Below are 72,089 nucleotides of genomic sequence, written 5' to 3' on the forward strand. Positions count from 1 at the left end.
TTGGTGACAGTGTGAGCCAGCATTGTCATGTGCTGTTTATTCTTATGCTGCCATAGGGTTTTACTCATTTTGACTGATTGTTGTTATCAGGGTATCTTTTATGTGCTGATACTGTCCAACAAGCTTTTGGCATATAAACATTTCAACTTAAGTTGGCAGGGGAAGTTTGAATGAGCTTTTGTTAAGGCTTTGCTCAATAGCCTGGGGGAGTAACTACTCACTAACAGTGAGTCAAGACTTACCCAGTATGCATTTGGAAAATAATTACAAGTATTTACCTTATTCAAAACAGTTAAGGACTATGTGGGTAATATACAATTGTATGTACAGAGTTAAGTTGAATGGGAAACAGGTGTAAAGATGATCTATAGCTTAGGTATTTTTTTACTGTGTATGTTAGAATAACTCCTTATACTTTACCTGAATCTTTGAGCTAACTCAACCCAAATTCTGAACTAAAGGTGAAAAACCTTGCATTAGTAAATCAGACTCCAGTCAATTATTTCTTAATTGGCTTTCACTAACCTGCCAAAAGCCTTGCTGTAATGTATGAGTGAACACCTCAATGCACGGCCAACATACGTTCACACTCAGCAGAACAGCAAACAAAACATGCTTACATTTAACAACACATTAATTATTACAACATCAAATGAATGTATACCTAAGAGCATGTAGTGCAGGGAAAAAACTACACACTGACGGTGAGTGAAGTGCTTGAGAAGGATGAGGTATGTCTAGTATGCAAAATATGCTGCCCGGAGCCAATGGGAATCAGTGCTACTCGTCATAGGTGCATTGCCCCAACTGAAAACTTATGTTGAACATGTAAAGGTTTGAGAGGGATGTAGTTAAGGTACTAAACATTGGATGTCATAACAACTGTTCTAAAACTTTAATTACATGTTTTAAATTACATAAACCCTAACTTCATTATCATTTCCATTTATGGATGAATACTAACTCACCAAACTTACACAGTTACACTTTAAAAAAATGACATAGAAGACGATGACATTGAAGAAAAATTGATGAAGAAATTTTACATCAAGAGAAAGTTTTTGGGGGTATTTTAAAGTTTCTTCACACTTACATATCTCTATGACAAATGTTCTATGACATTTTTTAAATAATTACTTTAGCATTTTTATTTTGTCTCAGCATTACAAAAAATGGTAACTTGCACTTCTAAAACACTGAGGCCAGACAGTCAACCACTGTGTTATACAAAAACATACCCTGGACAAAGTAGAGATGGGGAAATTAGAACAGTATCGGTAACCGTAGGACACACCCAGCATGCAAAGAAATGCCACCAGGAGCCAAATGTACAAAGATGTACATTTCTTTTAATATTTTATTAGTTATAATGACTAACATTTTTGTCAATATTTTAAAAAATATTTAGTTAAACTAATATAATATATATGATAACATTTGCTGTAATAAGAAGTACATCTAGTCACAAACAAAGCTCTTTGAGTTTTACTGACTTTTATTTAACAAAGACAATATTGTTCATGTAACCTGATGTATTAGGATTTTTTTATTGCCCCTACTAACTTTACTTTGGTTAGGCAAGTTAAATTGTTTATGGAACTAAATAATTAATTTGTGTTTTTTATATTAATCAAATACATCTACTATATTTTTTACATTGGGTCAACTGCATTGTTAGTTTAGAGACGTTCACTTTGTTGTCCTTCCTTAATGGACTAACTTTAACCACCTACTAAACTATCGACAGTAGAAGCAGCAGCAACACAAGAGCAAACACTACAGTACTAAACCAACACAACCAGGAAGTGTGAATCACTTACTACCACAGAAAATAGCAACTGCCTGCTTTAACCTACAACACAAACATCACACAACTTCTCAGTAATTTAAACACAATAAGCGGCTATACAAGAGAAAGGTAGTATGGGTGAACAACTACGCATTGACGGTGAATGAGGAAGAAGGGTGGGGATGTGTGTAATATGCTAATAGATGATGCCATATGCCAATGGGAAAGTTTCAGGATCTGCATGTGGGGTCCCTGGTGTTTAAGACTGAGTAGCCCCATAGTGTTTGTCTGTGTGCCTTAGTAGTACAACAGCTTCATCAACCAGTCACATTGTGTAATACAAAAAAAATGCTTGTTCAGATAACACAGAGAATCTTACTGGCTCAATATCAGAGTGAAATCTGTTGTTCTGACATATTTTTGCCTGTTTATCCATCTGCAGCCTGGATAGTAATCTGGATTGTGATCTGGATAGTGATTGGCCCATGCGAGTTAATCATTTCTGAACACGTTCCATGTATCAGAGTCAGCTGTGCTGGTTTAATAATACACACTGACCTGCAGGGTTTATTTGTGCAATACAACCTCTGAATAAAAATCTTTCCCATTGGCTCCTGGTGCCATCTCTTTGCATACTTGGTGTGTCCTCCAGTAACTGACACTCACCGTCAATGTGTTGTCGCTTCTCCTGGCCTACATTCCTGTCTTTTTAATATGACGGCTGGATATATGTGTTTCAGTGTTGTAGGTTTTATGTGAATGTTGGGGTCTTTCAGTATTTGTTGATAGTAGTTCTGTTATGTTAACTCTTATGCTTCTGCTGGTTTGTGTTAATTCAAAATAATAGAAAAAGACAGCTGGGTTTTAAAGTTCAGAGTTTCAATTGAGTTGATCTCAAAATATTCAGTTTAAGTGTTTGGTATGTGTTTTACACATAATGTTTAGTACCTTAAGTACATTTACCTTAAATTGTACTTCTTCAAGAAACCTTAAACTAAGGTTGGAAATTAAGTGGGCTTTCAATTTACAGCAGATTAAACAAGACATTGATGGTCTGTGTCAGTGGCTGGAGGACATGCCCAGTATGCAAAAAGATGGTGCCAGAAACCAATGGGAAATATGTAATCCTACAAAACAGTGTGTATTATTAAAAGAGCACAGCTCACTCAATTATATGAATCAGAAAACATCAGAAACATCAGATTCAACAAGCATTTGTGTATAACACAATGTGACTGGTCGATTAAGCTGTTGCTCTTGGGCATAAGTTTAAGTATAGTTTGATGAGAGATTGTTTGACCTCAGTTTGAAATGCTATAAGAGCTAGGTTGATTTTTTGGGGGATTATGGCAGTGTTGCTACAAGTCATGCTGTCATCTTATTTGGCATTTGTTTAATATTAATCAGATTAGGAACCCAGAATTTACTTAACTTATTAAAATGCTTTTTCGGACTGATGCTTTTTGGGGGCCTAAAGACCATCACATTTCATTGAAAAATCTCAGTTCAGTCAGTAAAACAACTGAATAAATTCACCATAACTCAACATTGGCCAAAAAGCTGATCAAACAAACAAACAAACAAACTGAGTGTGAATCTCAACTACTTATTTTTGAGTTTGTTTGGCTTAATCCAACTTAACAAAAGTTTGAATTACTATTTTTATAAAGTTTATAAAGAGCAACTGTCCTTAACAAAAGTCTGAGCAATAAAACATTTTAAGGTTCTTGAACCTGTTATAACAATTAGAAAATAGGTTTAATGAACAATAATAACAAGTTCATTTAACTTCATCCGCCCTCTTGACGTCCTAAATGGAATTTTTCATGTTGGTAAAAGCTTGTTGACCAATATACCCACACTGTAAACCCAAATAAGTTAAGTAAACTCATTTAAGGTAATTTGTTTCTTCAAATCAATTAAGTCTTCAAAAAAAAAGTAACGTTTTTTCAAGAATTTGTATAACTGAGTTGACAAGCACCCAACATAAAAAAAAAACTTAAAATCATTCAGATATTGAGCCAATAAGATTATCTGTGTTAACTGATCAATCATTTGTGTATTACAGAATGTGGCTGGTTGATTAAGCTGTTGCACATGCATACTAAAGCACACGGACAAACACTATGGGACTATTCTCAGTCTTACACACACCAGGGGCTTCCCACATGCAGCTCCTAAAACTTTCCCATTGGCTTCTGGCATCATTCATTTGCATATTGGTCATGGTCATTGGTTGTTGATGATATTTAAATGAACTCGTTAGATATTGTTCATCAAACATATCGTCTTGATTTTGTGAAAAAAAATCACTATACAGGTTCAAGAAACCTAAACTGCATTGTTGCTCAGACTTTTGTTAAGGCTTTGCTCAATTAACCTGATGTGTTAGTGTAGTGTACAGTGCTGTGTGAAAGACAAAGACCACCTACCTACCTTCATTTAACCTTCAGTCAAAACAACTGTTAATTATTATTTCATATATTTTTTTCAGTGTCAGAAAAAAAATATTAAACATTAAAAACATTAGAATTTTAGATATCTCAACAACTAAATAGATCACAATTTTATTTAGAGTGTATGTGTCTACCCCAGTGACAACTGGACTATGCGATGGTCAAGTCATTGTTCTTCAACGCTGATCAGCCTCACATCCTTTCAACCCCACAGTGCTGAGTCGTCTATGCACAGTGGAAAAGGGCCCTGAACACCTGTGGATTTTTTCAGATGGGTTTTGTTTTCAAATCATAAAATGAAAGTACTGTTTAAATTAGGGGGGCAGCTCTAGCGGTCTACAAGGACTTGCTTAGTCGTCTGGGGTCCCATCTTCTCTGTACCTTATAATACTGTAATTTGCAACTCCTGCAACTCCTGTTTTTCCCATTTTCTTTGACGTTCTCTTTTCTTTTTGTGTTATTTAATATCTATCACCTCAGAAATATCCTGATAAACGAATAACTTGTACATGATAGCTGTAAATAAAACTGAAGGATAGTCTCTGAGTTTTAAACGAGGTACACATCTGATATGTAGTCCGTTCAGAATGAATAAGAGTTGTGCTTGTGCCACAGCCTTAACACTGACCTACTGCTGTCAGGTCAAGCAGCAGCACTCGAAGTGTGATGAACACACACACACACACACACACACACAAAGAGAGAGAGACACACACACACACACTCACTACAGTAGCTCTGTCACATGACAGCGTCCATTGGGAGTCCAGTTCCGCCTTCTTTCCCTCACAGAAGTGAATGAGGCGTTTAGGAGGCGTTCAGCTGTAAGTAGTGTGGCGTGTGTAATCGGGTGTGTGCGTGCGTGCGTGCGTGCGCGCGTGTGTGTGTGCGCGCGCGCGCGTCCTCCCCGCACTGCGGCGTTCTCTCCTCTTCTCCCCCTCGTCATGCTCACGCGGGTGCGCTCCGCCGTCTCCTCCATCATCGGCGGTATGATGGCCTCTGGCGCGAGCGCCGCTGAGCCCCGCGCGGACCTGCCGCTGCGCTTCAGCTACTGCAGGCCGGACTTCCTCGGCCTCAGTCCAGACGAGGTGGAGTGCTCTGCTGACCACATCGCGCGACCCATCCTCATCGTGAAGGAGACCAGCCGCCTGCCCTGGTCTACCGGATACGCCGAGTGAGTACACACACACACACACACACACACACACACACCTCTGTGACTGTCGGAGTGAATAGTGATTAGCCTACCAGCGGCTCTCTGACTGCACGCGCTCGCTATAAAGAGGAGAATCATAAAAAACGTTCAAGTTTGCTACGTTGCAAAATGCTGGCTTGCTAATTCCCCTTTCATTTTCACTGCCTCCGTCACTGCAGCCGCCTGTTTTTAGAGTCAGAGTCAGGCTTCACAAATACAGGCTGACAAATGTTTAGCCCTGGAATTTGCAATCACGTAGACAACCATTCCTACATCCTTTTGCATCCCTTCCTACACAAACGACATCATCCAGTACTGCATCTTCATTAAGAATCGATATGCACATCATTGCTTTGCTTAAAAAAATAAAGAAGTGATCCTCGCATCCTGATTAGCTACTGTTGTTATTGTCAACGTGTGTAGTGTAGGCCGGGCATCTCGGCAAGCATCGACACACTGCCTTCATATGCGTATATAGCTTCTCTATGTAGCTGCTCTCCCTGGCGACTAGGAGAGTTGATTCCCCGGCTGGACAGGCACACCACCCTCACCACTAACAGTGCTTGGGAAAGACTCCACATTCAAGTGTACGTCGCTCTGGATAACAGAACAGCCAAATGCCATGCATGTAAACATGACATGATTTGACCTACTGTATGTCCATTTTTGGTCCACATGAAGCTTTCCCTCTGACTGAAGTCTGGACGTCCCATGAGCATCTTGGAATTTTTTATTTATTTATTTATTTTGTTACGTATTTTTTTTATGGTCACTGGCAAAATAATGGATATAGTATAGCTAAACAGTATATGGATCAGGATTAAACCTAGTCCTGGACTTAAAAATTCTCTATTCTGAATGATGTTTAGTCCATTTCTGTCAGGGAGACCCTGTATCTGTTTCTTCTGACCAGAGGTGGGTGTAGTGGGTGGTCGTGACCTGATAACAGTTTATTAGAACAAATCTGAGTATTGATCAGGATGTTGATAATAAGCATTTCGATTGAGTTTACAGGTCTTCATCCCAGGCCCCAAAACAAAGTTAGACTCACACTGTTGTGTGTAATGTTGATGGGCAGTGATGGACAACAGTGGGGGCTCAGTGGTTAGAGCACCAGGCTATTGATGACAAGGTTGTGGGTTTGAAACATGGGCTCGGCAAGCTACCACTGTTGAGCAAGGCCCTTCACTGAGCAAGGCCTTTCCACTGTTGAGGCCTCACCCTCTCTGCTCTCCTCCTCTCTGGGCACGTGTGCTCACTGTGTGTGTGTGTGTGTGTGTGTGTGTGTTTGATCACTAGTGTGTATGTGCGTGTATTTACTGCATGGATGGATTAAAGGTGGAGGCCAAATTCCATCTGTGTCCAACACAAATGGTGATTACGGTGGTCTTGTCTTGCCATGACTTTAACAGCAAACATTGACTAAGGTTTATGAGTTAGCATTTGTCTCTGTGAGAGCCCAGCTGTGTACTCTGACCTCGCCGCTCGTGTTCATTGATTGTCCAGACATGGCTGGATGCTGGTAAAATCAGTTTTAGACTTCAGAGCCTGCATCGATATCAGTTAAGGAATATCAGTTTTTTTTTAATGTAACGCAGCTGGCCTGACTACTGGATGCACTAAAAGCAATATGCTTTGCCAACAAACCTCTCATGGGCAGTGAGTAGAGCACAAATGTAAAGCTTTCAGACAGTGGCAGAGGGAGGTTGTTCTAATAGAGCTATTAGTGTGTTATCAATACATTGATTGTCCTGACCTGAGAACATGAGTGGTGCACATACATTTGATGCTATGATGCCAAAAACCAGAAAAACATGGCTTTATCCAGTAATTAGAAAGGTATAATTTCAAGCAGACTGTACAGTTCAGACAGAATGTGCTTACTGACGCCAGCTTGTCGATGTAGAGTTGCAAAAACGTGCAGACACACACACACAAACACACACAATTGCTTCTTCTTCCACATCACTTAAGTGTATCTCCGTTGCCAAAGACCCTTGTTTATCTATATCAGCGTCGTCCTCAGTTATCCTGCTGAGTCAGTCCATTACTGTGATGTAATGTGTGTCATAGCTTCTGCAATTTCATTCTGTCGAGCCCGGAAGCTTGCAGCACTTGGATTAACAAAATACTGCTTCAGTGTTTATACTGTCCTGTAATGTCTAATTTCTGGTCCCGACTTCCTCTTTGAAGCCCAAGGAAGGTTGTCCTGTAATCTGACCTGCCTTGCCAGTAATAATTGGATCAGACTGAGCTGGAGCAGTGGTCATAGCAGTTAGTATTACAGCAGCTCTGTCCTTGAGCGCTTTGTCTCCTGATTGAACATTAGAGATGCGGATTGACAAATTACACAGAAGTAACTGGGTCGCTATGCGATATGCAGTAGAACACAGAGGGTCATGTGCACGAATGGCCCTATTTTCACTTCCTGTAGAACTGAGAAGAGCAGAATTGTGCTATCTGTTTTTACGTGTTGCTTATAGACAGTGGCAGATAAAGGTGCATAAGGAAAAGGTCTGTTACAGGCATTTGGGGTTGGATGAACCTGCAGGACAGGTTTAACAAAGCCTAGTTCCGCAAGCCCCGTGCTTTTAGTATCTTTTATTGTTTTCTCAGCATAAACTCAACTGATTTGACTCAGTTGAAGAACTTTGTGAGTTAAATGGGGTATTGTAGAGCAGGGAAGAGAAAAGCTGTTAGGGTTTTATAGAAGGCTGCAATAGAATATGATTGAGATCAAAGAGTTTACTAGGAATGCGCTTTTGCATTATTCTTCCTTATGAAGGGCTAGTTAAGTCAGTAAGAATTTAAGCATTTGTCATCTGTCAAGGCTCATATTTCTAAAACTTCCAAGTAAGGATTGTGATCTGGGATACATGGACAGATAAAGCCTGTCCATGATCTAAGACCCTTACATTACCTGTAATATACTCAATATACTGTATTCTGGAGTTAAAATGTAACTTTGTCATATTTTGAAAAGCCTCTGAATTTTAGTCTGAGAGACAAAAACTGCCCCCCATGTTCTCCCCTGCACTGAACGTATTATTAAATGCTCTTCAAATGCAAACCACTCCGATATTTGAAAACCGTTCTGTAGTATATTAGCACCTAGATATGAATGATTTCTCCTCCTCTGTTCTTCAGGGTAATTAATGCTGGTAAGAGTGCTCTGAACGAAGACCAGGCATGCTGTGAGGTCGTGGAGCTAAGGAGACGGCCTGCAGACCCGTCCAGCCCAAACTACACCCCTTCTTCTAGAAGACGTTCTTCCCTGCCCAGCAGAGAAGCTCTGGAAGTGAGAGAGGACACACCTGGCGTAAGTCCGGAAAATCCTGTAAGTTCATTATCCAACTCAGCCTTACAGGCATAATGCATTTACTGAAGGCTTTGATTTGATGTTTCTTCTTTTTGACCCAGTAAAAAGTAGGCTTTAATGCCATTGTATTAAAACTAGGATATGCTTTCCCCTGAGGTAAGCCCAGCAATTGTATTTTATTTACTTTGCTGACAATATTATGACGGCCTGAAATTATTATTAGGACTTTAGAGGGAAACCCAGTTAAACAGGGGTATGCATCATGGCAGTAGCTTAAATAGTAGTTGTAGCTTAAATACCTTATGTCTCCATTTTTTCACTTTTTGACTTAAAATGAGTTTCTGCAATGACTTTAATTCAAAGTTAAGGTTTTTTCTTCTCTTGTAAAATTGCTATATTGGAGAAACATGGACGTGTATGTGTACAGAGTTCGTTCACAGGAAGGAGGCTTTAATAGGGTCAAATAAGGCTTTGCTTAATTAATTTCTTTTTGTGTTTCTATTTATCAAAAGAAGTTTAATACATTGTTTTGAAGGTAACTTAAGTTCATAGATATGGTGTAAAATCTGTATATATACATACACAATATGTCCAAATATTTGTGGACACCCCTTCTAATGAATGCATTTAGCTTCTTTAGGTGGCACCCATTGCTGATACAGCTGTTCCACAGCTTCTCTAGTCCCTGTAGAAAAGTGTTGCCAATAGAATATAAGGATTTCAGAAAAAACAATGAATAAGCAAGTGTCTTGTTACTTTTGTCCACATAGTGCATGACCTTCAATAAATTGGTAAATAAAATCATACACATAATCATTTACTTACATGTTATGTCCTAATATGAACTAAGCTAAAGTATTATCTGTCTGTACTGTGTCTGACCTCAGTGTGTATATGTGTGTTTGTGTATTTATTATTATGAAAAGCCGGAAGAGGAGGTAATGTACTTCCACTACTGGGCCCTCTTTGATGGACATGCCGGTTCAGGCGCTGCTGTTTTTGCCTCCAAGTTTCTACACCTGCACATTGAGGAGCAGCTCCAGAGTGTGCTGGAGATCTTGCAGAAGCCTTCATTCCAGCCCCCCACCTGCCTGGGTGAAGAGAACAGTCTCCACGTGCACCCTTCTGGAGGGTCGTCTCATCGCTCACTGTCCCGGGCAGCCTCACTGCGGGGGGCTGCAGGGGCTCCAGGGTCTCCAAACACCGTGGCTCCTCGCTTTTTTATGGAGAAGAAGGTGAAACAAGAAAGCCTTGTGATTGGGGCAATCGAGAATGCTTTTAAAGAGATGGTGAGTTTTAATAATGCGGATAACAATGTATAGAGCTCCTTCTTCTTTAGAATTTGACTTTAAAGCATTTAAGTGGTTCAAAACCATAAATAAGCATGAACAATAGGACCAATATCATATATGATTGTTCAATAATAATAAATGAATGAGATGCAATAGCAAAATTAAAACCCAATTAGCCTTTTCCATTTGAGTAGGCAGAGAAAGCTGTTACAAATTTATGGCCACTAGATGGCAGGTATGGTCTAAATTGTACTCACACACCGTTCATAAACAGTGTGTAATCTATCATGAAGTTCAGTTTACTAATGCTCCTTTATTAATATTAATGCTCATTTGTGAATACTCACCTGCAGGACAAACACATCGGCAGAGAGAGGAATGTGTATGATATCTCTGGAGGCTGTACAGCTTTAGCAGTGGTCTCTTTGTTGGGAAAACTTTTCGTGGCCAATGCAGGGGATAGCAGGTAAGACTTCTATTCTGACATTGTGTAAACTTACTGTTTCTGTTAGGAATTTCAGGGTATCAATGAGTATCCATCACCCTTACACCTTACACCATGCTTATATAATCATTTATATCTTATTATTAAAGTAATATTATTTTAAAAAGGTTATTTTTTAAATATTTATAGACATTTTGTATTATTTCAGCTTTAATGTGACATCTGGTTTATTTAAGAAATGCTGATAGTGAAAGTGATTATTTAAGTAATAACAAAAACAATCTACAAATATTTTAAATGGATGTAAAATGTTCTAACCTCATAACAAGATAAATAAATATTAGATTAGTATTAGTGTTTAAGATTATTTCATTTGACAAGATCCAAAACCTCTGTTTGTATTTTGCACAGATATAAGTGTGTATTCTGTTTCTTTGCCAGGGCCATTATCCTGTGCAGCGGAGAGATCATCCCCATGTCAAGTGCCTTCACTCCAGAGTCAGAGAGACAGAGACTTCAGTGTTTGGTGAGAACACAAGCGCACAATCAGATAGGACGAAGAATTCAGTCCCAAAATTAATTAGAAAGTTCTTAAAAGTCTTAAAAGTTTGGAACCGACAATTTACAGTAAGTGATTTGTTGTATTTTTAGCTAAGGAAGTAAATAATCCTGTAAATAATGTAATTTACATTCATATGAGAAATGGCTCAGCGGCTTTCTAATATTAATACATGTTGAAATCTGGTTAAATCTATTGATTTGTTGACATTGATTTGTTGTTGATTTAAAGTCATAGTGTTAAGTAACTAAAATACATCATCTTTCAAATGTCACATGTCTGTGCTGCACTTTTTGTGGCAGGAGCTACCTGTAGGTCCCTTGATATTTTTTTAGGGATTGAAGACTTCTTCATGCATCTTGCAATCTGCTCCTTGGGCTGTTTGTTGGGACGGCCTGATCTGGCCATGTTGGCAGTTGTTTCACTTGTAAATGATTTTGTGGACAGTGGAACAGCTGATTTCTAATTGTTCTGAGATCCTTTTAAATCCCTTCCCAGACTCATGTGCATCCACAACCTTCTTTCTGAAGGCCTTAAAAAGCTCTTAGGATCTCACCATGGTGACACCCCTCACTTCAACAATCAAGAGCAAACCAAACTAAATGTCTGAGGTTTAAATAAGACAGGCTCCTCCAAGATCTTCTCAAATGATGTTCTAATCATCTGCAGCTGATGTGCTGCATTTGACAATTTAAGCAGTAATAAACCTGGGGGTGTCCTATTTTTATTAATTACATTATACAGAATATTTTGTACAGTCATTTATTAGTTTGGCTATATTACCATCTATATTACCCCAAGATTGTTAAAACATTAGAAAGACTAGGAAAAGGTTTTCATGGGATGCCCTTACATTTTTACATGTGCTCTACAGGTGCAAGCTTATTATAATTATTCAATTTGAGTATATATCTTTCCCCTGACCTGTTTAACAGTATTTCATCTCACATTAGTCTAATATTCAGTTATCAGCAGGTGAACCACTGTTAGTGTTTGGTTTTGTTAGGGAATGATTGCAGACATGAGCAGGAAGCCTACAGTCTCAGCGCTCTCAGTGCCCAGTGCTCTCATCATAGTCAAAGTATGTGATGGAGCTGAAGTGGAACCGGTGAGAGCCAGAAGAAGACTGCATCAGTGCTTTTGAAGAGAAAACCTGATATCTGTTGTAACACTCCAAAGTCAAGTGATGAAACAAGCAGGAAAAAAGTCAATTTTTGAGAGTTTTCAAATTGATTCTTGTGTTTCAAAACATCTACAAACCATCCAGACTCACCCTCAGACAAATCATTCAAAACCTGACATTATTGCAAGGCCACACATCCAGTGCAGCTGGCCCTGTGCTCTGCAGTGTGTTAACTGTCTTGACTTCTATGTTATGCTATCTTATGCTATGTTACGAGAATTCTGTTGTAACTTTTCCACCTTAGACTGACTTTTTCTCAGATATAAAGCTGACCAAGTCAATCCTAGTCTATGAAGTAAATAAAGAGACTTTCTGACCCTTATATTTTATTCTTTTTTATTCAAGGCTTATATGCAGCCCCACTTGTTAGGGAATGAGTTCACACATTTGGAGTTTCCTAGAACAGTTTGCAAAAAGGAGGTGGGGAAGAGGATATTGTACAGAGACTACAGCATGAAAGGCTGGTAAGTAGACTGGCTGTTAGCTTTTTTTTTTTTTGTATTGCACCGCTAACCTCCACGTGGGAGACGGGGGTTTAGTTCCCTATCCTGGCAACCACACCATGTTATACCAATAAGCGTTTATGTGCAATACTTAAAGCTCGACATTTATCTGTAACATGATTCCAAATATAAGCAACTCTGGGTAAGATCATCTACCTTTAGCCATAAATTTTAACTGTAGGGCCTGGTAGCGTATGTGTTTTCTGATGAGTAACAAGAGTGCTTTACACCTAAACATTATTACATTAATGAGTCTGTTTTAGCGACTTGATTTTATTTAGTATTTTAATATTTCAAAATATGTTACAAAGCAATGAATACAAAAGGAAATTAAAATGCACGCCTGGACCATAAAAAAAGTTTTTTTCAGAAGACTGACTTTCGGTTATTAACTGTCTTTAGCTTGTCTCTGGTTCAGAATATTCTGAATATTTATACATATTCCAAAACTCCCATTACAAATATAAAATCAGGGATATGTTGAACAGTTACTGTATAGCTATACTGTATATATACTGTGTTTGTGGATGTATTTTGTAAACCAGAAGGCTTTAGTTGGCAGTATTTAAACTGGCATTGTTATTAATGTTAATACTAGTCTCACTACACTTTTAAGGTTTTTATTACTGAAGGCAGTGGTTCTGTTTACAACCACAACAACTCCAAAAAAACATTTGGTTGCTTAAATGGTTCTTTGTCTGGGGTTTAAGGGTTTAAGGAGTAAAGAGTTTGTAGAATAGCTAATAAAAAGGAGGCATCTGAAAGGAATAAATAATCTGGTATAATAATTAAAAATAAAAAAGAGTTCTAGATGTGTTTAGATGTGTTTACTATTGAATAGACAAAAGATTTTGCAGCACATTTTGTGTGTGCTCCTCATCTGTGCATTTGGAATGTCTCGTACCCTAGGGAAGCAACTGAGCTCACAAGCTCCTGATGAATGCCATGATTAGTGATCAGTTCTGCTCTCTTTCATTTTTCAGTCTCTCTTACCACTGACAAAGTAGAGACAGAGCAATATATATATATATACTCCAAAATAACTTTGCACAAATTTAAGTAGATTCCAGCCTACTATTTGAATATTTTTGGTGCACTAGGCCAGGATTATATAGCTTATATAGTAGGTCAGGATGGTAACTGCAGTCTATAAAACATTTTGCCAAAAGCTTTTACCTAAGGTTATTTTATGGTAAACAGTGGTTGTGTTGCATTTTAATACTGTGTTGATAGGAAAGAGTAATTGTCATTTCAGAGGAAAATCTAATCATTTGGGTGTTGAAAAAAGACCCTTTGTATACACTCCAACACAACAGTGTTCTTTCATACTGCTGTAGTACCAGCTTCAGCACTAAGCCAAGTGCTAACTCTTCAAATAACTACAAGCATCTCAAAATGTCAAGATCCTGTTGATGGATCTATCTACACATGGTTGTGTTTGAGTGCATTATGAAGTTATGTATTTTATTTGCAGGGCGTATAAAACTGTCCAGGAGGACGACTTGAAGTTTCCTCTGGTGTTTGGAGAAGGGAAAAAGGTGAGTGTGAAGCTCATAGAGATGAAGAGACACTCGGTAGTTGCTGTGGCTATTGGGGACTCTTCTTATTTAGACTGATCTGAAGAGATGAGACATGGGAGAACCGAAGGCTACAAATTTAAAACGAGTGTTTACATTGAAAAGATGTATAGGATGGTTGCTGTATTTGTTGTAATGTAAACAGTAATAGTAAATGTGATGGCTCTGGAATGCATTGACTGTGACTAACCTTATGTTAAGTTGGTCAAGACGAAAACAAAACAGCATTTCTGGTATAGACAGGTTCTAATCACAGTTCATACTAACTTAGTTTCACCTTAATAGTGAATTCAGTGCAAAAACGTACACTTCGGACTTGGCATTCAGAGGACAAATACTTACTTAAGCTAAGGGTCGGTTCCTAATAGTTCAACTCTTGGACGGTTGAACTATTGTTCACACACTGAGGCAGTATACTGGTGAAACTTTCCTTTAAACAAGAAAAAGAACCGTGTACTGGGTCTCAACAGAGGAAATATACATCGCCTTCTTTGAAGTAAGACAGAGGTGGTGCAGATATTGCAACATAGCTTTGCCCTGGTGGAACTTCAAAGCCCATCGGGAAGCCTGCCAGTCACAATAATGAGCCAAACACCTCAAGATGCGTTTCTTTTGTGCCGGAGGATCTCTAGCAGCTTTTGCTGGATTTAGATTATTTGCTCTGATCTGAGACCGTTTTTGCAGAGTTGGTAATTATGGATAATGCTAAGATTTGAATGGATGAACTTGAATGTAGATCAGTACAAAATCCAACCCTCTACAAAAAGACATTATACACATGTATTTGACATGTTTTCTACCCCTTCACTGTAAGTGTAGCAGAGCCCACATGGATAAAGTAATGTCAGAAGGGTGTGAAATAATAACAGAATAATAACATGACACCACATAAGTGTTTTCTAAAAGATGATCTATTTTCTAAAATGATCTATTTTAAATACAATATGTAGTTAATGATGATGAATAATTGTATATTATAATTAGTTACAACTTGTTAGTTATAAGTTATAAGTTATAAGTTATGAATTGTAAGTGCTCCTCTGCGGTTGCAGGCACGGGTGATGGCCACCATTGGTGTAACTAGGGGCTTCGGTGACCACGACCTAAAGGTTCATGGCACAGACGTCTCCATCAAACCTTTTCTCTCCAGCTGCCCTGAGGTAGAGTAATTCTTCACCTTTACTGTAGCCTCACTGTCATATCAAAGCCATGGTACTCATTTTGTTCTGCATTCTTTATAGTTTTTTACACTATGTAGAACTGCCATATTAAAAATTAAAAATTTTAAATTTTACAGGAGACAATGTTCTTAACCTTGAATGAAAGTTACAAGGAATTTAGAGCATTTCTATTTGTCTAGTCATCCAGAATTGTTTGCACAGTGTACAAACGATGGAGAAAACAAATAACGGACAAAAAGAAATGCATGGTTTTCATTGGACAGCAGCGATATGTGGTTTACATTTAAGACATGATTTACATGATAAATGCACCAGTAGAAAAACCTCAAAATGATTTGGCATATAATCTTGATGTAAGCATGCAGAAGCCATTCAAACTCCAGCCCAAAGTTCTCCTTCTCTCTCACAGTTCTCTCCCAAATCAATATAAGCTGCAGGCATGGTCCGAACTAGCAAAAACAGTGATAGCATGCTAACCATCAGTTTGTTAAAGATCTTGTTAGATGTGGATAGTCTAATCTAAGTTATTATAACTTAGATTAGACTATCCACATTTAACAAGAACACAGACCACTCCTGGTTGGGAATGAACTCGGCCCATTATATCAGCTCCACTTACCATATAGCAGCACTTTGTAGTTCTATAATTACAGATTGTAGCGCATCTGTTTCTCTGCTTACATTGTTAGCCTCCTGTCACCCTGTTCTTCAATGCTCAGGACCTCACAGGGTCACCATAGAGCAGCTATTATGCACTGCAGTGACACTGACATGGTGGCACCGTGTGTTGTAGTGTGCACAGCAGTGCTGCTGGAGTTTTTAAACACTGTGTCCACCACTGTCCACTCTATTAGACACTCCTACCTAGTTAGTCCACCTTGTAGATGTAATGTCAGAGACAGAAGCTCATCTGTTGCGGCAATGTTTGTGTTAGTCATCCTCTAGTTCTTTATCAGAGGTCACAGGATGCTTCCCACAGGACGCTGTTGTCTGAATATTTCTTGTGGGTGGACTGTTCTCAGTCCATCAGGGACACTGAGGTATTTAAATACTCCAGCAGCACTGTTGTGCGTGATCCACTTGTACCAGCGCTACACACATATTGACACTTTGTTGCGAATGACCCACCACCCACCACATATATATATATATATATATATATATATATATATATATATATATATATATATATACATATAAATTAAGGTCTATTTCTCAAAATAAGCCGATAGATATGACATGCTTCTAGCTCTAGATGTTGGTTGTCGGGATGCTGACTTCATGTTTGTGTGAACATTTCCATCATTCTGAGTGGAGAGAACTTGGCGGTCTCTTTCAACGTGTTTCAACTTTCAAACAGAGCTGAACTCTACTTGCCTCCACTTCAGGCACTGTAGCCCCTGACGGCATGGCAGCCTCTCAGTGCTCTGTCTACACTGCCTGTGAAATCTTCTGAAGCTCTCTTGATCTTTAATTCACAGTTCTGCAGAGTTCAGCCACAGTTCAACCATACAAAGATAAGGAAGGCTTAGCCTCTCCAAGTTTTTAATCTTAGAGAATCCCCTCCTCCTTCTGACAGTTCTTTTTTGGGCAGCTTCTTGTCATAGTCTCTCAGTACAGTCATACAATTTCTGTGATTTTGGCCGTGCACTCTACCGCATAGGATTTGAAATGATGACTGTGAGGTTAAAATGCATACTCTCTGATTTAATTTGAGCCCTCCCAACAGCTTCTAACCTACCTCAGTAAATAAGATTTCAGAACCGTAGCTGACAGTTTTAGAAACTGTTTCTTTATTTATTAGCAGCCAATCATTTACCTCAGCTCCTCCACTTTGGTGTCATTTTGAGCTTTGCTCTTATTAATACAAGCTTGACGCAGGCTCATTTTAAGTTTAGACTCATGCCTTGCATGTGGATCCAGAATTTTGTCCTAGATCACATCATTTGAAGCAAAACCTGTCAAGGTCCAGTAACTTAGGAGCTGCACCCAGTATGTATTTGTCCATAATAGATGACGGGTCAGGGCAATGTGTTCAGTGTTAGTGCTTAGCCTATTAGAGCCCAGACCCATTTTGAATATTGGTTCAAAATAATTAAATCTGCTTAATTAATTGAGCAGGTCAGTAATGTTTGATAAAGATTGATAAAGAAGTCTGTAAATATTGTAAGTAAAGAATCCCAAAGTAACATATGTCAACAACAATTTTATAACTTGTTTTAAAAAAACTCAATTTTTAACTCAATTGTTAAATGTGTTGGAACAGACCTTTTAGAAGCACTATTTAAATAAGCTGGTTTTGTCTCAAGCACCAAACCAAGCACACCAACATTTTGTAAATGAGGTCACGTGCACATATTCACAAACTGTCCCGTGGCACATCCAGATTGATTCAGTATATGCCACTTAGGGACCTTATTAGTTAAAGTGAAGGACAGTGCTATGCTGTAAGGAACTTTCTATATATATTAAAGGGTCTTAGAACTGTATGTTCCTTAAAAGGCAGTTCTTTGGCAAATGAGACTGTGGTTGTTGTGGTGAATATAGTGGCATGATTTGCATTATATGGCAATTCAACACAGTTTTACCTTATCAGACAGACATTACAAAATCAAAAAGTACAAAAAGGAATGTGGCAAGAATGTGAAATTTCAACCTCTCCAGAAAATCCCTAAAGCATTTGGATTCTAGGGTGATTTAAAATCAACACATAACACACAAGCCACATTCAATTGCAGAGTATATCCACCCCTTAATATCTGCTGGTCTCCCACCTTGTCAGCACATTGAAAAATGATTGCTAAGGTTTGCAGACAAAAAGCATGTGGAGGCTGGGATTAATGAGGAACGGGCAGGGTTTCATCATCAACTGAGGTACAGTTAAAGGAGGCAGAATAAGCAGAATATTCAATCTATTGGCTGGCAGGATTGGAACAGCAATGGTTTAAATGACATAAAAGGGCTGTTGTTAGACAAATCAGCAGCTTTAATACAAACAAAGAGGATGCATGTTAAAAGGTTTGCTGTAGTAAAAAAAAAGGTAGTAGTGCTAGAGTAGTACGTAGTTCGCACGAAGAAGGGGATGCTAGTTAAGGGATCTGCAGTTGGTTAAATACCTAAAATACCTCACTGAGAAAGCAAAGCAGCACTTTTGTCAATGACTGATGAGTAAACGTCCCATGTAGTGGTAAACCATTACTCATTACGTCCAGCGTAATTTGAAGTTTCCTTCCAACAGAACGTTTTCACTCCCTATAGTTTGTGGTAGGATATGCTGTATAGGAACTACCAGAGCAATATGAATGCAGCTACAGAGCCTCCATGCACCATCTAACTGTAACATGTAGCAAGTGTATTTGATGTGTATAAAGGACATGTTCATATTGTTGTTTCTAGGTGAAGGTGTACAACTTGGAGCAGGTTGAGCATGGAGCCGATGATGTCATGGTTTTGGCCACAGATGGTTTATGGGATGTCCTCTCCAACCAGGAAGTGGCTGAGGCAGTTACTAGTTTCCTTGGAAATTGTGACCCTGATGACCATCATAGGCAAGTTCTCCAGTGCAGGAAAGAGTGCTAGAGCAGATTACATTGACGAATAAAGGGTCTGCTGTCATTCAGTATTACCCTGATAGCACATGTCTTTTAGAAAGATGATCTTTTAATCTTTTGCATTAATTGATTGCATGTCGTTTTGTATTACCAATTCTAAAACACTGCTGAAGCACTAACTGTTCTTCTAGCACAGAGGCATTTAGTTCTGGTTTTGGAGAGCTAGAGTCCAGCGCAGTTTGACGATTTCCCTGCTAAACCACACTCACTAAACCAAACAGTTAACTAGTGTTTGGTTTAGTGAGCTGAGTCTAGATGGGAGCTTTAGCTGGAAAATCACCAGACTGTGCTGGACACCAGCCCTCCCAGGCCAGAAACGAATACCTCTTCTTATCAAGCTCCTCTGTTTCTCTCTCTGGTTGTTCAGGTACACCATGGCAGCCCAAGACCTGGTGATGAAAGCCAGAGGGGTGCTGAGTGACCGAGGCTGGAGGATAGCCAACGATAGACTGGGCTCTGGTGATGACATATCTGTTTACATTATCCCGCTAATTTGTGCAAACAGACCACCACAGCCAAGGTGACCAACGGAGAGCTGGGGAACAAACGGCGATGAACAAGAGCTCCCCTGACTCGTCGTCATAGAGCCCTTCACCGTGCTGGCCTAATAGATTTAAAGATATAGAGCAATCACAAGATCTGTCTTAAGACTGAATCCTCGCTGGAGGTCACGGTAGATTAAGCATCATTTTCAATTTTGACAAAATCTAGAAGCTCCATATAGTCCGTGTTCTACAATACCAGTTGCTACTCTCAATGACCAGTTGTTAATATAGTTCAGAAGCTACTGCTCACAGCCTGCCTGTGCTAAAGTCTTCCTCTTGCCTTCAGTTTATTTATTCTCCTTACACAGGTGATTTAGTCTCTTTCCTCTTCTCCATTCTGTGAATGGAAAGCATAGGGAATCCTTTTTGGAATTTGGATAACTTGGTTTTCCTGAGAACATGTAAACTAATGTAAATACATTTAGAGATGTATTTGAAAAAAAAAAAACGTCAGCTCCCTGTCCGTGGTGTGCTCGGTCTCTCAAACAGCACAAACCAAAAGAGCACTTTTGTACTTGTGATATAGGAATCACAGTCAAGGATGGAATAGAAGACTCTAGTACTTTGTTTTTTGTTGTTGTCAGTTATTTTGAATGTCCCATACCCTCAGATTACGTGAAAAAAAAATCACCCTTGATTTATTGTGATCTTTATTTATTTAATTCATTAGTAATTTACTTTGTTGTTGTTTGTTTTTGTACATATACTTTCTATGAAGCCTGGGGTACTGTAAATACTGAAGAAGCACATCAGATTTCATCATGCACTTCTAATAATGATGCTACAGTCATAAACCAGTAAGGCCAATAAAGTACAAAAGAAAACATGAGATTTTTTGGGGATTGCAGTTCTTTGTCAATGTGCATGCCCCAGTTTCCCCAGGACCGTTGGGTGTGAATTTGCCTACACATCGTTTTTAATCATCACTGGAATCGCTGGAAAAGCCTGTAATGCAAAACACAAACGAGTCTGTAACCAATCACTTAATGTTTTATTGTGTGCTGTGACCATTCTGACCAACCCCGGATGTTATTTGGGTGTATCGATGAACCAAAAAATTCCCAGGACCCAACAAACCTTAGAAAAACACCAGCCGATGTATACTTAGTAAAGTCATTTAATAAGCTGTATTACAACTCCTATTAACTGAAATATCTAGACCTTAATTATGATAATAAGAACCAAACTGTAGAGTCACCCAAAGTGCTAAAGTTACCAACCATGGCTCATGGACTGTTCAGAGATTATACCACATGGTTAGGTACCATTCACATGAGAATGAGAGAGTGATGCTCACTTCTGTAGCATTTTCTAAAGTAGTAAAAAAAAAAAAAAGCTGCACAGCAGAACAAGCCAACAAATGAGGTTATAAAATTTGGTAGGATGACCACGCCTTATAGATCAAAGCAGAAGCTGCCCTGAACCTCAACCCAAGTTCTCAGAGTTCTCCCCCCTCCTACACTTGTACAGGCTCTTCTTCAGTCTTCCACAAACCTGTGGTAAAAGAAAGCCTCTTTATTGGCCACCCTGCTCAGAGGTGTAGTCTTACCAATTTTAGCCCAATCTGCAATACATTCAGTTTACTTCATCGCCTTTTCCTTTGCTGCTACACAGCTAGATGAGGTGTATGTATGTGATTTAATTGTAGAGCTGTGTGATCTGCTGGGCACCACCAACACACTCCCAAGAGAGAGGCCATCTGGTCAGCACAGCCTGAGTGTGACTACAACAAGACTCATTTGGCATGATAAGATAGAGTGTGTGCCATGAGCCCTGGCTTTATCATCCATCTCTCTCTCTCTGTTTCTCTCTCTTACACACACACACACACACACACACACACACACACACACACACACACACACACACACACACACACACACACACACACACACACACACACACACACACACACACACACCCTGAGCACCATGCGTAGGAGGATGGATCCTCAAGGTCACTCACATGCTAATAGGAGGAGAGGCCCGAAGGAGGGGCTGTGAGAAATGCCAACCAATTCAGTATTACTACATGATCATTTTGACTGACTCTGCAGATACATAAATCACATATTTACCTATATCTAGAGGTAACTTGCATATCTCTCACTGACTTTAACCACTGATCACTTTTTAAGGTTCTGTAAAAAGGAAAACTCTGTATTGACCCATGTTTCTCCCTGAGCTTACCTAACAGCATTTTACAGGTGCATGTATATCAAGGCACTTAGAACATAATGCAGACTACACACCTAGTGGTAATTATGATTAGGGCTCAGCACGTTTACATTTCCACCAGGAATTTTTTGACCATGAAAACAAAAGAAATGAAAGACTGTAATCCGATGTTGCACTGAATAAACCAACTGCACACAGAAGCAGTTAGTTTATTTAAATTTTAATGGGCATCACAAATTGGACAATCCACAGCAAGGCGGTTAAGGTATGTAGCCCTCTGATACTCTTTAAACTACGGTTTAGGATCTCATTCAAATTCCCAAGCAGATTCCCAAATTCCAGACAAATTCCCTGTCATTTTCCCCAGACCCCAGCCAAATTCTCAGCCATATTTTGAGATCCCAGACAAATCCCCAGCCAAATTCCCAGATCCCAGACAAATCCCCAGTATATTCATTCAAATTCTCAGCCATTCCCAGATCCCAGCCAAATTCTAAGCCATATTTCCAGATCCCAGGCTAATCCACAGCCTGTTCATTCAAACTCCCAGTCATATTCCCAGATGAATTCCAATCATATTCATTCAAATTCACAGATCCTAGACAAATCCCCAGTATATTCATTCAAATTCCCAACCATTCCCAGATCCCAGCCAAATCCACAGCCTATTCATTCAAATCCTTAGTCATATTCCCAGATCACAGCTAAATCCCAATTTTATCCATTCAAATGTCTAGATCCAAGAAAAAAAAATCCCCAGTATATTCATTCAAATTCCCAGCCATATTCCCAGTTCGCAGCCAAATCCCAATTTTATCCATTCAAATTTCCAGATCCAAGAAAAAAAATCCCCATTATATTCATTCAAATTTCCAACCATTCCCAGATCCCAGCCAAACCCCCAGTATATTCATTCAAATTCCCAACCATTCCCAGATCCCAGCCAAATCCACAGCCTATTCATTCAAATCCTTAGTCATATTCCCAGATCCCAGCCAAATCCCAATTTTATCCATTCAAATTTCCAGATCCAAGAAAAAAAATCCCCAGTATATTCATTCAAATTCCCAGCCATATTCCCAGATCCCAGCCAACTCCCAATCCCATTCATTCAAAGACCCATATCCTAGACAAACCCTCAGCCGTTTAATTCAAATCCCCAGATCCCAGGCGAATCCCCAGCCTATTTATTAAAATTCCCAATCACACAACAAAACACCTCTTCAGAAATGAGTCACCTGCAGCCGCGCGGCTACTGCCCACAGCTACGCCCAGATAATAGGCAGGAAAGGTCAGCTTTCTCTCTTCATAGCAACGCTGAATCGGAGCGGCTGGAGCTGGTGGAGGCAAACAGCCGCTCTCAGCATTTAAGCTAAACATTTACAGCTAAACGAGCTCCAGTGTGAGCTCGGCTCGGTCCACTCCAGCACACACGGACACCCGGATTACGGATTTCTACATGTAGCTACCAGCTGATCCTCTTCACTAGCAGAGGAGGCGGCGACCGCTGCCGTACAGGTCAACCACAGTCGCGTGGATTCTCCTGTTGGTGCAGTGACCTGCAGTTCTGTACGGGATACTGAAGTAGTCCACGTCTTCAGAGACAGCCCGCACTCCAGCTGAAGTTGATCACCAGCACTAGCAAGGCAGTAGCTTGCGCAGTCACCTCCATAGCGGGCAATCTCTCATCCCAACCAACAGCACAAACTACTACCTCAGCCAGGACATGGCAGCCTGCGACGAGACGAGAGCCGCTTCTCCACAGAGTCTCACGGGTCTAAAGAAACGTGAGCGCGAGCGAGCGCGTGTGTGTGCGTCCGCAGGTCGCGCGCCCATCCCGCTGAACAGCAGGCTCGCGGTTGCGGCTGTGAAGCGGGCTACTCTCTCTCCTCGCTCAGCGATTGGTCGGAGAGCTAGCCAATGAAATGAAAGACAACCCCGCCCATCCCTCTTCCGGTCAGGAGAACGGTTTGGCTCCTCCTGCAGGAGGTTACTCCTCTCAGCGTCCGAGTGACACACTGCCCAGTGCATGCCTTTCATTATATGACACATGGTGCAAGGTGCTAAATCAGAGCTGAGCTGGTTCTAATGGGCTGATCTCTATATCTTTTTAGAAAGATGTAGAAACTGGGACCACCTGCAAATCTGCATCATGAAGTATCCCATAAAATGACCATTTGTGTCGGACTCCGCCTTTAACCCATCCGCTAATTGAACACACAGACGGTGAGACAGTGAACACACATGCCAGAGCGATGGGCAGCCTTTGCTGTGGCGCCTGGGGAGCAGAGAGGGTTAAGGGCCTTGCCCAAGGGCCAAACAGTGGAGGCTTAGTGAACCTGAGGATCGAACCTATAACCCTTAAATAACCTAGTGGGCTAATCACTGGGCCACCACCACCCCGCAAATCACATATCTAACATTGTCCAAAGGTCTGATGCATCCCTATGAAACGCAAACTCTTCATTTAACACATCTTAAAAGTACCACACATTTCTTTAGCCAAGACTTTTTAATGGGCAAAACCACTGATTTGCAGCCTTAATCAGTGAAACTGACCTCTGATTTAACCACTGAAATTGTTCTTAACCTTTTTTTAAAATGAAAAATATATATTTAATATAATTAAAAGCCTGTTAACAAAGCTAGGCACACATGGCCATGTTTATCTAGCACCATAGCCTATGTTGATATGTGTAACTGTCTGATTACTGACCATCTTCAGTTCACTGTTTACTTTGCCTCAATTCTCTACTCACTGACACGCTGAGACCTCTGTTCAGTAGGGTCCCTCATTGGTTTGCTGGTTGTTGCTGTGTGTACTTTGGGGCGCTGCCAGCAATTTCGGGCTCACTGTGGGCTCCACGACATTAACGTAATTCTGCCAAAATTCTCAAAATTCTTTGTCAAAAAAATACTTTTTATACTTACAATTTTGTAGGGTCCCTATCAGTCCTGGACCCTTAGAATCAGGACCCTTGTGACTGGTTGCGACTAGTTAGCGCTCCCCCTTCACTCCAGAAGGCTGCTGTTGCTGCTTAAGGATGGGTTTAATGCGGAGTGGCAGCTGTGGGGAAACTTCATCTAGAGGTCGTTTAGTCATTTTTACATATTAAATCCTATGAACTCTCTGAACCCTTTAGTATTATTTAAAATGGAGAATGCCTGGGAAAGGGAGACACTTTAATTTTTTTTTTTTTTTTTTTTACAGTAAAGGTTTTTATTAAATCCCTTTCTTAAATTCCCACTTTCTTAATTTAACCCATTCAATACCACTGAGACCTTTATATTTTTATAATTTTTGAGCAAATGAATGCTTACTACCCCACTCGCAAAGCATAGTAATTTTCTCAGGCACCTGTCTTATGCACAGTACAGTAGTACAGTGTATGTGTGTATATTTCTACATACATATTGTCGGTATCATACAAAAACCTTGTATCTTGGATCTAAGGCAACTTTACTTAAGAAGGAATAAATTACTTGAAGTCAATGCAGAAAGATTTTATTCCAGGCCATTTTGGAGCATTTCTATAGATCCCTTAATCACGTTATTCTGGCACAATGTAAAGAACAACTCCTGGACGAAAATATGGCCAAAATGTAGATACAAGATTTTTGTGTGACAGCGACACTAGCCAACAACTAATGCTGCTGTTTTTTTCATGTGCTGTTGAAACAGCTCAGGCAAGCTGAGGTATGGACATGGACTTAAGAGTTATTTGGCACTAAAATGTCAGCAGTAGATCCTTCAAGTCCTGTGAGTTGTGAGCTGGAGCTGCGGTGTATTAGGCGTGTCCTTCCAGCACTTCATCGGACTGACATCTGGTTAATTTCACGTTCCTCAATCCATTCTTGAACAGTGTGTGCATGTTATTCTGCTGAAAAAACCCACTGGCATCACAGAGTAACATTCTATGAAGTGGTGTACCTGGCCCTGTGTCCAACAAATGACCATTTGCTCACAATCTAGTGTGACATCCTAGACCGCAACTTGCACCGCTGTTACAATAAGTTACAAAAAGTAGTCATAATGTTTTGGCTTCTGTTATAGACACACACTCCAGATATTATGGTGATCCATGTAAAACCAACTTTAAAACTTCATTATGTTTGTGCACATACCTAGATAAAAAAAAAAAAGGATTAGATTTTCATAGAACTGTACCATTTATTTTACACACACACACGGTACATCCCTTCTCCAGCTGACTAAAGATGGCATGGAATGTTACAGTAAGACCTTGCATAAAATATTTTGCTTCTGAGAAAATGTCACAAAAAAGTCCATCATTTTATTAATTGATGAATTTTTGAAACCATTCTTGGGCTTGAGATCATTAAATGATGAAATACGTCTTTTTCTGTTACATCATTAACACTACATCACCACACACTGTACATTAACTCCTGTCATGTTAAAGAAAAGTGTTGGGAGAAGGGCATAAAACCATGAACACTGCAAATTTGAATGGAGCAGTTAATACATTGTTACTGTCCAGGCAGCCAATTGTAATCTAATATAAACTTGTGTTAGAAGAAGCTCAGAACGATGGAGCTTGGTTTCCATGACGACAGCAAAATGATGCGCTGGGGTGAGAAAGAGTCTGTGTGTGTGGTGTGTGAGAGAGTCACATTCATGGTTCTGGTTGGATAAAAAGCCTGCGGGGAGTATGGGATCATGACTCCCCGTTCTGCACTTTGGACACTGGCGGATGCATTAAGTCTTTGAAAGGCCCCAGAGCTTCCTTCAGAGCGGAGCTGACCTCCGGGGAGGAGCAGGTGATGCACTCCACCAGAGTGGGGTACAGTGCGATCACCTGGGCCCAAGTATTCCCATCCACTGCAGAGACACAGGCAAGTCAGCAACACGGCATGGAGGAGGTGAAAGTAAGAGAGAGAGACAGAGAGAGAGAGGACAACACAAGTAACAGAGTGAGAAAACAGGAAAAAAACATATTAAAGGGATTATTTAAAGAAAAGGACATGAGTGTATTTGAAATATTTAAATATGGAATTCTTAAAAAGATCAGCACTGTATTTACTTTGGCATAGTTGAATAATGAGAGCTCACTACATGAAAGTGACATACTGTGAACCTTAAAACACTGTTTTCTCTTTAGTCACTGTATGTGTACTGTGGGCTAGATGTATGTACACTGTAGTCAATGTACATACATCTAGCCCACTAGCGAAAGCCTTCCGATGCTAATCGCAACCCCAAAAACAGTTACACAACAGTCTAGACTCACTGTATTTACATCCATAAAATTTTTATACATCTAGCCCACTAGCGAAAGCCTTCCAACGCTAAACGCAACCCCAAAAACAGTTACACAACAGTCTAGACTCAATGTATTTACATCCATAAAATTTTTATACATCTAGCCCACTAGCGAAAGCCTTCCAACGCTAAACGCAACCCCAAAACGGTTACACAACAGTCTAGACTCACTGTATTTACACCCATAAAATTTTCATACATCCAGCTCACTAGCGAAACCCTTCGGATGCTAAACGCAACCTCAAAACGGTTCTGCAAAAGTCTAGACTCACTGTATTCACACCCATACAATCTACATACATCTAGCCCACTAGCGAAAACCTTCAGATGCTAAACACAACCCCAAAACGGTTACACAACAGTGAAGACCCAGAGAGGACAGCAACACTATCCAGTAAGTGATGACGTAAACCAGCCAATCAGTCCCCCAATGAGCATAATGAACATTATAAAAGAAAAATCGGAATATTATAATATGTGAACAAAAAAAAAAAAACTCAATAAAAGCAAGTTTACGGCAGCTTCAAAAATAAAGGGGTACATTTGTTTCACTCTGAAAACATAAAAATTAAGTTTTAAAGACAATACAGAACCGCATACTACTACACAAGTCTAATCAACATACTCACCATTCTCTGGTTGTGTCTTTTTCAGGGAATCCATGAGCGTGCTAACAGCTTTTAAGACAAATATGATCTCTGTCACTTGTTGCCTAGGAAAAGAAAAAACACAAATAGAAGGAATATCACTGGGAAGTCTCGGACATAACGCCATCATTTTTTTAAACAGATTAGTTTTCCTGATGGAGGTACTGTAAAGTGCTTACTGACAAGGATCTGGAATGTTCAACGTTTCTAACACCTCTAATTTTGGTGTGAACAGCCTTCTGTACCCGACTGAACCTGGAACTCAGAGACAGTAGTCCCATTCAAATGACATGTATTATTATGCCTGTCGCAGAACTGTGTGTCTGGGATGTAGTGTTATTGCTTGGGCTATCTGGGAATTTGGGGAAATTTGATGTATACTTTGTCCTGTCAAGCGTGTTAGGAATTACATTACGGAACCTCCTCTGGTAAAACTAATTCAGCTTCATACCATCATCCTACAAAATGACCCTCAATACAAAGCGCTGTGAAAAACTGTTTGCACCCAGTCTGAATTCTTGAATCTGCACACATTTCAAACACCAAATGACAGGAGATCTTAAACCAAAACCTGATAATACATGAAAGTGAAACTCTGGGGCATTAACTGAGTGTTTCAGGTCCTGCCACAACACTTCAATAGGGTTTAGGTAGGATCTTTAACAAAGCAATTACAAAAGTTTATACTTCAAATGTCATGGTCTTGTTCCATTACTGAACTATACATAAGCGTCAGTTCAGTTCATAGTTCATGGTAGCAAGGCAACCAGTTCCTGATGCAGCAAAATCATCATCATCTGTGTTGGCCAAAGAGCTCCATGTAAGATTCATCTGTCCATAACACATTGTTCCAGAACTCAGGAGTCATCTATGTGTTTCTTGGTGAGCCTGTGTTGAACATATGCATTCATTTAAATGTGCAATAGTTACTGTTGTGCTATTCTGCCATGAATCTTATTCTTGGTTTTTCTGATGGTTGAGTCATAAACACTGATCTTAGATGTGGCAAGAGTATGTTTGCAGTTCTTGAGATGTTGACACACCTTTTCACTCCTAAAGACTTCATAATTTAAGCCTTACACACTAAAGATATAAAAGTAGTACCAAAAGGCATTATCTTTTCCAACTACAATATTGCAATAAAATCAGAAAAAAGTGCACAAATTCTAAAATTCAGACAAGGGGCGAACTGTTTATCAGGACACTTTTCATAAATGATATACCTGAATGACATTCATAAAACAGCACATCCAGGTGTCATCATGCTTTACAACATGAGCCAACATTGTGCATCACTGTTTTCCCTGGTCCAAAAGTCCAGATATATAACCACATAGATAATGACAGGGGACAGTATCTGATCACTCACAGGTACAGAGCCATCACACTGTGTCACATCCGTGCCAACAAATTGTGAGGGGGAACAAAAGGGGACTGAAAACAAAACTGAAGAACAACGTTCAACAGATGAATGATGGACCAATGAAAGATGCAAATGGGCTTAACCTGTACGGATGGCATTCTAGCTCCATCCTGAGTGCACTGAGGGAGACACAGTGAGAAGACTGTTATGGTTCTGAGTGTGTGGCAGATTCACACACTGCAAGAGCACATCTAGATGAGTACAACATGCCAGTCATGTGGTCGAGAGAGCAATAGAATTTCAAAAGGGGATTTTTTTGTTTTTGAAAGTTGAAATAACTCACCTATTCATCTTAGAGCTCCGTGTGTGTTTGTGTGCTATATATGTGAGCGTATCGGAATTACCTTGGCAGCGGGCAGCGGCCGCTGAGCCTCTCGTCCTCGACGTAGCGGCGGAGCACATCCTGAGCTCTCTGCAGCAGCACTGAGAGAGCCATGCGTGAGATATAGCCCTCCTGTGGCGTGGTCACTTTATTACTGAAGGAAAACTGCAGCAGGGTCTCGAAACACACTTTAGAGAACTCCTCCCGCATCCGAATATCAATCTCTGCCTCTGCAACCAAAAAGAGCATTATTAAACACTGTATATACTTCCAGAAAAGGACAACATTCACTAATGTGAGAATGCTGTTTCACACGTGTAAATAAGTGCAAAACAAACAAATGAAAAAATGTGCTTAGGTTTATGTGTCACCAATAACAGCTGCCTTGCCTACACTCTGAAAAAGCGACCAAGGTATTTGGACAGACAAAGCAGAGTGCCATTACTCGAATTCGACAGAAATATGACTTTGTGCAGCGTTGTGAGAGGGCTTGTGCAGCTCCACCAAAGTTACATAGTGTAGTAGCCGCAATGTTCCAGCCCCAGAGTGCTGCCACTCTCCTTCTTACAAGTCAGTGGAGCATCAACATCATTCTGAGTAATGGTTCTTTTTTTCACCCTTTTACCCAAAAAGTTGTACAAAAGCATATTGTTTAAAGATTCTTTTTTTGTGTGTGGTGAAAGTCTGGTATTATTTCTGTTATTTTTGAGAGAGTATGAAATTCAATGCTGTAACAGACTGTACAGCCACTCAGTACAGTATAATTAATTAAAGTCAATCTGTTAAATGAAACGACAGCTTGTTCCCCACCTGTAAACGAAGAGGACTGGGAGTGGATGGATCCTTTGTTAAGCATGGTCATGATCTGACCTACAAACTCTTTGGGGATGAAGTTGGCATAGGGCAAAATCTCGGAACTGATCAACTGCACCACCTAGAGGACAGACAGACATAAAAAAAAAAAAACAATCTCTAATGAAAAGCATCCTATAATTTCATTACACTTCATTACACTAAACCTCTGTAACCTGTTGCAAGTCATAGTGTTGAAAAAGGCTAGGGGGTGTGCCCTGTATTGATACTGTTTACTTATAAAGCTTAACTCGTAAAAAGCATGCCTTGAGCTTACCTCGACATCAACAGCTTCATTCTTCTGGAACGCTTGAATGGACAGGTTATCAGGAGGTGTGCTGGACACAAAATTACATTTACATTGGTACTGATTTTAGTCATATTTTCATTAAGGCAAACACTTATCCCCCCCCCACCCCACAGTCCTAAAAAAAACACTAAGAAGTATTATAAAAATAAATAACATTATATTATTAATTTAAAAATGACTAAACATATGTAGAATACTTGTGTCAGAAACCTTTTGGTGAATAGAAAGTCCTCAAAGGCGTTGGCAAGCTCAGGCCACATGGTGTCAAACTTGCCCGAGGAGGCCTGTTGCCGGGCAACGGGGAGGCCGATGGAGAGAACTTTGAGCAGAGAGGAAACCGCCAGCTTCCAGGTGCTCTCTGCAGGACATGCGTACTTCAGCCCCAAGGGCATTCTAAGAGTCTACAGCAGCGGTTACAAAGAGGAGGAAGAGTTCAGCATTTATGCACCACTAATGAAGGCTATTACCCTATTCCTTGTTTATTAGGCAAGTACTTTACACACTGTAATATGCACTGATACATTCTTATCACTGTCACACAAAACCCCCAAAAATCTCCCAAATGAAGGATAAATGACAAAGAAAAACTTTCTTAAAGCCATATGGAGCATTCGTACATAAAATAAGCTTCAAAATAAGGCACGCTGAGTTGTATTTATGCACAATTCAGTAATATTAATTTACCATGACAGTATAGTTCTATGTTTATCAGTTTGTCCAGAAATGCATGTGTCCTTCTTGAGAGATGGCTCAAATGGTGAATTTCACCTTATGACTGCAGGGGGAGCACAAGCTGACAGCTTTAACTGTCAGCGGAACTCAGTGTAAAAAGATTTTACTTGAGAGTAATTTTGGATCATTTCTTTTGGCCATTTATCATGAAATTCTAACAACTGTTCAGATTCAAATTGTGTCTAAATAAGAAAAATGGTGACAAGAGGTTTTTGTCTGACACTGATGATATAAAAATAGGAACGTCACAGATGGGCACAATTCAAATCTCAGGTGCTTTTTTATGAATGTGATGGAAAAAAAGACAAAGCATTACCTTGATGATGCTCTGTAATACTTTCTCACTGATGACAGCTTTGTGGCAGGCAGTTTTGTGATACAGGTCTACCACCACCTCTAGAGACCTCTCTGCAAATGGCACATAGTTTAAGGCCACCCATTCTGCCTATAGAGGGAAAAAGAGAGAACGGGAAGGGAAGAATTTCCATAGATAAATAATGTCAGCTCATTTCTGCGTATAGCCATTACCACAAAAGCAGAGTTATAAAAAAAAATACACTGATTAAAGCTAAATGTTCGCACACAAAACACAAACACACACATTCAACATTGAAAACCTACAAACAGACAGTCCAACAAACTCCAACAACTACTAAAATCTGTTTACTATTTATTTAAAAACAACCATCATTATCAGAGACTTGCTGGAGCTTGTTCAGACAGCACATGGAAGTCAGGAAGGCATGGTTGGTGACGAAAGGAGAACAGGTGAAAGAAAGTGTAAGTGATAATGAAGACAGGAGGAAGTCGTCCCAAGGCACAAGGGCTACCACCCAGTCACATTACGCTGAAAGAGGGGCATAGAGGGGGGGGGGGTGGGAAAGACTCACCGGTGCAAACAGTTGGATCTAAAGTGGATCCATATGACAAGTACAAAAAACAGAACGAGAGAAGAGTGGACAAACGTTAACCGCTTCACATGACAGCACAGAGTAATGACAGAAAACTTCAGAATGAACAGATAAAGGACTGAGAAGGACGGGTTCTTGAAGATGTGCTATAACAAGGTATCTGTGGAAGCTGTAGCATTCAGAAAAAAATCTCAGAAAGTGGTTAAGAAGGCAAACGGTAAGAATGGGTGGAGAAGAGTGGCTGTGCTTAGGATTCAAAGTGTGCTAAGAACAGCAAAGGATTCAGAAAAGGATGCTGAATGAAAGGAATCAAAAAATAAATACAAAATATGAAATTAGAAAAGGACATTTGATGCATTTATAATGTAAAAGGGACTGTAGTGTGTTCCCATCTCAATCTCACAACAATCTTCTCTGCAAAGCAGCCCAACCACCACCTTGGTCTCATTTAAAGCATCAATATCAAAAGGCAAAGAATTAGAAAAGCGCAAAATGTTGCAAAAAAAACAAACAAGTATGTATGTGTATATATATGAATGAAAGTGGAAAAACAGATAACATTATATATATATATATATATATATATATATATATATATATATATATATATATATATATATATATATATATATGAATTATATGCAGAACATACTCTCTTACCTGATTATATTTAGCATTAGCCACATGCTTGGTTTCCATTTTGCCATACTGTGGCGGCTTGCAAGAGAACTCCACAAACTGCAGAAGCTGCTCAAAGATGGCAGGGTACATCACTTGAAGGGTCTCGGGGCCAACACAAATTGCCTTAAAAACAAAACAAAAAAAACACTCAATATACATATGCAAACTTTGATTTGAGTGCTTATGATTTAAGTGTGCAAATAATGCGTGCTATAATTTTAATCATGTCAGCATTAGACTTTTTAGAATTAATATTATTATGATTAGAATTTGTTCTGCATCTGGACGTTCAACACTTTCCTACAAATCATTCTGACTGCTCATTCAAGGGCTATTTCACACATTACAGTGAGTTTTACATGTTTGTCTGCTGTAAAACCTTTCTCTCTTAAGTCATGTGCTTTAGCCCACTGGGCTTCTTACCTTCTGTAGCACATCCAGAGCTGTGAGTACAGCCTCCTGCAGACTAGTGAGCACTGCCTCTGTATAGGAGGGGAGTATGAAAGGGGAAGCATCTGAGCTGATGGGTACAGACACTGCTCCATGCAGTATGACCCCCAGCTTGCGCAAGTCCTCCATGCTAAACCCTCCTGCTATGTGCTGGTAAAGGGCAGGGAAAATCTGGATCAGCGCTGTTAGAAAGGGCTGACTGGGCACAAAGGCTAGTTTTTCCGTGCCACCGCTCGGGGGCCTTGTGCATTCAGTCCCTGTTCGGTACCATGTACTCCATGCTGACCACCAGAGGGCAGAGTCGTCCTGCTCTTCCCCAGGCGGAGGGGGCTGAGGCTGAGCACTGTAGCGCTGAGCAAGCCTTTCCACAAGAGAGTCAGAGCGAGGAAGGGGTCTGCCAGGGCCTGAGGCCGTAAGGGGGTCCATGAGGACGGGAGAAATGTCCATAGCACCCAGAGCATCCGGCTTGTCCGTGTCTTTTACAGGTGTGACCAGCTGAAGGATCTCTTGGAAGCTCTTAAGAGCAGCAAGGGACACTTCATTGTTCTTGCTGAGTGCTGCTGACTGAATATGGTCCAACAAGACCTCCCAGGCTTTGAAGAAATCACCTAGGACAGCATTTTACCAGAGAAGGGATGTGCTTATTACAACAAAAAGAATACATTCAATAAACATAAGAGGACAAAGTGTCCATGTGGACCATGTGCTGAAAGCAAGTATCAGCACAGCTGAAATATAACAATTAAAATATTTTGAAATCATCTGTGTGTAAAAATCTCCAATGTTTTCAGTTTATTCAAGCTTTATTAGATACACTGTAATATAACCGACCCTGCTAGGTGGAGGCTGTACCTTAGCCTGGTAAGCCTCTCATTACATGCTTGGAAACGTAAGCTAATTATGCTTACTTACTTTATTTTTAAAGTCTGTGACTTTTATGATGTGTATTAGTGCTGGGCGATATGTAAAGATTTTAGATCACAATATTTAAAGACATTTTTTACGATGTACAATATTTATCGCAATATCTCGCCATGTAAACAAAATGCACCAGCAGCGTTTTTTTTTTAAACTGCTCTCCAAATACTCTCCAATACTAAGTACCATGATTTTTACTCAGAATATGCTGCACTTCATTGAATTAAATAAGACTGGTTACACTCTTTGTAATGAAAAGTGCAGATAATCAGTGATCTTTAAGCACTTACAATATCCACAATACACTCATAAATGCATAGTGTGTACCAAAATAACAAAATTCATCACAATATTATAAAATATTGTCATATTGCTCAGCTCTAATTAGTAAATTTCAGTTATTTGGGTATAATAAATACTTACACAAATAGTTAACAATAATATAAGTAAGATACATTTTTATTTGAATAACTATGTAAATATTTTACCCCATGTTGCATTTATTTGCCCCTCTCTGTAATGTTTTTACATGCAAGATCATGCATGTCAAATATCTTACAGAATAATGCCATAAGAACGATTTATTGTTTTGGGAAGTCTTTGGTTTTGGTACAGTTTCAAAGGGGAACTCATTCTTATGCACTGGCTACACACCACATTTGAAAGATCTCACATGTGTATATCTGCAGTGCTTCAGTGTGTTACATCAAGTAAAAGACTGTCTTCACTTCCTCAAACACCACTGCCACACTTGCAACTTTCCAGACAACAGTTTAACCCAAACACTGGGGTTGGGGTTTGTGGTACATTTCAGATGCAAAATCAGTGTTTTAAAGCATGTCTGTCATTTCTCACCCAGTTGCTGGAGCAGGTATCTCCTGGTGTTGAAGATCCGAGCAACGCCAGCCAGGGTCAGTACCCAAGTTTCTGCCCACTGTTTCTCTGCGGTGTCACGTGAGTGATGAATAAGGATGTTTCCACCACCTGATTCAATCTTTTCCTTATCTGCAGTGGTGGAGGACCTCCTCACGCAGTCCAGTAAGTGAAAAAGCACCTGCAAGGTTACAGTACAGCACATTTTTTTTTACATAATTGTTCTTGAGTTTTAAAACATACGTTTTATTGTCAGAAGCCACGTTATGTTTTGTAGTAGTTTATTAAATCAAGCATTATGGAACTGTAAGCACACATTTAAATATCTGACTCCTTGTTCACTGTAACTCACTTCACTATAAGTAAACAATGTAGTTAAGTGATAACGGTGGAACCTGACTTGTAACGGTGGAAACTTATTTGGTGATACACAATCATTTTAAAAGGTTTAATACAAAACCGTCTACAAAAGTTTTTCCACCAGTCCTAAGCTTCCAGCATTTAAACATCTGAATCCTTGAGTTGTTAGAAAGTTGTCTGTGTAGAAAATGTCCTGAACATACACTTTTCATACACCTCCTTAGTGTAGTCTAAAACAACAAATGCAGAAAAGAAAAAAACGAAAGAAAAAAAACAAAACAAAAAAATAGCACCTGTGCTCAAATTGACCATAAATCAATCAGGTAATCAACAGAAATGATGGCTTGGGTTGTTGGAGTGTACCTTCCACACCACTATGTGCCATGTGGGTTGCTGCAGCAGGGTTCCATGGGCAGCGATAGTTGAGAACATTGTTTGTCCAGCACTTTTCCTGACGGCTGGCCGAGGATCCACACAGAGTTCTCCCAGCTTGGCGTACAGACATAACCACAGACAGTCGAAAGGGGGAGCTGGGTGAAAGGGTCTGTTCAGAGGCTCTCCCTTCTCTCTGGCCTGTTTAAGGAGAATAGCTTCCTCTTTCTCCAGCTCCTCTGTAATGATCTCTCCCCGTTGGAAGAAATAGTCTGAAATGTTCCACTAGGGAGAAAAAAATACAAAAAGCATATAATTTAATTCCATGATGGGAAAAAAAAAAAAAAAAAAAAAAAAAAAAAAAAAAAAAAGAGTTGCAAGATTTACTAACAACACTAACTTTTATAACATCACACAATTATTCCAGTTGTCTTGACAAGTTCCAAAAAATCAGTTTTCCATATCAGTTTCTTCTAGACAGGTTTTTTAAGAGCAGATCTCACCAAGAGCCCTATAGAAGTAAGGCTGATGTTCAGTTCCTGGTTTTGAAGACCAAAGCTGCCAGCTACATCCACGACGATCTGGAGGCACGTACAAGGCATGGTGGGTAAGAAGTCTGTCACCACCAACTGGAGGCATTGGAAGGCTGTTCGGATTAAGGATTCACTGAAAAGCAGAGGTATAAGCACTTGATTAGAAATTGAGATCAGCAGAGACAAAGCTGCAAGTACACAGATAAAGAACAAACTTACCCTAAAACCTTGCTGATCCAGACATCTATTACCAATACTGTGTTGTGTTTACAGACTAATCCCATCTGAAGATTTGAAATGTATTTCTATACAGTCATTATTTAAACTAAACCTGCAATATTAAATTATTAACTTGTATTAAACGGTCTTGTTTCCATGTACAACATCAGTAACTGCCTCAGTTGGGTTATTGATTACAGAGTAGTGGGTTCAATACCCAGGTCCAATTAGCTGCCACGGTTGGGCTCTTTAGTATAGCACCGAACCCTCTCTGCTTCCCGTCTGACCCCAGCTTTGTAAGAGAACTGTACTGTACAAACTATAATGACAATAAAAGGTACTTAAGCTAGGTAACCCATTTTAACCTATACTGGATACTTTCCGTTTAAAAAGATAAATTTATAAAGCCACTGCATGCATCTCACCCCTGGTCATTACGGATGGCTCCGATGACCCCCAGCACTAGAGGCCAGCCTGGGCCAAGGCTGTCTCCTTGACTCTGCAGAATCTGTAGCACGCACTCGAGCTGCTTCTGCCTGATGTCCGCGTGCAGTATGTTAGACAGCTCCTTCAAAGGGTTCAGCAACAGCAGCTGCAGCCTCTGTGGACACAAAATCCAATGGACCAAGGCGATCATAAGCTATCTACAGGCATCGTAAACACACTTGTAAAGTCCCTTGGGTACTATGCAGTGACTAATCCGTTTCAAATAGACATTTAGCCAACATTCTTATTCTCAGGTTCACAGCTGTCAAAGCACATTTAGCCATATTTACAACACTCACTTAGGACACTGAAGTAAGACAGAAATAGGAGGCTTCTACAGCAGCAGATTGCTTCTTGAAAAAGAATAGCTACCTGGTTTTCAGACAGTGGAGGGTCATGCTTGTAGGCAAGGCCAGCTTTGATGAGAGATGTGACTGCCTCAGCTCCCCACTCCCTCATGCGAGCATTAGGGTGCTGGCACACCTGACAGAAACAAAAACAAGAGTGCAAAAAGGGGGGGAAAGGACGCACACTCAGAAATGCAGGTCTGAGAGAAGCAGAAAACAGTGCATCTGTATTATGAGAAAAGTTATGGCATTAATATGCTTGTAATGCACACAAATACAACAGAGAGAAAGATGACCGTTCACAACAGACGTATTTGTAATGAAATGATAGGCAGCATAAATATGGCTAATAACAAAAGAAAAACTTAGTGTCAGGGGTGTTACAGTATACAGTTTTGTATTATAGGTGCCCTATAGTAATGAGAGTTTAGTACATACTGTGAACCTCAAACACTTTTCCCTAAAAAAACAAAAACAAAACAACAAACAACAAACAACAAAACAAAAACAAAAAACAGCCTAGCTGCATTCCAGGTGAGGCCGTACAGCTACCCGGGCTAACTTAATGGATAGTAGCTCTATCGGTTCTCAAATTGGCAGTAATACAAATAATTACAATATTCTTGTTACACAGATAAAAGCAAAGCATGATTTTGCGCGTCATCACAGTGCCTTGTTGTAAACCAGCCAATTAGAATAGATCTCATCAAATTATTCATAAGTCAACTTGAAAAAGCAGCTTGTTGCATTCATTCAAAAACACTGGCTGTGACCAAAACGGCTCCCTATTTATGCTTTTTGAGGATATTTTGAGGGCATTAAAATCTCCTACAAGTCACTCTTCATTTATAGTAAACATCATAGCTCACTACATCAGCTGAATGTGGACCAAAATGCATTGTGAGAGGCACCACTAAGCAACAAAATGGAACTAAATGAAGAGGACAATGTTTGCTCATATAAGCCAGTCATATAATACAGTTCGTTAATAGAAGGCTGATGTTTTTAAGCAATGTAATGATCGAAGATTATTCCATGAACGTTTTTACTGTTTCAGAATTCAGTTTGTGCGTGTGTACAGAGCTTTAAACACAGCTCAGCCTCACACACGTTTGTTTATGCAGCCGGTGCTGATGCTGGATGTTGATAATGATGAAGAAGTGTCTAAATTCATTTGTGTTTCACTAATTAGTAATTAGTCCCTCCCTTATAGCGCAAAACTAATGTATTAGGGAGTAGGGATCCACAGCCATACTGTCTTAACAACTTCAAATATTGAATAAATGCATGGCACCTTCAGTAAATAGCACAATGCAACAGATGGCAGCTGTAAAAAGTTCTGACAAAAGGAAATTGTGTGAAAACACTGACGCCACAGTTGCACCTGTTGTTTCTATGATAGCTGTGCCAAAGCCCATGCTTTCCCAGCTCTCATTCCAGCTCTCAATATACACCTGAATGTGTTTGTTGTTTATTATGAATGACACAACAGCATTAATCAAATACAAAATCATCAAGATGAGCAAAATAATTAAATTGTAATGTGTTAAATGTGCCATGCATGTACATTAGTGTGTTCTTATTTTTATTTATCTAATTTTTTTTAAGCAGCATCTCTGCATGAAAACCGCATGGAAAACGGTTCTGCACAGCACTACGCATGAAGTCAATTACTATATATTAATGTACTGTAACACCCCTGAAACCTATAAGTGAAGAAAAAGGATATCAAAAAATAAATAACGAGCATCAGAATCAATGGTGCATAAAATACTCTACAAATCAAGAGACTGAGGACAAAAACAAGCAGAGGGTTGTATGGACTGGCTCATTCGTTCATTTAGACAGATGTAGTTAAATAGCCAAATTGGACATCTAACGGCTAGCGTGAATTGAAGTGTGATTGGCTTGGCTGGTTCACTTGAATCACAATGTGATTAGCTTGGATTCTTGAAAAACATATTTTCATTAAATAAAACTGGCATAAAAGAAAACTGTGGCAATCAAGTGGAAAAAGGTTTCAAAGAACCTGGAGGATTTTTTTCCATTAAAAGATAAATCATTATTAAATGTTAAGTGAGAGAGAAGCATGACTCAGTAAGAGAGAGAGAGATAGAGAAAGAGCGAGCGTGCGCGCGAGAGAGTCTTTAGGAACTTACCTTCTGCAAGACAGACATGGTGCAAGAAAAAAGAGAGCAGAGACAGAGATAGAGAAAAGGAGACAGACAGAGAGGAGACAGTGAGAGAGACGAAAAGGATAATATGAAGACAAGCATTCCGTGTCAAGGCATACACAAGTGACTACAGAGGGAGTTCTGGGTTAGTGACACACACACCTACAGGCTGAGAGCAGGTTAATGATGACAGGCTAAACCACCTTCAACAAAATCCTCCTATACCATCAGAGAGAAGTACCTGAAGAACTCTGTAGCTAGCATGGCGTTACTTACCTCCAGTAGGTGTGCAGTCAAGGGTCGCCAAAGGATCTCTATGCGGTCCATGTTCACTAGGCCTGTCTCTAACAGCTTGGCTACTGCAAAAAGAGATGGCTCCTGTTGGGCAGATTGAAAGAATCATTAAAAACCATCCTTTGTACATGAATGTTGTGAAAAGACTACATTACAAACCTCACAAAATACACGGAAGAGCCAAAACATTACAAACACACACAGATGAATAACGTCATCTCGCAACAATGACAACATGTCAACAGTCGATTCCTGAAAAGTCAAAATTTTGGATTTAGGAGAAACGGGCAGGTGTGAAGACTTGAGTGACGAGCGGCCACTATGACCTGAGGATCGCTGGTTCGAATCCCAGGTCATGCTGCATGCCATCAGCAGCTGGAGCCCAAAAGAGCAGAACTGGCCTTGCTCTTTCCGGGTAGATAGATGGCTCCATCACTCTCTCCCCACACACTCCACTGTGAGGCTGGCTGACAGGCATGTGTCAGTCCTCACCCCTCCAGTGTTGGGAGCATTACATGTGATTAGGGGGAGAGTAGACTGGGTAATCGGCTAATCTAAAATTGGGAAAATAAACAAACAAACAAACAAACAAACAAAAAACAGCAAGGCTTGTGGGGTGCTCCTGGTCATCAGTGGTGACCACTTCTGTGAGTTGTCCAAGAAAGGACCAACCATGAACTGGGGACAGGGTGTTGGGCACCCACATCAAGTCACAGACTTTTCTCTACTGTGCTTTATGGGAAGAATGTATTACAACAAAGTACACTGCATCCGTATGGCCACTTGAAGAGTTGGAACTGGACCTTCCAGCAATGGAAGAAGGTCCCTTGGTCCAAGGAGTCCCACAGTCTTTTCCACAACGTGGATTGCTGGGTATGTGTACACAATGTATCTGCGTGACATGCTGAAACAACAAGGCAGATCTGTGGAGGCTCCACCTCTTAGCTTACAGGTATGCTGTAATGTCTTGGTACTAGATACCAAAGAGCACCTTCAGAGGGTCACTGCCTTGGTAGGTCAGAGCTACTGTTGCAGCAAGTAGAACAAATCACATATTAGGCATAATAATAATGATCATCTGTGTATATTATATCTAAGGTTGGTCTGAATAGACATTTTAATATTTATAGAAGATTCAGAAAATCCTTTTGCATACTCCAGTCTTCTGCAATATCAACATTGCACTGCATGGTTTGGAACCCGACCATAAATAAATGAATAAAAGATTGACAATTTAAGAGACAGTCATAAACCTGCCTTGTTATTTCCATAAGCCATCTCCATAGCTTCCATGGACAGGGAGCACAAGGCGTTAATCAAGTGATGGAGAGAGACGTCATCCAGGTACCTGCAACCACAGACCAACACTTAATACAACAATGACTCTACATTAGATACACTTGCACTACGAAAGACAGACAGACAGCCTAGAACGTACTGTGAGCTTTCAAAGAGTCTGGAGAGGATGTTGGAGATGACTGGAAGGTCTGTCATTACAGCAGTGGTAAGAACCTATGACAGAAAAAGAATTAACAAAAAATTGATACATGGATACCCATGTGTAAACAAGTGGATTCACCTAGGATGATTTAAAAGGACATACAGTGCTGGGACCCTCCACTGCTCTGCCAGGTTTCAATGCTCCTCCAACCCCTGGTTTCAGACCCAGAATCCATACCAGGTGCTAAACAAGAGAGGGAGATGGACAAATAGAAGGGGAGAACGGTAATTCATTATTGGGAGCATGTGCTTTTCTGCTCAAAGCCCTGAAGCACATATCAGTCTCTGTATCAGTGCTGAAGAAATTACATGCAAATAATAAATGAAACCTGAAAAATAACATTAAATGTTACAGTAGTACCCATAATTTATACTCAGTACACATATGCAAAGCATGCCTCACGTGCTAGCTGTGCTCCCGGACAAATGTCTAAAAATTTGCTGCAGGACTAATCATCGACTAGACAATAAAGAAAACAAACAATAGTAGGTAGAAGACAGAGGAATTTATATAGAACTGTGTTTTTACCTGCAGGGTAGCAAGCACTAGCTGCCAGGAGGTTCCCAATACAGCCCCATGGCAATGAGCCAGGTTCAACAGAGTCCGCATACACTGGATGTTTTTGGCTGTGAGCTGAAAGGAGTGAGTGAAGAGAGAAATTTCTCAAATCTGCAGTGCATTATTACAAAAAGCTACAGATTAAAACCTATAGAATTAGATTTTTATTATCAGTAAGAACATTCAGATGAAAAATCGGAGCAAGTACAGTTGTTTCTTACCACCACAGTGCCCTGAGGTTGTGAGGTGAGGGGCTGTCCCACTGCCACCACCTGCTGATGAGACTCACTGGACGGACTGATGATCTGCACATTCTGGCCTTGGATAGAATATGCTGCAACACAAACATGTACACATAAACACACATATCAGAAGCAAATGCACTTACATTTCAGATAAAGAGGGCCACAACATAACACACTCCACACTAACAAAGACAAACACACACAAGCACAATTCACTACCCTCTCCCCAACACACGCACACACACAGTGACTTACTTTTGTTGGAGAGGTTGGCTGCGTTGCTGCTGAGGACTGTGAGAGCGTAGTGTGGAGGCAGGGAGGCTTTGCAGATGGCTGTGATGAAGGCATCTCGTGGAGTCACCAAACCAAGACGACCACACAGAGACGCCATCGTCAACTCGGCCTTCAAGATGTTCTCTGTGGCGGTCTCATCCGTACTATACCACACAAACACGCACATACAATGAAAGGTACATTATAGGCATGTCCATTTTAAAAGACTGTTTTCTTAAAAATGCTTTTAGATTGGATTGTGTGCATTTGTGTTTTAGCAGTCTGTGTGTGTATGATGACTCATTTGTATGCGTGTTGCAACAGTGCATGAAAGGCAGCTCCAATTACCTAGCGTCCAGTAGGAGAGAAAGGGCTGCCAGCAGACCACACCAGCACGCACTCACCATCTCCTCCCATACCTGATGGGGCTCTGTAGCACAGGTATAATGATGTTAAACTAAAAGTAGTTTATCAGAGAAGAGGTTTGTTCTGTGCAGTTTGCTTCTTTAGTTTTGCACAGGAGCAGCCAGGGTGCTAAAATATTGAAAGCTTGTACCAGACTGTAGAAGGGTTCGTTCAGAAATGTAGCAAATGCTTTTTTTTGTAACCTGCACAAGCAGCATTTAAACCATGCTTTATTCTTACGTATTTAGCACATCACTGCTGTCACGCAACAACCTTGTATCTCCTCTTGTATTTTGATTTACTTGACATAAAATAAGCCACTGTTCTTCACATTGTATTACATTTTATCATAAATGGATCAATATTAATGCTCCAAAATGTCCTGTACACTTTCTTTTCCACTAAGACTTAAGCAGGTTTTTCCCTTCTCCTGTAAAACTGCCACTTAGGAGATAAAAGGGTTCTGCATGGCACAGCACTATGCTTTTATCCACTGCAATTTAAAATGGCAGGTGATTGTAATGTCTGGTATCTTGCCCGATGACTATGATCTGTTCATAACAATGCCTCATTGATAGAAACCCTTATCTCACCAAAAAAGATATCAGTGCTTTCATGTGGAATAAAATTAACAGGCCTTTTGGTAGTCTAAAAGTCCAACAGTGGGCTTTGAATATATTCATAATTTAAGAATGAATACAATGTTTAATTTTTTGTGACATTTTTTTACATGTATGTCTATGTTTACATTAGCCTTGTACCTAGGGGTGGGCGATATGGTAAAAATATCATATCACAATATTTGAAGACAATTTCATGATACACAAAGATTTATCCCATTTTTTAAATGCACACAAAAATGCATCAATAGCAGCAGATTCTTAAAAACTGCTATTTGGATACTGTCCTATACTGAATACAGTTTTTTTTTTCAAACTCTGCTGCATTACATCCAAAGAAACAGGGCTAATTACTAAAATCTGTAATAAAATGTTTAGCATTGATATGATATGCTTGCTTGTATCACTAACAAAATGTATCACGAAATTACGATAAAATATCCTCATATTGCCCACCCTTACATGTACCCCTAGTGCAACTCTAAAGAAGCAAACACCTAAACGGAGAAATGCACTTACGTGGTTCCTGTGGACTGCCCTCACTCTGTGCTGGGGCAACAGGCTCTGAGCCCTCCTTGGCTGCAGCCTCTTCCTCCTCTTTGGCCAGTTCTCTCTCGATCATGGAAGTGATGCCCCGGACCAGGTCCAGCAGGGCACTGAAGGCCACAGACATAGCATAGCCCTCGGGTATGGAGGGTGGCTCCACCTTATCCAGCATCTCCAGACTGGGGCAGAGGATCAGAAAGGGTATGTCTATACTCTGTGCATTTGGAAAACTTGCACACTTACATAAACCTAATCAACAAGTACTATGGTACAAACACATTAACAGGCCATTTTCCAATGAACAATTCCATTCATGAGTGTACATGTGGATGCATGTATTAGTGAGTTTAAAGGAAGGACATGGACACTGACTAGGTGGCCTTGGCACTGCCCTGCACGCTGACTGTCATCAGAGGGATCCAGGTGCCACGGTATTCAAAGGCTGCCTGAGTGGTCAAACTCCCACTGCTCCCTGCTGCTCCTGCTCCACCCTGAGCAGAAGCCTGAGCACTAGACACTGAACCACCTAAGAGAGAGAGGAAAGAAGAGGAGAGAAATCAAAAAGGAAGTGAGCAGGGGAGAAAAGAAATTGATTTTTCAGTACATACATTCTAGGAAAAATATGTTCTCGCAACGATAGTGGAACCCTTTATGGTGCTATACACAGTGTTCCAGATGATCATGCAAGTTTTGTTTGTTGTTCCTAAACAGTACAATTTATTTTACCTTCAACAATTATATTACAATATCAATTGTAATTATATTACAAATAATATTTTCTAACAAACAAAATATGTTTGAAATCATTATGCAGTCTAAAAAACATTCAATAGGTTACAATTAACTCAAAACAGGAATGTGTCATATTTGCTGCATGGGTAAATAATTCTTCAAAAACATCAATTAAAATTATGATTAAAAACAAACAAAACATGCTTACAGATAAAGCAACAGTATGTAGCATTTTTACCTCAAAATAAAAGTTCAGAATCATTGTGGTGCTCCACTGTAATAGGGATAATAGTATTTCTAGTATTGCTACTCCAGGCTTGGCACACGGGAAACTGCACTGTGTAATTTTGGTGATGTGGGCAGGACAACAAGAACTGCATAGCTCTGTGAAACTATGGACATATTTGTGTAAAATCCTGGGAAATTCTTCTACTCGGACAGTATACAATCTTCTTTCATTTTCAATTTCATTGCAATTTTTGTATCTCTAAACATGTCCAGAAATGCATGTGTAAATCATGGCTTTTAGGGGTGGCTAAAAGTAAGAATGACACTTCCCAACAGTAGGGGAGCCCAGGAACAAGAAATACCAATTCTTGCACAATGCTCCTTTAGCAACTCTCTATATTAAACCATACATTCAATTTGTAAGTCAATGTATAGTTACTGCCTATAGTCTATTTAAGGATGCGAACTCTCGGGAAGCCCAGAGCTGCTGTTTTGTGGTATACTCCTGTCCACCTTCATAGACCTTTCTTTTCATGAGGAATCACCTTTTTTTGGTATAACTGAGGTCAGGAGATGATGGTGGTCACACCACAAATTTTCCTACTTTTATGTCCAAAGCATTCAATAGTGGTTTTCTACAGCATGACAGTGCACACCATCCTATATGCTAACTGCTTTAATTTTATACCATGGCAGAAAATGGTTAGTCATCTTGACCCTCAGGGAGTCTCACTTCACAAACCATCACTCCACCACCTCCTTTCTGATGCCACAGGCTTGTTGGAACAGACTGGCCATTCACCACCCATTCAGAACGCAATCCATCTAAACCATCCAGTGCAGCAAGGCATTCAGTGGTATTTATGAGCCCACTGTGAATGTGCATCTTTGTGAGTTTGGGTTAGGGATGGCCGAAATGCAGCTTTAGGCACAAATGCCAGCCTCTGGAGAATCTTGCGATCAAGAGTTTTTTGGAACTCTAGAGACATCAGCAGTTTAGTTTTTTTTTTTTTTTAAACAGCTGCCCTTTCAATTTTATTTATTTGCCAGACTTTCCTTAACAAGTCTTCATCTGACCTAATTTGTCTGTACACTGAATCACTCACAAATCTTTTCACAGTATGAATGTCTCTCTTTAATTCTTGTGAAGTTGTTATGCCTTTGTTGAGATCTTGAACTATTTCATGTCTTTCATCTTCAGAAAGATTTTTCTACCTCCTGTCAAGAAATACCAATTCTTGCACAATGCTCCTTTAGCAACTCTCTATATTAAACCATACATTCAATTTGTAAGTCAATGTATAGTTACATGTGTGTGTGAGTGTGTGTTCACTACCAGATGGGTTAAATGCGGAGGACACATTTACAAATACGTGCACCTTTACCTTTGCACCTTTACCTTTACCTTTACCTCCACATATTTCACCATAACTGTTGATTGAGATATAAGAAATTCAACTTTAAAAAGCAAAAATATTTATTTTATTGAAATCCTGCTGACATATGCGAAATATTTTGGATCACAGTGTAGAGCCATTTTAAAAGGTTCTATACAGATCCATGAACAAAAAAAAGTCACCAATCTGAAGAATCATTTAGCCAAACAAAGAACATAAATGTGTGTGTTTATGTCTGTGAGAGACCTGTGGGTGTGTTGGTAGAAGAGACATTTCCCACACTGGGTACAATGAAGAGAGACTGGATGAAGGAGCCCAAGGCATTGACGATGTCTCTGAACACTTTGGTGGAGTGCTGCTTCATGTCATATGACTGACAGAAAGACCTACACACAGAGCACAAAGAGCACACATGAGGGCCAGCACTGATTATCTGCACAAAGGCCAAAGGATTCGAAAGGATTCAAAAGCCAGGAATATCTGTTAAAATGTGTGTGCTTTTCTTACCGTAGTAGATGTGGCTGAACACACAGCCTGTGTACTGACTCCACAGCCACAGCCCTGAGCCACTGAGGCTTCTCTCCATCCAGAAACTTCACCAGCAAAGACAAGAAGATCTCACATTCTGTCACCTATGGAACACACACAAGGAAACCCAGAGCAGGTTAGGAGGCTAACAGAAAAGTAAAAAAAAAAGAAACCATTTAATTATTTAAGCATTAAATAATTAAATAATGCTAGATTTCCTAAAACTTTTACACCGCACTGTAAGAAACTCAGTACTGGAACTAGTTCACAAGGCAATATTTCTCAGTTGGATGTCTTAAGCCAAATATAAGAGCTGTACAACAAGAATAGCCCTCAGTTCATCTCCTATTAGACGGTCTTGACAACCAAGAAATTCTGCTTTATAAAATACTCCAGTTTAATGAATGTGTTTGGATGGCTGCCTCACCAGCAGGCTGTAGAAGTGCTTGATGAGCACAGAGACAACACGAAGCAGACGCATGCAGATGGGGAAATAGGGCTTCTCGACAGGGGCAGGAGATGCAGCGCTGCTGCTGCTGCTGCCCTGCCGAAACTTGATGTTAGGGGAGAAGAGCTTGATCACCAGAGGACACACACGCTCCTTTAGCAGAAAGCTGAACTCCTGGTGCTGAGGGCGGAGAGGTCACAAGGTTATAAAGATTAAAGAGCAGTAAGGGATCATGGATAAGAAACATGGATAGTTTTTTTGTGTGGACAAAATAGAAAAAAAAACAGCAGTATTGTCTTGATACTGACGCATCCAAATAATTTCAAAATAAAAATGAAATAGTGTAATGGTGTGAAATAAAGAAAGTAGTTCACCTGTAGAAAGACACCTGGGAAGTCATTCAAAACGGATTCTAGCAGTTCCAGCCCAAAGGTCCGAGTCATTTCAGTCATACCTACCAACCAGTAGGGGGCATCAGCGTTTACCAACTGACACAAGTCCTGCATAACATGGGCGAAAAGAAATTCAATAAACAATAGGTAAATCCAATTCAACTACAAGCATGTACACTCTGCCTGAGCAACCAGACCAAATACACAAATCCGTAGAGGGAAGGATACTCGGCTCAGCATATTCAGGTACTATTTAGGAGTTTATATACTTGTGAAAGCTGTAGTGGTTACAACTGTACCTGGAAGAGCATGTAGGCGTCTTTAGCACTTGGTCGGAGAGTGCTCACAGACCTGCGGTTACTGTTGCCCTGGACAGCTGGAGGCTGCTCTGCCATGCCTGATGGGGAAAACAGGAGATGTGCATGAGATTAGCTAAATAATATAAGTAAGTTCTCTGGGAGATAAAATTCACTTCTTAATTGATTCACACTTCCCAACTCTTAGAGAAATGAGTCTGCACACAACTAATTCCGGATGTGAACAATAAACATACCATTGATCAGTGCCTGGAGCGATCAGTTTACATGTACATAGTATTTATTTAAATGGCAGATGCTTTAATTAAATGAAAATTACAGTTGTGGTCAGATCACATATGCTCATCATAGGCATAAAAATCATGGCTATATTGGCCTTTCAATTAAGTTTTTTTCTGAAATCAAAACATGGTCAAAAGAACACAGACAGGGCCAAAATATGCATGTCATTACTTTATTATTCCATCCACTTTTTACATTTCACTTGCTTCAAAACAGCCCTAGAACATGTTGCTACCACCACCATGTTTAACAGCTAGTAGTGTTCTTGGAGTCAGTTTTATTCTTCCAAATATCTATTTCAAATGTCACACCTAACTATAAAACTTTCCTCCAAAAAGTCTTTCCTTTTTCTTTTTCAGCTTCTCTTTTTAGCTAAAGGTGACAGTTTAGGTCTTCTTCAAAACCAAAGCAAAATGGCTTCACCCCCCAATAACTTTCAATAACTAGCAAAAAGTTAAACGGCAAATTAAAAGACCAAATTTATAATCTGTCCATTTCTACCATACCTTTAAATTTCTCATCCTCTGCAACCATCCTCTCAAACACCACAGTGACGACCTGTCTGACTGTAGCCGCTGCCGTGTTGTTTGTAATGTTGTCTTTAGTGAAGTGGAGACGAAAGCACAACACAATGGCCTGCAAAAGAACAGGAGAGAATGTGACAGCTCTAGGTTATGATTTCTGTCATAATTCAGCTAACATTTTTCATCAAATGATTTGGCTGCTCTGAGGGCAGCCTGCAAAATTGCTTGCAACTCAGTTGTAATTAGTTGTGTGAAACAGACAGGACTTCTATTTCATGCAGCTGAATGCATGAAATCTCTAATCATGAAGCTAGAGCTCAGCATATGATTCTCTCAAGATTTATAATCAAACAGGATATGCCCCCAGAGCATGAAAGTACTGCTAGTAAATGCCCTTTTTATGAAAAAGAACAACCTTCATGTTTCTGCTCAGAATGAGATCAAACCAATCAAAACCATTTAGAGATCTAATTAGTCTCCACTGAGCCGGAATACAAGCTTGCCAATGGGTACTGATTACTGACCATCAAACAATGTGTTTTTTCTCTGTGTTCTCTCTGTTTTGAGCAGACTATGGTGCAATCAATTTGTCTCGTTTAACAGACTAGCCTCAAGCAACCAAAGTCTATAACTCCAGTTTCAGAACGTTGCATCAGCCAACGTCTTAATAAATAACGGCAGCTTTTTAGGAATTCAAACCATCTCCACCTGTACATAAAAGTAAACTTCAAACAAAAAAAAAACACGTCTTTACAACCTTTGGCATCCAGCGTTTTATAATTCTTCGAATTTTTATAATTCTGTTGAAGCATGGTTCAAAATCAATGTCGGATTTTTATTTGTTCATTTTTATTTATTAATACTTTGGTCAGATTCAAGTTATTTCTGTGACCATTGTGGGTTTTTCTTTCATTAATCGAGGGGTACCAACAATTTTGTGTGTGTGTGTGTGTGTGTGTGTGTATATATATATATATATATATATATATATATATATATATATATATATATATATATATATATATATAGCGCCAAAAAAATCTATTTACACATTTTCCCTCTTAATACAATGTAGTCAATCAACCAAGATATGTTTAGTATTAGTTTTACACCAGAGCTAAACGTGTAATGCTGCGTTTTATTTACCTTGGAAGTTGGATGTCGGAGAAAGGAACGACATCACGCCTGAGTTGAGCGCATTCCAGTTAAACATTCCGATAATTATACACCATTTTCAAACATTCCCAAAACACAGTTACCTCAAGACTTTGGAGTTCACTACAACTGGTTTGACAATCCTTTACCGGTGTTTTTTGGCGAATCTAACCAAAATATGTCCCAATTTTCATGTCCCTGGTTAGCACTGTTAGCAGTACCAGTTGATAACAATGCATTATACAATATCTTGCACATCCAAACACCATGGTAAATATGTTCAGCGATCATGGTTAGCATGTTCTGCTGTTGATGTTCGGTGTGGCCATCTTGGATTTTAAACTCAAGATTGGTGAGGCTGTCCTGATTTCCCAAGAAATGTGACTTGTGGGGGCATTACAGTTCCCGGGTCGAATGGAATGCAGCACAATATAAAAATTGTGCAAATTTGATCTCACTATGAACCACTGCTTAATTAGATGAAGATATTTATTTATTGTAACTAAAGGACTGTGTGTATAAGTGGTACCTTTGAGAGGACTTCATCGTGTACTACTGTGTTGGTGGTAAGCAGTACTAGAACAGTCTGTAGGAGCTTCAGCTCTTCTAGGCCATTCTCCATGAGCTGCCACAACATATTAATGATGTTTCCTGCTGCTGCCTGAAAACACACATTTGCACAATTTCACATTACATCCAAAGACATTTTCTATTCACATGCATTTCAACCTTTGTAATAATATTAAAGCTCTGTGCGATGGAAACAATATTGGCATCATCAGATAACTAAGATTCTTTCATTGCAGTTGTTTCAATGTTATATTCTCTTTAAAGTAGCATTATGCGAGAATTGGCATTTTTTGCTCTTGGGCTAAAACGTGCGTGAAGAACATCAGAAACAGCTGCATGTAAAATCACTTCAGTATTCAGTTCTTGGTTCTACAAGACTGTCTGCTTCTAACTCGAGGTTGCCTCATTGAAATTCTCTTTGGACTTTCTGAACTTGAAGACTTAAAGAGAGAACTGATCCCTAGTAACATAACTTGGAATCAAACATGCGTCATCAAAATCTATTGGTTTGCAGTACTCCACCCAAAGCTATTTATGTCACTTGTCCTTTAGAGGGTTACAGTATTACTAGGGAGTCTTTCTGAAGAAAAAAAGCCTTGTAAATCCTCATGGTATTAGAGGTATTTTAAGCCACGGTCTGGAGAAACCAGAATGAAAACAAACTAAGAGTTACTAAGACCATTAAGACCATTCTTCTCCTCTTAATTACAAAAGGCCTGATTATTTCTGTGTAGTCAGATAGAACAGCACCAAATAACAACCTTTAGCAATGTTTATGTAAACCAGTGGCCCAAATCTGATCTGAAGAGATGTGTCCAAATAGATTGCACGTGATTAGTAACTGCAGTCATGTGTACCTGAGTTTAGGGAGGTTTTAGTATGTGACCTCTGAGTACATACCTCTGATACCACCTCGTGGGACATGAGTCTCTGAATGGCAGCCAGACATAGTTGGGTGATTTTGGGCTCTTTGGTGCCACAGCCCATAAGAAACGGCTGCACCACCTCAGAGCTGTTTTCCTTTAGAGCTGAGGAGAGACAGAGGACACACTTTGCATTGTTTCTCAGAAACTGAAATCATTGAACATAATAATACTGGTTGTTTACTGGAGATTAAATACTACTGTCTCCTTGAAGCTGTAAAAACTAAAGTGTTTACTAAGGAGCAGCTGATTTTAAATAATGAACAGTCCTACCTGCAAGGATGTCTGTGTTTCTTGCAGCAATTGTCTTAATCTTCACAATGCCAGATTCTGCAGCCTGCAGATACAGTGACAGCAGACAGCTTTGGTAAGCAAGTGAAAGATTTAAAAAAAAAACTCAATCTTCTCCTTGACAATGTTTCTAAGCTTCAAAGTTTCTATTGTACGTCTCTCTCAGTTCCCACCGGTATCACTGTTCACACTGGGATCATTATTTACCTCTAAGCAGCAAGAATACTGCAGTTCTGCTTACAGATTCATGAGTGTGTGTTTAAAGCAGTAAAGGTCACATCATTTCTAGGGCACCAAAGACAACAACAGTCATTATACAGAGATGACTGCCCTAAACATTTGGATCTGGAAAGCATCAGTACTATTAGCTATAGAAATGTGTTCCTTGATTTCAAGCTCGGACATTTGCACACAGCTGAAAACAGGCAAGCAGAGAGTAATCATGTCGTAGCTGTCTGAAATTGAACAGGTTACATTTTAGTTAAAATGATATTGCAGCAAAGGATTAGTGCAAAGAAAGTCTGACCAAATCTAGACAATCTTAATGTAACGAGTTCAAGCGAGGGGTTAAGTTGCACCAGACAACAAATGGCAGCTCATGCATTTTTTACAATTATATTATTATTATTATTATTATTTTTTACACACACACACACACACACACACACACACACACACAGGGCAGCAAACCCTGTTATAAGCCCCATGCCTGCATTCCCATGTCTGCATACAATCTGAGAGCTCCTTCCTTAATCTTGCTGTTCTCTGCACTTAGTTTAGTGACACCCCTACTGATCACCAATGACACTAAAACACACAGTGATCAATATAGTGAGAACAAAAACTGTCCATGCTTATTTTTTATTTATTTTTTTAATGACAAACTGGTCTTTAGTTTACAGTGTAAAAATGATGAATTTTTATCTTTATATTCATTCAGGCTACACTGGCTTTGATGAATATGAATAAAAAAATACAAAAGGAGCAATACATTGATAAGTGTAATTAAATGTTAACAACACACTCATGACAGAGGGCTTACAATTTGATATATGAATATTTTGAACAAATGCAAATGCAGAGAATCGAGGACTGTATTCGTGTCTCTGCACGGTCTTGTTCAATTTAGCATCACAGTGTATCATATATAATGATTAAGTGGAAAGATGTAAAAGGCTACAGTAATAAGCAAGACTGGAAATAAAACTGGATTCTTTAGAAAAGCAAATATGGACAGTGCCAGTCACAGACTGTGATCAGTACTATTGCTGTAAAGGAAACATGTTCATGGTGTTCATTTAAAGCTCAAAGAGAAAGAACTTACTGAAATTTAGTTTCAGTTAAAATGCAAGAAAAGCTCTGAACGTTTGGACACACTCAGCTCAGACAGATGAAAGTAATGCAAAGATAACAGAAAGGGAATTTTAGGTGACTGTGCCCAAAACGTATTAAGAAGGTGAAGTGGATTTTTGGAATGCTGAAGAAGTGCCTTCTGCTTTTAGGGATCCCACGAATAGTGGCTATAGTATACTTTCTTCATTAATACCACAGAACTGCTCAGGTCAGTCCTTTCTGGCTCAACTCAAAGCTATGGTTTTAAAAAATCAATTGGAGCTGCAGAAGAGTCTGCCATGGTTGCGAATTAGGTTTGTAAAAAGTTTCTAAAGACCCAAAGCATACAAAAGTATGAGATCACCTGAAATTAGCACGAAACAAAAAGGTGGTTTGTAGACTAGCCAAAGTTTTAAAGTTCTACCCAAGCAGCACTCACGCGATGCATGAGCACCTGAACAGAACACACACAGGCGTCCGCAAGAAACGGCTAAATTAAGGGCCACTGTTGTCTATTCACAGTGCGCATGCCGCAGCAGTGGATCCTTGGCACTGCTCAATGTAAATACCCCATGCGCCACCATCAGCCGTGTATCAAAGGAAACAGACCCCTGTGTTTACATGTAAAGAGATTTTAGGATTGGACAACTGGTGATGTAACAATGAGCCCCCCTTTTCTCTAGAGATTACATTACATTTAATATTAGCATAAAAAAGATGAACTGTATTTTTTTAATAACCCATAACACATAATTTCTTCATGTTATTATAAAAAATAAAATAAAAAACACCACCCCAATGTAACACATTGTGTGTGAGTTTATGCTCTTTATGCTAGACTGAATATAAACCTCATCTAATGACACTATTCAACCACTATTTTAAGTACGTTTCTTTGTGTAGAGAATGGCATAAATACAACAGATCACATACACTTTAATAAGGGGTATAAAAACCGATCTGAACTGCTGATTATTACGCCGAAGTTAATGCTATAGTTAATGTAAGAAAAAATTACAGATTTAGATTAATTGACTAATCGACAAAATAACAGATTAACTAATAGAAAAAGTGTTGTTAGTGGCAGCCCAAACTTAGACAGAGAGCGATAATACCCAGAAATTTTCATTCACTTATCTGCATTTCCTCCCTTATTCAGTAATTTGGTAGTTTTAATTACTCAGATCGGCGAGATACTACAGGACAACCTCTCTCTCTCTCTCTCTCTCTCTCTCTCAAATCTGCAGGAAAAACAAGTGAAAATTACTCCCAAACAGTGAGCAAAGCTGGCAGACTTAAATCTCCTATTGGAGCACAGAGTACTTCTGTCAAGTCTGACATCTGACATATTATGACTTTTGACTTGAGTTATGTATTTAAAGCAGAATTTAACAGATCCTTGGTTTGCAATAAAAACACTAGCTCTGAAAGTATCGCTTGTAATCCTGACAAATCTGCTGATTATTAAGGATGCTGAATGCTTCAGCAAGGCTCTGCATATTTTGCCAACACAGTACTAATAAACAGTGCCTTCAGTGACTAGCATTGAGCGTACCTCTGCTTTCCAGTCACACTACACCAAGCTATAAACTTAAAGCAGTACCACTTAATCCTATAAACACGGTCTCATTACCACACACCTTGACAAACACAGGATTAGTTGTTCACTTAAAGGAACCCCTGGAGTGGATCGCTTCCAAAGATCTCCTGGTCTTTCTGTCAAGTGCTGACCTGAAAGATCTTGTTCAATTTTAAAACTAGAGCTGGGCAATATGGCAAGATATTATCGCATTGCGAGAAATTATGTTATCGTCATACACAATATGCTTTTATTAGTATATCGTGGATATTGTCAGTGCCTAAAGATCACTGATTAGCTGTATGTTTCACTACAAATAGTGTAATCAGTCTTATTTACTTCAATGGAGTGCAGCATATTTTGAGTAAAAATCACAGTACTCAGTATGGGAGAGTAATTGGACAGCAGTTTTTTTTTTTATTATTATGCTGTTGGTGCATTTTGTCTATGTGATGAAATATTGTGATAAATATCATATATTGTAAAAAATATTGTGATATAAATTCTCTATTTAATCCTATTTAAGCTCTATTTAATACTATAACGGCAGTAAATTCAAAGGAGAACTGAAGCAGTTGGAGGCACAGCTTAAGCTTTCTACTTCTTGCAGCTTGTTTATCACTTGACCTTCCAGAGTTATTATTCTGCGTGGTATCATTTAATATTTTATCCGTCCTTCAACAATGGTAAGCAGTGGGAGTGAACCACGTCTGACCTCCTGAACTGCCAGTTACTTAGCAACAGGAACTAACTCATTCGTCCCACAAAAGGTCCTTCAGCCACAGGTACTGAAGTTATTCTTTAAAACAGTCACTCCACCGCACTTTAATCATAATACACTGTTTTATTACAAACACAGTATAACAGATGGGTAGACATACCCTGCATAAACTTTAATCTTACATTAGAACTCGAAGATCAAACTTTTTTATTCTCCAGCTCTCTCTTTAGACCAGCGCCACACAGCACAAATCTGCAGCTCACTGTAGGCCACACTGTGTGCCATAGAAACTAACTGGGTTCACTGTGGTGCTAAGCAGAAAAGAGACAAAAATTCACACAACTTTTTTGGAAAGGTAAAAAGGTCAAACACACTCTTAAAAACTTCAAATCAGCAGGACATGAAACAAATAACAGGGTGATCTTTACAGCACAAACCACCACAGAAAGACCAAGCTTTGTACAGCTAAGCCAAATCTCCCTCGTTCAAAGGGACACCTGGAAAACAAAAATGGAACTTTCGGAAATCTACAACTGCTCTGGACTGCATTTTGTCCGTCAGCTGCCAAGTGCAGAAGGAAGCCAGATAACTATCGTTACTGCCAAGTACACTGAAGGTATTCTTCAATTGAACCGTGGCATGGGTAAAGAGAGAGGAAAAAGCCTGCTTGTTCAACAATCAATGTTGTACGAATACAAGCTTTGTCATATTTATTAACCTACAGATCCCGCCTGGGTACTTGGTGAGAGAACATCAGCAAACTGAAAACGATGTAAATCGATGTAAAATCATGAATTTTGGCACTGATTAAGGATTTACTGCACTATAGAATACCAGGGATGCAGTGATACCACTTTCCTTTCCAATCTGATATCAGAGTCAAGTATCTGCTATCTGCTGCCATCTGAGTACCGATACCAACTCTGCCTTAAACACTGACTTAAATACTCAGATGGCTATTAATCCTGATATTTATTTTACTGGTTGAGTAACTGCACATTTGAAAAGTTTCAGAGCTATGAAAAAATTAAAACTGCCAGAATGCAGAAACACGTGCAGGTAGGAAAGTATAATCTTGCTAAGCTCTACCAAAAAGCTTTTTAATTAGTGTTTAAAATTCACAATTCAGAGCAGTTAAAAAATGCTAACTTTAAAACTCAAAAAAACACCGCATGGAAACAAAAAGGGCTGTAATGTATGTGTCTGTAAATGTCTGTAATGGTAATAACTATTTATGACTGGCTTTTACTGGTTGTTTAAACATTTCATAAAGTATGCAAACAAAAATATTTTATGTAAAAATAAATTTTATATATATATATATATATATATAAAAAATTTTTTATTTATTTATTTATTTATTTAGGGCATTGGTAAGCTTCATAATATTGGTGCTCTCTTTGGCCCAAACAGATACTGTGTGTAAGTACCAGCATTGACGCTGAAACCGATACGGTATCTGTGCAACACTACAAAAAACATTCAATAACACACTCTTAAAAAAAGGTTCCTCGAGACTGTTTGGGTGCTTAAATGGTTCTATGACTGATTGAAAGGTTATTTCAACTTTTTGTAGCTGTTTCAATATAGCATGAGAAATGGGTTTCACCATCCTTACCAGTCAAATAAGCTTTTTTTGCTTAGAGTGCAGATTTAGCTCTGAACACCCCTTTAAGGTCCCTTCAATGTTTGCATATTTGCACAATAAGCTAGTTTGTCTGCAGACTGTTGGTCATACTAAGGAAGTTTTACACCCAAGACCTTCCATGGAACTATTTCCAGCTACACACTGCTGAATCCGCTCATTTTTCTTATGATTTCAAGGGGACGGAAAGTAAAAGCAGCGAAAACTGAAAACTGCAACAGCAAATCAGCTGGTGAGAGACACCGTTGTTCAAGAAAGCTATGAAAGAGGCTAATCATTCTCTCACTGATGAAGTGCATGTAGGGCAGGGGGCTCATTGTAAGGGGAAGAAACCTAGAATAACACAGCAATGTTATTCTTTACTTTTATAACTGGGACAAAGGACAGCATGGTGCCATGGTCTACAGAAAACAATTGTATCTTGCCTGATCTGGAAACTGTGTTAAGAGTGACAAGAAGAAACTTTGATGCATGTGTGTTACAGCTCAGGACAGCCACAGCTGCTTTCAGAAAACCAGTTCAACAAAGGTGTTGGGCTACGTAGACCAGGCACAGGAGGCTCCCAAAAATAGCACAATTATCAATGTAGAGTGGTCAGGCTAACAGTTAAGGCAGCTTTGACAAAGCAATACTTTTTATGTTGGATTATAGATATCTTTAGAAAACGGGTAAATAGCCCATAAGCAGAGGTTGAGACCTCTCTATTGTTAAGTGAAGTTGTTTTATAGACCTAATGAGAAGGTTGAGATTTCTGAAAGTCATGCATGAGTTTGAGGACCATTTGTCCATGTGTTTAAAGATGTAATGCAACAATACATAGAATTTGATTTTTTTGGCCATACGCTTAAAGTTATAATGTGAGAAGACAATGAGTTATCCTCCTTAGAAACGTATCAGATCATCGTCTGACCATATGATCACAGATCTATTATATCTGCTCCAACATAATGCATTTGAATTAGCAACTAACAACGTAAGGCTTTGCTATTACATTCCTATTACAAGTAGCGGCTTTAAACAAGGTGTAGGAATTTGAGGATATAGGCTAAAATCATGTGTAAACTAGTAAACTTAAAATGACCTTAAAGTGAAAGTGTCAACAACGTCAGTGACTCAGTAAGACAGCACGGACTCATTTAGTACATTTACATTTACATTTATGGCATTTAGCTGACGCTCTTATCCAGAGCGACTTACAAGGTTCCTCGTATCACAGAGGAGGGTCAGTGTGGTGTTAGGAGTCTTGCCCAAGGACTCTTATTGGTGTAGCGCAGGATAGTCACCCAGACTGGGAATCGAACCCCAGTATTCCACGTGGTGTGGTAGCACACTGGCAGGTAGTGGTGTTATCTGTTGCGCCACACCAACCACCAACCAAAGGGATGTACAAAGGGATGGCGTATGTCTGGCGTATGTCTGTCTAAATCAACACATCATATTAGTATGTGTGATATTTGCTAGATATTATGAGTAAATGTTGAAATAATGACTTGACTGCATTTAATGCATATATAGAGGTAATACTGTTCAGTGCCTTTTCCCCTCACCCATATAACAGCTGCTGATTATACACTAACTATACCACCGCTTCATTACCTGTCAGCCACCAAATTGTGAGCATGGCAAATATGTGCTAAGAGGTCCTGTAGATATCCTCAGATCGTTCCCACCTAATCAATCAGCTAGCTATATATATCCAAGCCATCAGCTATTACCAATCCTGAACCAGACCCTGCGGTGACAGGCGCCACATGTGATGTAACGCTGTAGACAATAGTGTCAACAGTGCTGGATCCACTTGGCCCACATCTAGAAACGACACTGCCCTGGGTTACACTAGTAATGCACCAGGATCCAGCCATAATACACGACAAAGCAGCTAGCTAAATGTAGGGCATCCACTTGATCAGAATGACTTACTCGAGGTGCTGCGTTTTGACCCACCCACAACCCAACTCGCCCCCTGATGAACTCACAACCTCTTCTGAGTGTGTTACTCTTTGGTGTGGTGTAGGTCCATCTACAATGAACCCAAGCAGGCTGAAACGACACGACAGCGCCAACCTAGCTAGCTACCGCTCCTTGCATCTGTAATTAGCTCTCTGTCAGCCAGCCTGTCAATACAGACCTGAGCGGAGACTACGGGGGACTCGAAGGATAAACTGAGGTGTTTAGCTCTAGGCTTCTAAAACCCCTGACAGAAATAAGAGCCCAGTGAGAAATACCCCGTGCTGGCGGGCTGTCTGCAGTTCTAACAGTTAGCTAGCAGTACCTCTTTCACCGGAGGAAATTTCTTCTTGCACTCCATAGACAGAGACCGCAGATCCGTCTGCATGTTCTCCAGCAGCTTCTTCACCGCTTCGGGGCTGCTGGTCGACATGTTTCCTCCTCCCGTCTCTCACTCGCAACAAATATCCCAGAAGGAAAAGGAAAGCAGCTGCAATCCTAAAACACGCTTCGGCCTAAATGGAAAAACACGACAGGACTGTGAGCCGCGGCGCAGGCGGCCATCGACACGATTCCTCCGGCGAAACACACGCACAGTTATCTCCGACAGGAAACCTCCACATTGGACATATTCGCCGGGATTGTCTTACAGCACTGGCATAGTCTCAGTCTCACAGAGCGCTGATTTACTGCTTCGTTTGGGCTCTGAGCTTCATGCTGTCTGATTTCTCCATGGCAGGAGCGAAGCTTCCGATCCCATAATGCCTATGCGAATATTGACACGTCACACCGACTTCCGTAAACAGTAGCGGATTTTGGGAGGGAGAGACTGTGGCGCCCCCTGCTGGACCGCAGCGCCGTCTGCTGAGTCACATTACACTAACGCTTTGTCTAGGGGTGGGCGGTAGAGGAGATAGGGAGTTTTCAAATACACTTTTTTTGTATTATAGTTTTTTGTAATATATTAAATGAATATATTAATATTAATGTTTAATTAATATGGCTAGTGTTACTGAAACCTTCAGCATCAGGCAAAAATTGGTATGTTTAGCTCTAGGTCTCCTCCTACAGGTGAGAAGTGTAACTTAATTCACATGTACATCACTGCCATAAAAATACTAATTGTGCCATAAACACCCTTGCTTATGTAATATTACAGGATTTTACACAAATATGACTTGGCAAGAGCTCTTGTGCAGCTCTGTCAAGGTCACATAGTGCAGTAGCTTAGAACTTAGAGTGGCAATGACAGATACAGATATATCATTCTCCTTATTAGAAGTCAGTGCAGCATCACAACGATTTTGACAACGGCCAAATGTGTGTTATGGCCAGACGACCGTGTCAAAAAGTGTCAAAAAGTCATTGGAAGGGTTATATGATGGTTATGGGAGGAATGCCTCACAACACAGAGTGCATCACCCCCTGCTGCGTAGCTGCAGACCATTCAGAATGCCCATGCTAACCTGTCCATAGTAAAAAGTGACCTACATTGAGCACACAAGCATATGGACTGGAGCTTGGAGCAATGAAAGAAGGTCAAATGGTCTTGATTTCTTTTATGGCACATGGCCAGGTAAGCGTGCGCCACATTTACCAAGGTATGTACTGAATCCATGTCAGATCAGATGAACATCTTGGTGCCAAATACCTCAGGGCACATTTGCAGTTCTTGTAAAGTGAGCTGTTTTGGTGATGCACAGATGGCCATCAGCATATTAGGCAGACGGCACAGGCTTATGGGGAGAGGTGGTAGATACACAAGAATACACAAATTATACAATGTTTATTGTCATATTGTCATGCAGCCTCTGCAGTGTTATCATCCACATTGTCGTACAAAACACAGAGAATAGAATATAGAGTCCAGAGGCTTGACCTGAAAAGCTACACATTGTCACACACTCATACACACTTCACGCTATACAATTATTATTATCAAGAAAAAGGGATACAAATGGATCTTGGAGGTGTCATGGTTCTATCCACTGCATTTCCTAAAGAATTCTTGAATAACCCCCCTTTTTTGAGAGTGGTGTGTATAGATCACATTCAAATCCAAAGTTGAATAAATAACCCTTTCTGTTTTCCTTCGCCTGATCTGTGCCTGCTTTAGTACAGGAATGTTCACTTCTCTGTCCTGCGGGTGCTGGTAGTGCCCCTGAGGGTCTGCACTCTAAGAGCTTAACTCTGAGAAGCAGTGCAAAGAAACTCAGAACAGTGTTTCAAATACAGGTTTAGACATTTTTTTGTACTTTAGCATATGGAATATAGATGGCTTAATGGCTTAATAATTAAAATATACTAAACAAAATAATCACAAATATTAATACAATTAATATAAATACTCATAATTAAAAAAATCTATTGTTGTATAACTGGCAGTATCCAATGACAATGCATTCGCTTATTCTTATTGTATAAATTGTTAATTGTGGCCTTGTTGTCACATGAGGTTGCCAAATGGCAACAATTATAGTTTCTCATTTTATATAAAATCTGGATAGAATTTAAATTGGTTTCATTTATGAAAAAGATATTGTAACTGAAAAACCATGCACACGAAACACTACACAGAAACGCATACTACATACCACATAATAATGCATAGTAACAATGCATCACGTTCAAACACAGCGTTCTTCTGGGACTGTTAAATCTGCAGTAATTGTGTGCCTGATCCTGAACCATCTCACAAGCCAGGACAGGGCCTTTGACAGGAAAAGAAGCTTCAAAGAGGTTCAGACGTCATTCTTCCTTTGTTATCTTTACAAATCACTTGGCCAGAATTAATTAATTAAGGGTACACGTGTACAATCGTTATCATTGTTTTTTCTCTCACTATTATTACTGATGTTATTAATTATACTGCTAAGAATTTGATCTGAATATTTAACATTTTCAAGCTTGCTAAACTGTTACGCTGAAATGTACATGTACTCTTACCATCAGATTTGAGTAAATATGCAGTTGTTACAGATTCACAGTTTTTATCCCTAAGATATATGACAGCTCAACAGGCACTAAATCATTTTACAACATACATTTACATTTATGGCATTTAGCAGACGCTCTTATCCAGAGCGACTTACAAGGTTACTCGTATTACAGAGGTGGGCCAATGTAGTGTTAGGAATCTTGCCCAAGGACTCTTATTGGTGTAGCGCAGCATAGTCACCCAGACCGGAAATCGAACCCTGGTCTCCCACATGGTGTTGTTGTAACGCAATGGTAGGTGGTGGTGTTATCTGTTGCGCCACATCAACCACACTTCCTATCATTATTATTATCATTATCTGGACTTTTTTGTTTGAGGTGATGTCTTCTTGTTTGTGCATGGACAACAGATCTGAAAAAGTAAAAACAGTAATACCAACAAAAAAAGACAAGAAACCACTTTAAATGGATTTAACTGGTATATTTATCATAATCTTTTCAATGCTTCAAAAGAAAACTTAACCATTCTTTACATATTATATACATATCGACTGGTCACAGTTTTAGTCATTGTCGCTGCGCATGCTGCTTCATCACATTACAAGAAGAAGAGTGGTATACACAAACAGAGGTGGGTAGAGTATCCTAAATGCATACTACAATAAAAGTGTTGTTCCTTCAGTGAAAAAGTGACTGAAGTAGAAGTATAAATGTCCTTCCAAAAACAACATAGCTAAAAAAAATAAAATAATAAAAGACCCATAAACCACGAACTGCAGTCCCAGAAAACATTTGGTCATTGAATCAGTATTGAAATACATGTGACTTCAATGTTGATTCAACAGTGGATGTTGACTGGGGTGGAACTTTTTAGATACATACAGCATCTATCAGCGTAGCAACTGCAGATTGATGGGTGTCGTTTTTCTCTTTTCAGGCTACTTTTGGTCTACAAGAGTGGTAGAAAGAATGGAGGACCGTAATCCAGCAGAGTCTGGCTTTCTCTTTCCTAACACAGCATGTCAATCAGATGTGCTGGAAAACTGTGTAGAAATCCGGCCCCTATTATGGGTCTAAAAAACAATGATGAACCTCAAAAATGTGAATTTTTGAAAACAGCACTGATACACATAATGACATAATGAAAGTAAATAGAAAATCTAAAGTTAAGGACTAAAATGCAATTAAGTGAAAAGCAGAGTCCTTTCCTGGCAAATATACTGGAGCAGAAGGAAAGTAGTACCATTTGATGGAAGTTTAAATCCATCCACATTTTAGTACGCATTACTAAGTAAATGTAATGACCCTCTGTAAACACAGCAGGTCAGAATATTGGATGCAGAAGGAACAGTTGATTGGCTAAATAGTGGCAAAAAGATCATATACTTAAATTTGATCTGAAATCTAAGGTCTAAAAAGCTAAAAAAAAAAAAAAAAACTGACAGATGATAATGTTGAACTATTGTACAGGATTCTTACAAGCTTTAATACAAGTACAGTTTAATAAAATCAACAACTGTATTTGTGTACTTATAGCAGTACAGTTCAGTTGCACACGCACCGTCAAATCTTGGTATATGTATTGTCCATCGAAAATTTTTTTATTTAATGACCAGATTTCTGTCACTTTTATCCACCTTGGTGTGAAGGATCTGTGATTTTTTTTATTTTAGCATTAATATAAGACATTTCAATAATAGTGTCCAAAGACTGTATTCAGTTGTATTAGAGTTACTCTAATACTAGTTTTCAAACTGTCTTTTTTACAGATGTGATATCGGTCCATTGCATTGCACTATATGGTCAACTGTAATATTAACACTACCGTGATTTTTTTTTCCTCTGTCCTCTTTGTTTAGAGAACTGCAAGGAAACAAATCCCAACATTCTGCCACACAGACACTATTGCAGTGCTTTAACATGTGGCCTCAGTTATAAAAGAAAGTCACATCTCTATGTGAAAGCTAAAATATAAACGTGCTTCCTTAGAAAGCAGACCAGAGCAATCACTTCAGTGGAGAGTTGCAGTATCCATTCCTCCATGTAACATCATCAGGTTTTTGTTGAATGTCTGTCCAACATAATACTGAAATGTACACACAGTATTGAAAATTATGGACAGTTCTGTATTTGCCATACAGTCATCTTCTATTTATTATTGCCATGTTTTACTAAGCCAGGTTTAAGATGTGAAATGTTTATCAGGTCTGCCTTTTTTTCCTTGGAAAAAAAAAACAAAACCAGAAAATAGAAAATTACAGTGCTGGCATTCCATTCGCGTCAGCCCCTCTTTAAACTTGGGAGGACAGTTTTTTATTATTTGGCTAGAATTTGTGTTATTTGCTGAATTTTCCATAATACTCGCAATAAAATCTGAAATCGAATCGCAGAGAAAACATGAGAGGGACCTACAAGAAGGACTAGATGATTTCCGGCAGGCTTATTCTATGGCCAAACGTTGCACAACAGTACATCAAAAAGGTCCATACAGACGGTGACGGCACAGTTCGAAGACTTAAAGGAAGCTGAAAAAGGACCTCAATTTTCCTCTGTTTTGGTGCTATTTGGCTGCCGTTAACGGAGTGAGGTATCAGTGTAAGGTTTCCAGCCACCACCTTTACAGAAACATAAGGTGGGCCATGACAGCCTGTGGCATTATGAGATTCAGCAGTGAGATTCCTTCTCATTGACAGGAAAGTATCCGTCCTTGGTGGGAGCTCCTCTCTGGCGAAGACTCTCCCCATCAGCAGAAAATATGGCCTGCAGCTTCTCTTGCTCCCGCCTTGTTTTAGGGAGGTCAGGGGAGGGTGTGGACAGCTCACTGAATCGCTAAATAGGACAAAAAAAAAGTAATGAGAAAAAGCCGTAATTACGATAATAACAACCTGCATGTTGCTGACAAATTCAGGGGGTCGCACCTCTCGGAGGGTTCCTTTGGCAGTGACCATCTTGTAGATGATCCACAGAGGGATACAGACCATGGAGGACAAAGCCAGCAGCCAGCCCAAGGCGTAGCCCCACCATGGGTACACATACTCATTGTTGTACTTCAGTGGAGTATACTTAATCAGAGAGAATGCAAAGGTGCCCTACAGAATACAGGTGAAAAATACATTACTGTGAGTTACTATAAACTTTAAACTATAAAATGAATATGATGATTTTACTTTATACCATATATCTAAATAATGCACAGTAAGTAAGCTTACGCTGAACACTTTTTCCAAATTCAATATTTTGGGATTCAAAATAAGACTAAGAAATAAGATTAAATTAATACATACAAAGCAAGTGGCTGGGGTCAGGAACAACCAGCAGTACTTAATGTAAGGTCCAGGTCGATAGCCAATCATGTCCTCAATGTTGTCATAGAAACGGTCAGCACCTGAGAAACCACAGACAGTAGTCATTTTCAGGCTAAATCCTGAGTCAGAATCATGTGCAGCATGTGTGTAAATGTATATATACAAATCCTTAGAGCTTGGACTCAGCAGAGCTTTGATATACGATTGAAATTATTCAACTCAATTGTAAAATAGGTTAATTAGCAAAAAGTAGAATGTTTGCAGTAAACCAATCAAACCCGATCAACTTAAATAGCTCAACACAACTAATATAACAATATAATGACTAAAGAAGTGTCAGACGTATCCAACCCCTTCATGACAAATGTCTTCAGTACTTAGTAGAGCACCCTTCTGCTATTCTTCTGCTGACCTGCTGCATAGCCAGACACCCTCTTCTGCCAGCATTCCTAAAGAATCTTAGCCCATTCCGCACGAACGTTCAGTAATGTTCTTGGGTTTGCATGCTGCAACCTCCTTCAAATTCTTTTGAAAAAACACCTTTGAGGACTTTGAGGTATGCTTGGGGGCATCCAACGACATCTAAGCTTCAGCTTCCTCACAGAAAATCCATTTATCCTTGCTTACGCTGCTGACTTCCAGTGGCAGAGGAAGCAAAGCAGACCTAGAACATCACTGAGCCACCGATGTGCTTCCAGACATATCGCTGATCCATAGGCCCGAGTATCAGTTTAGCTTCATCGCTCCACAGACATTTTAGGATTCTGTTCTGTGAAGCAATGAAAAACTGGGCCTATAGATCTGCAATATGTCTGGAGGTGGAAGAATGTATGCAAACGCTAAATACAACAAAATGTTGTTCCTGGTATCATTAAACAGTTAACTAACAGGGAAACTAATAAAATGTAAAAAATAATAGATATTTTTTTAAATCACAGAAAAACATAAATAAAACCATGCTCTCACCATAAATCCAAGCAATGCAAATAGTCTCAAAAATGGCAACAAAGAGAAGGCACATCCCACTGGCTGCATAGTAGTCAAAAAGTTGAAAGACGTACATTCCACCCTACAAAATAAAATTTATAATTTCGGTTAGTACTTTTTGTGGACGGCTGCATAATGCTGTTCTTAACTAAGTATCAGCTTATGTAGACAGTTCATTAACAATGATGTGCATTCATTCATTCATGCTATAATGCTCCAGTGGTCAAGCTAACAGTCTGCTCTGCTTTTTCTCTATCAGTGTCTCAGAGACTGCAGAGATGGTCATGAAGCTTACTTAGGTATGTGGGAGGGGTAGTGTTGTATAGACAGATGTCAATAAACGTACCTCTGTTAGCATGATTAAGCCAAAGAGAAAGGAGAGGATGGCCACAGCGAGGATGAGGAGTTCTCTGCGATTTTTACGACGGAACGTTGATGGGTACATGTCAACCATTGCAGTCACTAGACTCTCCACACACACAAACTAAATGATAAGAGAGTGAGCACAACATTAAGTCTGGATTAGCCCATACAGCCTTCTTGTAGAAGTATGTCTTTTGATGACTTTATACACTACAGTATTATTAAATTAGCTGTTAAAATATAAAAGTATTATATTATTGTGTGTAATCAGTGATGGTTAGAAATCCATGTTCTGATTGGATGTTGAAATCCTACAAACCAATTGCTAGACATTATTTTGTATGGTGGAAGATGAACCTCCAGAGCATAATGTGTTTAAAAATATTAGTTTTATAATTATAATGCATTTCTGTAAAGAAAAAAAAGCACATCAATTGCAAGAGGGGGGACCTTTCAGGTGACGAAAGGGTGACATCACCACGCAACCTGGTTAGACTGTTCCAATTGTGTGACCAATAGGCTGCTGTAAGGGAGTTTTCAAAACATAGGATAGTATGTTTTCCCAGCATAGTATGGGAGCCTAGGCTGGGAACTATTGTGTGTATCTAATCCACAGGTTCTGGGCAAGATTTGTCAGCATGTAGGTCCAGCAACAAACGTAATTTCTTGGTCAGATCTCAAAGTGACAGACCTCAAGGGGAAATCATAGTTCACTCAGTGTTTGAGTATACTTGTTCTGTGATAGCTGTGTTCTTAATAATAAAGCTACCTAAACGTTTTTTTTTGGGTTGGGTGCATTGTTCTTTGAAACACTTAATGAATGTATTATGCAACAAATGCTATTTCTTGCTCTTGGGCTCCCCCTACAGTTACTAAAATATAATATATAAATATATAAAGTAAAATTTGCACTTTGAGGCATCCCTCAAGAAGTACACGCTTTACACATGCATTTCTGGATGAGACGGAATCATCACTGAAGGTGAAAGAAGCATGTGGACTGTCACTGTAGAGTAATGTTACAGAATTTACAGGAGCATGACTTAAGTTATGCAGCTCTCACAAGCATTGTCCTACCCGTTTAACCAAACTTGCTTAATGCATTTAACAGTGTGGCAAGCCCTGAGTAGCAATGTTAGATATACTATTCTCTCTATTGCAAGTCAAAGAAACATGAAAATGACTTTGTTGTGTTCATTGTGTAGATGTTCTAGAAGATTATGTTTGTGTGTTTTGTTTTTCTAGAACAGGATGTTTAGTGAGTTGCCTGCTGTAATACTCTTGAACTGTAAAATCACCAACTTTGCCCTCCACAAACATAATTAACCACCCTGTTCTATGGTATATAAAAAAAATGGGTTTGCTTTCATCTTTATTTTTAAAAGTGGGATATGAGCATTTTAGCCATGATTTCTCAGTGACAATTTGATTAAGACAGTGTGGTAAAATCTAAAACCCAGTCTATCATAGGTACAGTACAAATTCAGGTTCATCTTTTACATGGGTGTGGGGTCATAATTATGCAGGCCTGTAGAACTCCAAGAAAAAAAATTCCCATCTGATCCTCTTTTCCACTAGATGGCACTGTGGAAAAGAGAATGAATGTACAACCAGAACAGCATTTTCTGGCCAGCGAGGAGTGTTTGCCAATCATCCTTTACATTAAACCGCTCACAGGTGAAGTAAATTAATCGATTATCTCAATACAATGCCACCTCTTAAAGAGTGGGATATACATATTATGGAGCAAGTGAGCAATCAGTTCAATATGTTGGAAGCATGAAAAATGGGCAAGCCACAAAGTTCATAGATGTGATCCATGGAGGATGTGATCCATATGACAATTTACACTACTAGTATCTGCCGCTAATGTTGTGGTGCCAGATACCACAGGACACCTTCAGAGGTCTTGTGGAGTGCACACCTGGACAGGTGAGCTCTGCTTCGGCTGCACAAGGGGGGCCTGTACAATGTTATGCAGGTGGTTTTAATGTTATAGCTTCTGATGTTAATGTTGTTTGCTCCTGAGAGGGACAATAGTGTGTGGTAATGGTTTAGAGATCTCCACAGCTCAAAAAAAAAAAAGTATTCTGAATGAACAATGTGTCTCTCACGTGTAACCTGCTGTTTTCATACTCATACTGTTTTCATACTATTTTCATGCACAATTTATTACAAACATGACCTTACCTGACTGTCCAGGCCAAGTAGCACGATCATAATGAAGAAGAAACAGGCCCAAAGAGGGGAGAAAGGCATCATGGACACAGCACGTGGGTAAGCAATGAAAGCCAGTCCAGGACCTGGAAATGTAGGCTATAAATTTTTGCACATAGTACTGTACATACTGCTCAACTGCTGTCCCTTAAAATCTGTCATCTGTAAAGCCGTCTCTGTCCATTGTTCAAAAACAAGTTGAATCAGTTTTTTCATTCCACATGTTAGATTTAGGCAAGTTTCCCAACAACGCATTAAGGCTACAGCTTACAGCAGTAATGAGAAGCCTATATGAACAACAGCACTCACCTGACTCTGCCACCTCTGAAATAGGTACATTCTGCTCAAAAGACATGAAACCCAGAATAGAGAAAATTGCAAATCCAGCTACAAAACTGGTTCCACTGTTGAGGAAGCACAAGGCCAGGCAATCTCTGTGGGTCAAAGAGAGTCAATGGATGAACTGAAAGCTATAAGACTTCAGGTGCAAAACCCCAAATTGACCTGTGCTCATATTTCTAATGATACAGTGTAGTCTCATACTCAATATATATCATTATATGTCACAAAACAAAATAATAACTCCTAACTTTTAATGTAACATTTTGTGTCCAACGTACTTTTGGGGGGCTGTTTTATTGGCCCAATTACATTAACATTTTCACACAATTAAAAGACATTGAATATGCTTAGTTTTGCATTTAATCCCAGTGCCAATGGAAAATCATTATTGTAAATTCTTCTTAGTCTGGGAAATAGGCCCTAAAACGTTTCCACTGTGCAACTCTCTTAGTTATCTTACTTGTAACAGTTGTTGTTGTATTTGTTGTAGCTACCCAGTGCCGTAAGGCAGCCCAGACAGATAGCATAGGAGAAGAAGATTTGGGTTCCTGCATCCATCCATACCTGGAAAAGATCAGAGGAATGAAAGCCCAACTGCATGACAATGTCTTCACAACTAGTATTTTCAGTTTGTGGGGTTCACATGAAGCCAAATTAAGTGACGCCAAAGGCACAAGCAAATGCGACATGCAGCTGCTTCATAATTACTCCCGTCTGTCATCTCTGAAAGTATAAATCAGCAAGAATGTGTTTGAGGTGCACTGCTTCAGGCCAAAAGCATAAGAAAAAATAAGTAAGAAAGCTCAGTAATTGCATAACTCACTCAAACCCTGACAGTGAAGAAACAGCATAATCCCATATTGTGTGGAGGACAGCAGTTTTTCACTCTACTTGTCCAACCTGAATTACAGAGCCCTGTATTTTCACAGTATTCCCATTTGTAAAGTGGTGGATAACTTCCTAAAGATGTATCCAGAAATTTGATTGTGTGAGGGCTGCGCAATTTTGACTAGAAAGATGTTCATGGCTTAAAAGATACACCAAATGTTTATAAAGGGAAAATCTAAATGCTACACTGGTCTGTCTTTTTGGCTCTGTTTGGCTCTGTTCACTGTTTTTCCTCCCCATAGGGGAGCCCTCTTATTGTAGCAGATGGGGAAACTGGGTCAAAGGTCAAAATGCACAGCTGGACACTATCAAGAGATGAAACAAACAGTGTTTTCACGCTGGGCATTCAGCTCTCGTACATGTCAACCACCTGGTTGAACCCCTTCTGTGTAAAAGGAAAAAACTCCTTTACAGTTTTCACCCCAGAAGACCTCGGGTTCAAGCTAAACTGCAGCTAATGACTTCAAAACACAGTAAACAAAGTGTATACTCCAACAGAACTGACTATAGACCACTTAAGCTAGAGTGACATTATTCACCCCCTTTAATGTGATCACATTTGGTTGTGCTACAACCTGGAATCAAAGTTAATTGAGATTTTTACCAGTTGATTCCCACAATTTGCCCAACATGTGATTACCCATAACCTAAAATTCCAGTTCATTCCATTTCAGTTTAGTCCATTCTGATTGTTACACTATTAAATGTGGATGAAATCTAGGGGTTTGAATCCTTTCTGGACTGTATACCTAAAAGACAGTGTCAGAATCATGAGTGGACCTCAATACCTGTGGGTCTGCTAGGCGTCCCAAGTCAGGATAAAGATAGAACTGGATCCCCCGAGAGGCACCTGGCAGAGTGATCCCTCTGATTAGCAGAATCAGCAGCATCACGTAGGGGAATGTGGCCGTGAAATAAACAACCTGGTAGGTCACAGTCAAAATGAAACATTCTTTAATGCCGTAATTCTGTAGTGCCATTATTTAGAATTCTTTTCAGTATTTTTTTTAATGTTTACAGACACATAGACGTTCAGGACAAAAAAATTAGTCACATTTTCTCTCACTTCTTTAGTACTTGGCTATGCATCACTTTGCACTAATATTAATGTCAATTTCGTAAGGTAAGATTGTATGAGTTTCTTTCCATGTCAGTTTACTCCTCCCCAATGTGCTGCTTCATATACAAGCTGTAGAGTGTACAGGTCTAAATCCGAGTGATTAAACACCAATTCAATAAACATGATGTAATACAACTAAGACTAAGCAACCAAGGAAGACTGGGCTAAATCTTAAGAGAATGGTATAATCTTTACGTGTCAGGATTTATAATGTTACCAACCCCTTAAGGTTATATACCTTAATGACCCTGTTATTAATCCTAAGGCTAATCCTAAAAACTATTGTGCTGTTGCTTATCTTACTAGATAGTACCACAGGGTTCTATTTTAGAATTTAAATTATGAAAGTAATGACGTATGGGCTTACATACAGAGTTTAAAGGGTTTAAAGCAGCATTATGAGAGAATTGGAATTCTTTGCTCCTTGGTTCCCTCCATAGTTTGTAAGTGGAATTCACACTGAGCTACAGAACTATCAGTGCTACAGAACTATAAGTGCAATTAAAAAATGTAGACATGATGGAATAAAGTAATACTATAAAGTATATACTATAAAGTATAACTCTGCTTTATCAAAGCTCAGCCAGGAGTGGGAATGACAGCGGCGCTTCTCTGCCTTTTACAATTCAGTGGAGCGTCAGAATAATTTAAATTATTTCTTTTGAAGCTGTTATTTTATAGTTAAAATGCTACATAATGATGCTTTGGGGGGTTAAGGCAAGGGAACACATTATTAAAGAAGAAATCATGC

The 72,089-nt window shown here is 39.5% G+C and overlaps 3 protein-coding genes across 6 annotated transcripts in view; 1 reads left to right on the plus strand and 2 right to left on the minus strand.

Annotated features, from left to right (window-relative positions):
• The first annotated feature begins 5,028 nt into the window (after positions 1-5,028).
• On the plus strand, positions 5,029-20,484 carry ppm1h (protein phosphatase, Mg2+/Mn2+ dependent, 1H). Its single transcript, XM_072673769.1, has 10 exons — positions 5,029-5,419; positions 8,588-8,777; positions 9,686-10,048; positions 10,405-10,517; positions 10,938-11,022; positions 12,584-12,702; positions 14,216-14,279; positions 15,371-15,478; positions 18,896-19,047; positions 19,478-20,484. The coding sequence occupies exons 1-10, from the start codon at positions 5,190-5,192 to the stop codon at positions 19,632-19,634; spliced, it is 1,581 nt and encodes a 526-aa protein (XP_072529870.1). The 5' UTR covers positions 5,029-5,189; the 3' UTR covers positions 19,635-20,484.
• Positions 20,485-25,983: 5,499 nt separating this feature from the next.
• Positions 25,984-59,934, minus strand: mon2 (MON2 homolog, regulator of endosome-to-Golgi trafficking). Of its 4 annotated transcripts, XM_072672243.1 has the most exons (36): positions 59,505-59,934; positions 51,938-52,001; positions 51,642-51,769; positions 50,701-50,832; positions 48,999-49,128; positions 48,193-48,290; positions 47,876-48,001; positions 47,481-47,681; positions 47,033-47,157; positions 46,772-46,911; positions 44,541-44,694; positions 44,142-44,347; positions 42,946-43,027; positions 42,580-42,761; positions 42,301-42,413; positions 42,050-42,154; positions 41,624-41,704; positions 41,459-41,532; positions 41,278-41,368; positions 40,003-40,104; positions 37,578-37,688; positions 37,145-37,320; positions 36,471-36,633; positions 35,959-36,252; positions 35,218-35,416; positions 33,418-34,052; positions 32,974-33,117; positions 32,293-32,310; positions 31,719-31,847; positions 30,881-31,071; positions 30,638-30,698; positions 30,319-30,442; positions 29,531-29,738; positions 29,270-29,305; positions 27,746-27,828; positions 25,984-26,675 (listed from the first exon to the last, which is right to left on the minus strand). In XM_072672243.1, exons 1-36 carry the CDS (start codon positions 59,610-59,612, stop codon positions 26,512-26,514), a joined length of 5,178 nt encoding a protein of 1,725 aa, XP_072528344.1. In that variant the 5' UTR covers positions 59,613-59,934; the 3' UTR covers positions 25,984-26,511. The 4 variants fall into 4 exon arrangements, with proteins under 4 accessions (XP_072528344.1, XP_072528345.1, XP_072528346.1 ...); XM_072672244.1 differs by lacking the exon at positions 32,293-32,310; XM_072672245.1 differs by lacking the exon at positions 29,270-29,305.
• Positions 59,935-62,582: 2,648 nt separating this feature from the next.
• slc6a13 (solute carrier family 6 member 13) overlaps positions 62,583-72,089 on the minus strand; it is a 17,506-nt gene continuing 7,999 nt past the window's right edge. The window contains exons 7-15 of the mRNA XM_072672247.1: positions 71,007-71,141; positions 69,791-69,894; positions 69,298-69,422; positions 68,962-69,074; positions 66,755-66,892; positions 66,388-66,490; positions 65,401-65,501; positions 65,035-65,205; positions 62,583-64,945 (exon numbers count right to left, since the gene is read on the minus strand). Of these exons, the coding sequence (XP_072528348.1) occupies positions 64,781-64,945; positions 65,035-65,205; positions 65,401-65,501; positions 66,388-66,490; positions 66,755-66,892; positions 68,962-69,074; positions 69,298-69,422; positions 69,791-69,894; positions 71,007-71,141 (1,155 nt within the window). The 3' untranslated portion in view covers positions 62,583-64,780. The remainder of the gene's footprint in view (positions 64,946-65,034; positions 65,206-65,400; positions 65,502-66,387; positions 66,491-66,754; positions 66,893-68,961; positions 69,075-69,297; positions 69,423-69,790; positions 69,895-71,006; positions 71,142-72,089) is intronic.

This window comes from Salminus brasiliensis, chromosome 2, assembly GCF_030463535.1.
Source record: "Salminus brasiliensis chromosome 2, fSalBra1.hap2, whole genome shotgun sequence".
NCBI lineage: Eukaryota > Metazoa > Chordata > Actinopteri > Characiformes > Bryconidae > Salminus > Salminus brasiliensis.

Coding starts and splice junctions, on each gene's coding strand:
- ppm1h (XM_072673769.1), top strand. CDS start 5,190: ATGCTCACGCGGGTGCGCTCCGCCGTCTCCTCCATCATCGGCGGTATG. Junction 8,778..9,685: donor GCGTAAGTCCGGAAAATCCT/GTAAGTTCATTA, acceptor TATTATGAAAAG/CCGGAAGAGGAGGTAATGTA. Junction 10,518..10,937: donor GCCAATGCAGGGGATAGCAG/GTAAGACTTCTA, acceptor TTTCTTTGCCAG/GGCCATTATCCTGTGCAGCG.
- mon2 (XM_072672243.1), bottom strand. CDS start 59,612: ATGTCGACCAGCAGCCCCGAAGCGGTGAAGAAGCTGCTGGAGAACATG. Junction 42,762..42,945: donor TCTCTCCTACTGGACGCTAG/GTAATTGGAGCT, acceptor TGTGTGGTATAG/TACGGATGAGACCGCCACAG. Junction 36,634..37,144: donor GCCATCCGTAATGACCAGGG/GTGAGATGCATG, acceptor TCTGCTTTTCAG/TGAATCCTTAATCCGAACAG.